This window comes from Lycium ferocissimum, unplaced genomic scaffold (assembly GCF_029784015.1).
Source record: "Lycium ferocissimum isolate CSIRO_LF1 unplaced genomic scaffold, AGI_CSIRO_Lferr_CH_V1 ctg32, whole genome shotgun sequence".
Taxonomy (NCBI): domain Eukaryota; kingdom Viridiplantae; phylum Streptophyta; class Magnoliopsida; order Solanales; family Solanaceae; genus Lycium; species Lycium ferocissimum.
Window position 1 is genome coordinate 54,931 of NW_026725363.1, and position 56,370 is coordinate 111,300.

General features: G+C 34.1%; 5 protein-coding genes and 2 pseudogenes across 12 annotated transcripts; 5 read left to right on the top strand and 2 right to left on the bottom strand.

The window, feature by feature from the left end:
* The first annotated feature begins 6,657 nt into the window (after window positions 1–6,657).
* Window positions 6,658–9,371, top strand: LOC132043984 (premnaspirodiene oxygenase-like). The gene is made up of 2 exons (XM_059434465.1): window positions 6,658–8,371; window positions 8,545–9,371. The coding sequence occupies exons 1-2, from the start codon at window positions 7,457–7,459 to the stop codon at window positions 9,154–9,156; spliced, it is 1,527 nt and encodes a 508-aa protein (XP_059290448.1). The 5' UTR covers window positions 6,658–7,456; the 3' UTR covers window positions 9,157–9,371.
* Window positions 9,372–10,495: 1,124 nt separating this feature from the next.
* Window positions 10,496–12,669, top strand: LOC132043972 (premnaspirodiene oxygenase-like; annotated as a pseudogene).
* Window positions 12,670–13,968: 1,299 nt separating this feature from the next.
* On the top strand, window positions 13,969–15,664 carry LOC132043991 (premnaspirodiene oxygenase-like; annotated as a pseudogene).
* A 3,834-nt stretch (window positions 15,665–19,498) lies between these two features.
* Window positions 19,499–20,402, top strand: LOC132043982 (premnaspirodiene oxygenase-like). Its single transcript, XM_059434461.1, has one exon. It carries the CDS (start codon window positions 19,499–19,501, stop codon window positions 20,051–20,053), a length of 555 nt encoding a protein of 184 aa, XP_059290444.1. The 3' UTR covers window positions 20,054–20,402.
* Window positions 20,403–22,875: 2,473 nt separating this feature from the next.
* On the top strand, window positions 22,876–26,720 carry LOC132043962 (surfeit locus protein 1). The gene is made up of 6 exons (XM_059434428.1): window positions 22,876–23,273; window positions 23,362–23,462; window positions 24,266–24,504; window positions 25,275–25,446; window positions 25,534–25,817; window positions 26,323–26,720. The coding sequence occupies exons 1-6, from the start codon at window positions 23,135–23,137 to the stop codon at window positions 26,390–26,392; spliced, it is 1,005 nt and encodes a 334-aa protein (XP_059290411.1). The 5' UTR covers window positions 22,876–23,134; the 3' UTR covers window positions 26,393–26,720.
* Window positions 26,721–27,140: 420 nt separating this feature from the next.
* LOC132043961 (uncharacterized) lies at window positions 27,141–37,080 on the bottom strand. 8 transcript variants are annotated; one of them, XM_059434419.1, is made up of 11 exons: window positions 36,510–37,077; window positions 34,797–35,054; window positions 33,612–33,854; window positions 33,323–33,472; window positions 31,787–33,237; window positions 30,429–30,502; window positions 30,221–30,305; window positions 30,010–30,138; window positions 29,787–29,893; window positions 28,818–28,975; window positions 27,141–27,644 (listed from the first exon to the last, which is right to left on the bottom strand). In XM_059434419.1, exons 1-11 carry the CDS (start codon window positions 36,948–36,950, stop codon window positions 27,387–27,389), a joined length of 3,354 nt encoding a protein of 1,117 aa, XP_059290402.1. In that variant the 5' UTR covers window positions 36,951–37,077; the 3' UTR covers window positions 27,141–27,386. The 8 variants fall into 8 exon arrangements, with proteins under 8 accessions (XP_059290402.1, XP_059290404.1, XP_059290405.1 ...); XM_059434421.1 differs by having other exon boundaries at window positions 30,221–30,302; window positions 36,510–37,076; XM_059434422.1 differs by having other exon boundaries at window positions 30,010–30,135; window positions 30,221–30,302; window positions 36,510–37,075.
* Window positions 37,081–43,849: 6,769 nt separating this feature from the next.
* LOC132043965 (uncharacterized protein At3g17950) lies at window positions 43,850–44,962 on the bottom strand. Its single transcript, XM_059434434.1, has 2 exons — window positions 44,601–44,962; window positions 43,850–44,502 (listed from the first exon to the last, which is right to left on the bottom strand). Exons 1-2 carry the CDS (start codon window positions 44,682–44,684, stop codon window positions 44,002–44,004), a joined length of 585 nt encoding a protein of 194 aa, XP_059290417.1. The 5' UTR covers window positions 44,685–44,962; the 3' UTR covers window positions 43,850–44,001.
* Window positions 44,963–56,370: the final 11,408 nt, after the last annotated feature.

The window sequence follows — 56,370 nt, forward strand, 5'->3', positions numbered from 1 at the left end:
GTGCACCGTATCTCATACGCTGCATGTGTGCATCAATGACATCTGGAATCCTTTCACCCGATGTCAAATACTCAGCATACGCTGCCGCGAAGACACCACAGTCCCTAAAAAAAAAAAAAAAAAAAAAAAAAAAATAAGAACTTATATTAGAAAATATATGTTTCAAGTTCTAAATAAAGTATTTCAAGTTCAAACAACTCATGTATTTTAGAAGAATAATAAATTGATAGGATATATCATGTATTTGATACACTATGATATTTTTAAAAATATATGTTTACTACTTACGTGCTACCAGCAGATTGATGCAGCAGATTTTCAACATAGACAACTTCAAGGATATCGATCTGTCCCTTATCCGCATATGCTGGGTCTTTCACCAAATCTATGCTTTTTTGATTTACATAGAATCCAGCCAGATGTAGGAAATGTGGCAGAAGTGTAGCAAGCTTTTTTATTTCATTCCTAACAACTGCGTTGTGCCCGGCTGATTGATACGAGTTGTAAACATACAGACGCCTGTACATTTAAAAAAAAAAAAAAAAAGAATTCAGCGGTAAAATGATGAATGAAACACTAATGATAAAATATTTAATTCATCATCAAAAATACCTGTCCTTGAATGAAAGGAGTACCAATAACCAATGATTTTCTTCTTTTATATTCACCGGTATTAGCACATTGTCAACCGTATGCCACGGGACATTGGCAATAAGCCTGTGGCCCTTAACATACTCAATCAATACTTGCTCTTTATTTGCCACATTTGTCTGGGTTTCAACATTGTGATATGCGTGGTGGACCACATCAATTCTCTGCTTGAATAGGCAGTCAACAGTGGTAAAGCTCCTTTTATCATACTTTCCTTTCTTCCGAAAGTAATAGAAAATGACGTCAATGTGCTGGAATTGTCAAAAATACATCAATTAGATCACATTCAAATACATAAAAACATTTTAGTAACAAAAGGTGAATTTCATTGCTGATAAAAATCACCTCGTCATTCCAAAGCTGACCATCCATCGATAACAGGTAAAACCAGTTCTTATCATTGACAGTTGTGATGCCAAAATTGAATTTGACTCCATTGTCAAAAACTGCCATTTTTTTTTTGTAATGGTCTTCGTAATTCTTTCTGCGGCAACAAAACAAACAAATACATCAACTTATTCACAAAAACCATGCGGAATCACTGTATGTAATACTGGGATAAAAACATACTTGCTATCGTGCCTCACAAGCAGACCGTTTCGAAGCCAAATACGGTATTCATCCACAATATGTACATCTGTGATATTTGGTTTTTTAAACATTGATCCTTTCCCGAACTACTACCCGTGTATTTGGTCTTTAAACATTATTGCGTATTAAAAAACAAACAAGTAAATTAAAAATTAGATATATACCAAAATCTGTTACAAACGGTGAAGACTCGTATTTACTGGGGCGTGTAGCTCGTGGGACTGATGGATGTAACATGATTTCTTTCCTGGGGTTTGGATTGGTAAATACTCATCAGGCAACAACCACTGAGACAACGGTTGCGCGTTACATTTTGCACTCGGGGTTCCTCTAAGATAGTCGAGTGGTGTTTTCCTCGATCTTTTCCTCTTGAACTTATTCATTAGCCATTTCTGATTCTCGTTTATATTTGCTAGCACCTGTGCGATCACCTACTCAAAAATACAAAAAGAAACGTTATTCAGGCACTTGTATGATACATATAAAAAAAAATGGCTGAATCAGAATAAGGTTATTTCGAACCTCGGAATTATTTGAATCATCAGAATGTTTTTTCTCTTCCACAGTATGTTTCCCTGTTTGATCAGCCGGACGTTCAACCGAAGTCTTCGGTTCTCCTGAAAGATCACCTCCTTCCGCAATCTCTTCGGTTGAAGCTTTCATCGTATCGCCGCTCTCATTGCCAATACCAACTTGAATATCGGTGCAAGACCCTTTTCCTTATAAAAAACACGAGGCCAAAAGTATATAAAATACATAAATCTAATAGATAAAAAACTATATTAAATACATAAATACATGAGAAACTATTTGTTGAAGATGTCCAAAAGCAAGAACAAATACATAAGGAAAACAGTGAACAGTCATGCTGTCAAACAAACAGTACACAAAAAATACATGACACTACTCTTTTTTCATATCAATATCAAATACATAATATTTTAAAGTCCAGTAGATCCCAAATTTTCATCATATCTGAATTATATTTTTTAAAAAATAACATATAAAAATGAGAAAAAAATGGTAAATACATTAAAAAAAAATATACCTCTGTTGGATCAGCCGGACGTTCAACCGAAGTCTTCGATTCTCCTGAAAGATCACCTCCTTCCGCAATCTCTTCGGTTGAAATATCGCCGCTCTCATTGCCAATACCAACTTGAATATCCGGTGCAAGACCCTTTTCCTTATAAAAAACACGGGCCAAAAGTCTATAAAATACATAAATCTAATAGATAAAACTATATTAAATACATAAATACATGAGAAACTATTTGTTGAAGATGTCCAAAAGCATTAAACAAATACATAAGGAAAACGAGTGAATAGTCATCTTTGTCAAACAAACAAATACACAAAAAATACATGACATTTTGTTTTTCATATCAATATCAAATACATAATATTTTAAAAAAGATCCCAAATTTTCATCATACCGAATTATATATTTTTTAAAATAACATATAAAAATGAGTAAAAAATGATAAATACATTAAAAAAAATATACCCTAAATGTTGGATGCACATCACCCGTAATCTCATGTGAATACCGTCACCATGGTCCATGTAATCATCGGCTTCTTGATGTATGTTGCCATAGGTAAAGGAACATGACTTTTGTCATCACCCTAAAAAAAAATGATGTATTTGTTAGATACATATGCTTCCTACTTCACACTGAAGGCCTGCTTCACACTGAAGGCAATCGTTTCAATATGTATTTATTGATTTTTTTACCTTTTCTGAATTTTGTTTCCCTTTGACATGTTCCAAAACCTTTTCGAAGTTTTCATCAATAACTTTGCGAAGATCCTTGAGCTCAGTAAAAACATCCTTGAATTCAGCAAGCACCTAAATGGTAAAAATAACAAATTCATTGTAAAATCCTTATTTGTTGTAGTTTGATGAATATCAAAATAAAATAAAATAAAAAACTTACTTCCTGCTTAAATTGATTAAGTTCCTGCCTCAAACTTGTGAGATCAACTGATTTGCTGGTAGATAAGTCGTCAACAGGAACGCGGTGGAGACTTGGAGCAGCTTTTTCTTTTCCCTTTGATTGAACCAGCTTATCTACCACCGAAGCAGATTTTTTAGATGATTGTCCAACTGTAGAATTTTTTGGGATTGTGGTTGGTGACTTCTGAACAAGCAATGCTGTCGTTGACATCTTCCTAGGCTTCTTGTGCGGTGGAGATTTTGAAGCATCGTTCTTTTGAGTTTTCTTGGCAAAGCTCAACATGGGGAGGTGTTGTGGTAAAATCGCATATTCATTTTCCTCTTGGTGTATTTGAGGTGGTGGTGCCGTTGACCGGTATGGACGCGAGACCAAGCTTCTCAACCTCTAACATGGTCGGAACAATGTTGTTGAATTTAAGAATGTCCTGCACATAAATATATTGTGAACTGTCAGTTTAGAACCTCTCTGTATTTTACAAATACACAACAACTAAAATACACAAAATGCAAGTGTAAAATACTAGTTGATAGGCATGTATTTAATGTAAGTATTTTACCTCACCGTCCTTAAACATGCCCAACATCAAGTAGTTAACTGATGGCTTTTGGTTCACGTTCTCCAATTAAACATTCTTGGGATTCGGCTTTCGGTTTTAACCATTAAATTAGGGTCAACATTAGAGCAGCACTCATATATCCACACTTGCATAGCAAAAGGAAAACCCCGTAGACAATAAAACTGCTTCGGCTTGTCCATCTTGTGGTGAATACTCTTAATCAAATCATCAAATGCTTCCTTACCCCATGTATATTCATTGTATTGTTCACTCTCCACCAAGTCAAAATGATGTCTTGGGACTGTGACGTTCCTTTTTTCACTTGAAAGTATGTAATTATGAATGAAATACAGGATCGTAATCTTTACGGCATCTTCATCTGCGTTATCACCAACACCCCAATCCTTGTCTTCAAAGCACTTATTTAAAGTCATCTTTAAAACACTATTACCAGAACCACCGAAATATTCATCCAACAATCTGTTAGGACCCTCGTCAAAAACAACTTCATCCCCGTAACACTTCAAACCAGTAATTAAAGCAAACTCAAAAAGACCGAATGTCAATTCCGTCCCATTAATATCGATAACAAACGCATCACTATTACTACGCTTCAACTCCCTAACCATAAAACACCTAAATAACTGACCCTGCACCTCAGTGTCAACTTGCATCTGCATATATTGTCCAAAAATAGTTTTGGAAAATAGCTTGAATTGTCTATCGGTCAGTTTATCCTTCAACTCATCTTTAATGTTATGGTTCATATATGAAGCATAACGTATCGGTTGAGTGGGGGGACGTTTAACCAGGAATTTGGAGGCCTGAAAGTTTGAATATAATGGCAACACATGAGAATCAAAAATATATAATCATACATAAACCTGTTATTAATTTAAAAAAATACACAAATGTGAGGAATTACAAATACATGATACATAGTTGATAATTTGATAACAAATATGGTTAGTGAAATACATGATACAGTTGTATGTATGTTTCAAATACAAAACTAATTCAAACAATACAAAAATACATACAAATGCTATCCCATCTATTAATGAATTGTTCAGCTCAATAAATACATGCAAACAAAAAACAGTTATTAAGATGTTTAGCTGACAAAAGTTGAACAAATACACCTTTTATCTGACACATACACATACCTGCTTTTTAAAACATACATAAACCTGTTATTAATTTAAAAAAATACACAAATGTGAGGAATTACAAATACATGATACATAGTTTGATAATTGATAACAAATATGGTTATTGAAATACATGATACAGTTGTATGTATGTTTCAAATACAAAACTAATTCAAACAATACAAAATACATACGAATGCTATCCCATCTATTAATGAATTGTTCAGATCAATAAATACATGCAACTATACTTACGGATGCGGTAAAAAATACATGAATCATTAACCGAATTTGGGCAACATGTAAAATACAATTTTATTCACAAAAATATATATATAAAAAATCAAAAAATACCTACTTGTTCACAGTTAATTGTTGTTCTCCGGTAGATCTGTCTCTACAACATTCTTCCCTTTGCTACTAGAAGTAACATCGAATGTTTTTCTCCTCTTTGTGGCGATATCGTAATCATTTTTTTCTCCAAATTAACAGTTGAAGGATTTCGATTATTTCGATCAATTTTCTTAGATCTCCTTTCAAAGAACCAATTTCGAAATGAAGCTGAATCAACATCATGTTGTTCTTTGAGAAATACCCAAATCAAAATAAGGGGAATCTAAATTTTGAAGAGTATGTGGGATACCTCTTGTAACCCTACTAGATATGCTTTCATCCGCCATTAATTGATGTTTTTCACTACTCAAATTGGGAAACCCTAAGCATTGAAAGTTAAAAATCTTGAAAAAAGTAAAAAAATATTGAATTAAATTGACCAAAATACACAAAATAATGAAAACTTACACAAATACACCACCACCCACAAATCTCGGCACAATAAATTGTAGTGGAATCGTGCTTGATGGTAATGGATAGATTCTGAGGAGAAAAAAACGGCTAAAATTAATGGAAAGGAGAGAGAAACGTAATGTATATTACGTGAGTTTCAAAATGGGAAGTTGGGATAGTGTTTACCGTTATTTACGGTGTATTTGATAAGTGATCGTTGTATCTAGAATGGGTAAAGAAAATTAATTACTATTATTATTAATTTTAATAAAAGATAGTTATTAACATTATCTAGAATGGGTAATTTAGAAAATTAATTAGCTATTATTATTAATTTTAATACAATTTATTTTAACTACTCAATTCTATGTAAAATATTTTTATAGTAAATTTAGCATAGTCTAACAACAACAACAACCAAATGGATTTGAAGATATCATTCTCTTTATGAGTTCTTAATTTATTCCCAAGGAACTTAAACTGTTATTAACATTAAATATTCTGGAAGATCCATGCATATCTCATCTTATGTAACTTTATAAATCTGAGAGATGAAAGCTTGTATATAAATTGACCCATTCTAAATCAAACAAAGTATGATGAGATATACCTGTTGACTCAAACTTGTTTTTGTGTCAAATTTAACAATATTTTGCATAATATATAGCCAATGACTTTGTGATAATATGACCAACTCTCTCACCACCTAAAAACCGAAACTTGCCCAACTAGAAGTTAAAACACAACATACAAAATAAAGGTCACAATTGCGGCAGTCAAAAATTGCACACAAACTTGAAACTATTCATCGTCACTCTCAAAATATAGTTCCTGTTAGTATCCTGTGTTCATAATGGTAAACCAGAAAATCGATAAAATCGGAAAATAGAAAAGTCCGAGGTTATGGAATATATATATTCTTTCAGGATAGAACAAATTAACTCACCAGCGTATCGGTTGCTCAAACTCCGGTAAACGGTGAACGCAATAAGCGGCAAAAAATCACACATAAATTATTTGAAGTGCAGAAAGAAATTAAAGAAGAAGACAATCAGAATTTTCAGAAGTAAAAATATGAGGAAACAGACATGTATTTATAAGCCAACAAAGGATAGTGTGAACAAGTCTAATTGTGCCTTATCAGAAAAGTCACAACTATTCATTTTTCATTCACACCTTTTAAAAGCCCAACAATTTCTTCCTTTTACTAATTCAGTATTCTAAAAATAGTTTTTATTTTATTTATTTTGCCAAATTAAGAAAGATTTAATATTTTCATTCAATATTACTTATCATTAAGCACAGACGCTCCTCAATCATTGCTTTGTTGATAGGATTTTAATTACATCAATAAGGATAATTTAGTAAAATAAACTCTCAATAAATAACTTATAAGTGGAACATAAAGTTGTAAAAGGGAACGGTGGAAGACAACAAAGTCTACTATGGTGGCGGAAACTAATTTTTACTATCAAATCGGACCATATAAAAGAAATTCACGTAAGTACTGAACGGAAAAGTCAATTATGGTGGCAGAAAATTCATGACAACCCAATCTTGACAAAATCATAATAGTACCTCGTTGGCTTAAATCAAATTTTATGAGCTCAATATAACATTTATAGCTTTCCCAAAATAACAAATGGATAAATTAACATTAATTCCTCTGGAACAGAAATTCCCTTTCTATATAAACCTGAAGCATGCATGAATGAATTTCCATAAACATAAAATAAGATCGTTAATTCCTTTCTGAGATATATGGAGACACAACAATTACCTTTGATCTTTATTTCACTCTTGTTATTCCTTTCCTTCATCTTATGTTTAGTTCATCTATGGAAGAAATCAAAAACCTTTAACAAAAAAAGACTGCCTCCAGGACCATGGAGTCTACCTTTGGTAGGGAACTTGCACCAATTAATGAACGGTCGTTTGCCACATCATACTTTGAGAAGTCTATCACAAAGATATGGACCGATCTTTCATTTACGTTTAGGAGAATTATCAATTGTTGTTGTATCTTCACCTGAGATGGCGAAAGAAATTATGAAAACCCAGGACCTTCGCTTTGCTAATAGACCTGAATTTATGTTTGGAGAAATTATTATGTACAATCATACAGACATTATAACTTGTGCATATAGTGATTACTGGAGAAATATGCGCAAAGTGTGCACCATCGAACTTCTAAACGCAAAGATGGTCAAATCATTTAGTTCGATTCGACAAGCAGAGATGGAAAGTCTCGTTTCATCGCTTAATTCTATGCCTAATGACACATTGATCAACTTGTCACACAGAATTTTTTGGTTTACAAGTTCTGTAACTTGTAGGTCGGCTTTTGGAAAAATAATACATGGTCAAGATAAATTGATAATGTTGATAAAGGATGTCACATCGTTAGCTACAGGATTTGACTTGGGTGATTTCTTTCCTTCCCGAAAATGGGTTCATGAGGTTAGTGGATTTAAGTCAAAAATATTGAAGGTTCACAAAAAAGCTGATGTAATTTTGGAGAATATCATTAATGAGCATAGGGAAAATCGAACAAATGGTAAGAAGGGCAATGGTGAGTTTGGAGGTGAAGATTTGATTGATGTTCTACTACGAGTCATGGAGAGTGGAGAATTGAACACTCCAATCACAAATGAGAATATCAAAGGAGTTATTTTTGTAAGTTTACTGCTACATGAGACATCTCATTCTCTCTCTCTTTTTTTTTTTTTTTTTTAATTATATTATTTACTGTTAGTATTAAGAATTTGAAGTTAATTTTTTATGATAGAGTGTTATCTTGGAACATTAAATACTCGGTACATCTATGTTAATATTTTCATTACGTGCAGGACATTTTTATGGCGGGATCTGAAACAGCAGCTACAACAATTCTTTGGGCGTTGGCGGAAATGATAAGAAATCCAAATGTTATGGTTAAAGCACAACTTGAAGTTCGAGAAGTCTTAAATGGAAATAAAACATATGAGGATACAAATTTAGAAGAGTTGAAGTATCTAAAATTAGTGATTAAAGAAACATTAAGGTTACACCCTCCTATTACTCTATTACCAAGGCAATGCAGAGAAGAAACAAAAATTGACAAATACACAATACCCATCAAAACCAACATTATAGTGAATGCATGGGCAATTGGAAGAGATCCTACATATTGGCATAATTCAGAAAATTTTATACCGGAGAGATTTGAAAATAATTCTATTGATTTCAGAGGAAATCATTTTGAATTTGTTCCATTTGGCGCAGGAAGAAGAATATGTCCAGGGTTATTATTCGGATTAGTGAATGTAGGACATCCTTTAGCTCAGTTACTTTATCACTTCGATTGGAAGACTCCTTATGGAGTCAATCCAGACAATTTAGACATGACCGAAACAGATGGAGCAACCGCCAGAAGAAAAGAAGATCTTTGTTTAATTGCTACTCCGTTTAATTTCTCTTAAAAACATAATAGACTTGAGAACTTTGTTCCTTGTTTGAAGTACGTAGTTGTACTTTTCACTAATTGCAGCTTGTTTATCAACCGGAGATGGATAAGAAGATAAAAAAGTTTATTTTACAATAACTACATATCTTTACATGGTATATCTATATTTATGCATGCGTGTGATTTTGTGATGATTGTACTTGAATTCTCTTTTCCTACTTTGGTGGGTTATTTCCTTAACTTCGAGTGATTTTGTTGCAGATTTGATTGAATGATGCATTGAGATAACAAAATATCTGGAAATATATATCTACCTATAATACAGAGCCACCACATCTCTAAAATTATCTTGAGAAAAAGATAGTATTAGGAAGCAAAACATGAAGGAAGGTTTCTGAAATTATCTCAAGATACTATGGTGCGAGTTGGTAAGACACAAAAGTAATTGGAGTTGTTAAGAGGAAGTGAGAACCCAGTATTTTTTTTAACTTTAGAAGCAATTATATATTTGTATAAATTTAAATAATTTAATTTTAAAATTTCTCCGTCTACACTTAGTCAGATAATTGATATACCATTATGGCTAGACTAATTAACAAGTTTCAGGTATAAATCTTAAATTCATGCTCAATCAAAGACCATCATGCAAGTAAATTGGGAACAACATCTTCTTTACCCCAAAAATTAACATTAGGGCCTTTTTCACTTATGCTTGTCATATACGCGTGAATATTGTCCAATTAGAAATTTGTTTTATTATTAAATACAGGACGAAAGTACTAAGGGATAATATATATTTCCTTCCATGAAAGAAGTACTGAAGGATAATACAAATTTTTTCTTATGAATTTGTCCCCTTTTTATAAGAGAACACTTAAACTTTGCAGGATTCAATGATCCCCTATATTTGTTTATAGTGTGGCATGTATAAAGACCACCTTTTGCAACCAACACCAATTTCAGGATAGTAGTATATCTCACCAACTTATCACATTTTGCCAGTAGCGGAGACCATGAAAAACGTTGGTCTTGAAATTAGTCGGGACTCGGGGTAATTTGTTGCAGAAGCAAAATTGAAGAAAGAGAAAAAAGAAAAGAATAGAAAAAACTAAAACTAAAATAAAGTAAAAAAATACTAGTACTGTATTTTAAATAAAATACATTTATTTTTTGCTTAAATTTATCTTCTTACGCGCTACTTGAGAGTTCAAAACACTTTGCATGCCACCTAAGCATAAAAGGGACAATAATTCTACTTGAAAAAATTACTGGACAAGTGTACGAAAAAAACATGTGCTATTGACCAAAAAAATGATAGGAAATACAAAGGTACACCAATTTGGAAACTATCTACTCCATATCTCATAAATGTGTGCATATTTATTCATGAGAGCCTATTTTCATATCAGTTCAATGCAATATTGATCTTCTCAAAAGGGATCATTTCCTTTCTGAGATATATGGAGACACAACACTTACTTTTCATCTTCATTTCACTCTTGCTCTTCCTTTCTTTCATATTTCATTTAATTCAAATATAGAAGGAATCAAAAACCTTTAACAAAAGGTTGCCTCCAGGGCCATGGAGGCTACCTTTTATTGGTAACTTGCACCAATTAATTAATGGGCGCTTGATTCATCATACTTTCAGAAATCTATCGCAAAGATATGGACCGATCTTTCACTTACGTCTTGGAGAAACATCAGTTATTGTTGTATCTTCACTTGATATGGCAAAAGAAATAATGAAAACTCAAGACCTTCATTTTGCAACTAGGCCTCAATTAATGGCCGGAGAAATTATTATGTACAATCACTCGGACATTGGAACATGTCCATATGGTGATTATTGGAGAAACATGCGCAAAGTGTGCATCTTGGAACTTCTTAGTGCAAAGATGGTCAAATCATTTAATTCAATTCGACAAGCAGAGATGTCAAGTCTTATTTCATCGATTAATTCTATGCCCAACTCATTAATCAACTTGTCAGACAAAATTTTTTGGTTTACAAGTGTTGTAACTTGTAGGTTGGCTTTGGGAAAACTAATCCATAATCAAGATACCTTGATAATGTTGATAAAGGATGTCGCATTATTAGCTGCAGGATTTGACTTGGCTGATTTATTTCCTTCCCGAAAATGGCTTCACGAGATTAGTGGATTGAAGTCAAAAATATTGAAGGTTCACAAAGAAGCAGATGTAATTTTAGAGAATATCATTAATGAACATCTGGAAAATCTAGCAAATGGTAAGAAGGGCAATATCGAGTCTGGAGGTGAAGACTTAATCGATGTTCTATTGCGGGTCATGGAGAGTGACGAATTGGGAACTTCCATTCACACATAATAATATCAAAGCAGTTATTTCTGTAAGTTTAGTGCCATATAAAACATCTCATTCTCTTTTATTTTCTTTTTTTCATTTTATTATTTATTAGTATTAAAAAAGTTGAGGTTATTTTTTTATTCTAGATTATAATATTGGAACATCTAAAATTAGGTATATTTCAATATTTTATTAATTACATTCAGGATATGTTCATAGCAGGAGCTGAAACATCATCGACAACAATTATTTGGGCATTGGCAGAAATGATAAGAAATCCAAGCATCATGGTTAAAGCACAACGTGAAGTCAGAGAAATCCTGAAGGGAAAGAAAACATTTGAGGACACTGATCTTGAAGAGTTGAAGTATCTACAATTAGTGATTAAGGAGACATTAAGGCTACACCCTCCTCTTCCTCTGTTACTCCCAAGGGAATGCAGAAAAGAAACAAAAATTGGCAATTACACAATACCTATCAAAACCAGAGTCCTAGTGAATGCATGGGCAATCGGAAGAGATCCTAAATATTGGCATTATCCAGAAAGCTTTATCCCTGAGAGGTTTGAAAATAATTCTATTGATTTCAAAGGAAATCACTTTGAATTTATTCCATTTGGTGCAGGTAGAAGAATGTGTCCAGGGTTGTTATTCGGCTTAGTAAATGTAGGACATCCTTTAGCTCAGTTGCTTTATCACTTTGATTGGAAGACTCCTTATGAGGTTACTCCAGATAATTTTGACATGGCCGAGACAGATGGAGTAACTGCAAGAAGAAAGGAAGATCTTTGTTTAATTGCTACTCCCTTTGGTCTCTCTTAACAGACTTAAGGACTTTTTCCCTTTGTTTAAAGTAATTGTACATTTCACTGGTTGCAACTTGTTTATCAGCCAGCAGTGATGAATAAGAAGATAATAGTACTTAATTTAGATAACTTGTCTACATATCTTTACAAGGTATACCTATATTTATCTTACATGTGAGCGGCAAAGGTGATAGATACGTCAAAGAACAAAATATTAGCAACACTTGAGGTTTGCCTAAAATGAAATGTATTTTAAGAGGGTAAACCATGGAACAAGCACTATTTTGTTTTTGTATTCAATTTCATACCTTTGATATTCTTTTATTATGTTAGGTTCGATTCCATCTTATTGTAATTCCTAACAAGTGACATGGTTATGAAATTAGATTTCCTTCAACTTTTGGTGTACTTGAGATTTATTTTAATGATTTTATCGATTTACTTTCATAACATTTTGTTGCTTCTGAAAGCATTTTAATGTGCCTCGACGAACCTAATTCTGTACTAGCAAAATAAAGAACTTTGTTGCGTATCTATCAAGTATGTTGTTGTTGTTGTGGTGGTGGTGTATCTATCAAGTGTTCATATAGTTCTATGAACTTGAACTCAATCACCTACAGTTTTCTTAATCTATACTTTTACTCTCATCATCAAGAAAGAGGCCCAACTAGAAGTTAAAACACAACACACAAAATAAAGGTCACAATTGCGGCAGTCAAAAATTGCACACAAATCTTGAAACTATTCATCGGTCACTCTCAAAATATAGTTCCTGTTAGTATTCTGTGTTCATAATGGTAAACCAGAAAATCAATAAAATCGGAAAATAGAAAAATCCGAGGTTATGGAATATATATATATATATATATCCTCCTAGGATAGAACAAATTAACTCACCAGTGTAGCGGTTGCTCAAACTCCGGTAAACGGTGAACGCGACAGGCGGCAGCAAATCACACATAAATTATTTGAAGTGCAGAAAGAAATTAAAGAAGAAGACAATCAGAATTTTCGTAAGTAAAAATCTGAGGAAACAGACACGTATTTATATGCCAACAAAGTCCTATTGTGCCTTATCAGAAAAGTCACAGCTATTCATGTTCCATTCACACCTTTAAAAGCCCAACAATTTCTTCCTTTTACTAGTTCAGTATACTAAAAATAATTTTTATTTTATTTATTTTGACAAATTAAGAAAGATTTGATATTTTCATTCAAAATTACTTATCATTAAGCGCCGACGCTCCTCAATCATTGCTTTGTTGATAGGATTTTAATCACATTAATAAGGATAATTTAGTAAAATAAACTCCCAATAAATAACTTACAAGGGGAATATAAAGTTGTAAAAGGGAACGGTAGAAGTACAGAATAGCAAATTCCGCTGTGATGGCGGGAACTAACTTTTAATCAAATGGGATCACATAAAAAAGACTGACTTAAGTACTGAATGGAAAAGTCAATTATGGTGGCAGAAAATTTATGACAACCCCATCTGTACAAAATCATAACAGTACCTCGCCAGCTTACATCAAATTTTATCAGCTCAGTATAATATTTATAGCTTTCCAAAAATAACCTATGGATAAATTAACATTAATTCCTCTTGATCAGACATTCCCTTTCTATATAAACATGAAGCATGCATGAATGAATTTCCATAAACATAAAATAAGATCGTTAATTCCATTCTGAGATATATGGAGACACAACACTTACCTTTCATCTTTATTTCACTCTTGTTATTCCTTTCCTTCATCTTATGTTTAGTTCATATATGGAAGAAATCAAAAACCTTTAACAAAAAAAGACTGCCTCCAGGGCCATGGAGTCTACCGTTAGTAGGGAACTTGCACCAATTAATGAACGGTCGTCTGCCACATCATACGTTAAGAAGTCTATCAAAAGATATGGACCGATCTTTCATTTACGTTTAGGAGAATTATTAGTTGTTGTTGTATCTTCACCTGAGATGGCGAAAGAAATTATGAAAAACCAAGACCTTCGCTTTGCTAATAGACCTGAGTTTATGTTTGGAGAAATTATTATGTACAATCATACAGACATTATAACTTGTGCATATAGTGATTACTTGAGAAATATGCGCAAAGTGTGCACCATGGAACTTCTAAACGCAAAGATGGTCAAATCATTTAGTTCGATTCGACAAGCAAAGATGGAAAGTCTCGTTTCATCGCTTAATTCTATGCCTAATGACACATTGATCAACTTGTCACACAGAATTTTTTTGGTTTACAAGTTCTGTAACTTGTAGGTCGGCTTTTGGAAAAATAATACATGGTCAAGATAAATTGATAATGTTGATAAAGGATGTGACATCATTAGCTACAGGATTTGACTTGGGTGATTTCTTTCCTTCCCGAAAATGGGCTCACGAGGTTAGTGGATTTAAGTCAAAAATATTGAAGGTTCACAAAAAAGCTGATGTAATTTTGGAGAATATCATTAATGAGCATAGCGAAAATCGAACAAATGGTAACAGGGCAATGGTGAGTTTGGAGGTGAAGATTTGATTGATGTTCTACTACGAGTCATGGAGAGTGGAGAATTGAACACTCCAATCACAAATGAGAATATCAAAGGAGTTATTTTTGTAAGTTTACTGCTACATGAGACATCTTATTCTCTCTTCTTTTTTTTTCATTATATTATTTACTGTTAGTATTAAGAATTTGAATTTAATTTTTTATGCTAGAGTGTTATCTTGAAACATTGAATAATCGACACATATATCTTAATATTTTCATTACGTGCAGGACATTTTTATAGTAGGATCTGAAACAACAACTACAACAATTCTTTGGGCGTTGGCAGAAATGATAAGAAATCCAAATGTTATGGTTAAAGCACAACTTGAAGTTCGAGAAGTCTTAAATGGAAAGAAAACATTTGAGGATACAGATTTAGAAGAGTTGAAGTATCTAAAATTAGTGATTAAAGAAACATTAAGGTTACACCCTCCTATTACTCTATTACCAAGGCAATGCAGAGAAGAAAGAAAAATTAACAAATACACAATACCAATCAAAACCAACATTATAGTGAATGCATGGGCAATTGGAAGAGATCCTACATATTGGCATAATTCAGAAAATTTTATATTGGAGAGATTCGAAAATAATTCTATTGATTTCAGAGGAAATCATTTTGAATTTGTTCCATTTGGCGCAGGAAGAAGAATATGTCCAGGGTTATTATTCGGATTAGTGAATGTAGGACATCCTTTAGCTCAGTTACTTTATCACTTCGATTGGAAGACTCCTTATGGAGTCAATCCAGACAATTTAGACATGACCGAAACAGATGGAGCAACCGCCAGAAGAAAAGAAGATCTTTGTTTAATTGCTACTCCTCTCTTAAAAACAGAATAGACTTGAGAACTTTGTTCCTTGTTTGAAGTACGTAGTTGTACTTTTCACTAATTGCAGCTTGTTTATCAACCGGAGATGGATAAGAAGATAAAAAAGTTTATTTCACAATAACTACATATCTTTACATGGTATATCTATATTTATGCATGCGTGTGATTTTGTGATGATTGTACTTGAATTCTCTTTTCCTACTTTGGTGGGTTATTTCCTTAACTTCGAGTGATTTTGTTGCAGACTTGATTGAATGATGCATAGAGATAACAAAATATCTGGAAATATATATCTGCCTATAATACATAGCCACCACATCTCTAAAATTATCTTCAGAAAAAGATAGTATTAGGAAGCAAAACATGAAGGAAGGTTTCTGAAATTATTTCAAGATATTATGGTGCGAGTTGGTAAGACACAAAAGTAATTGGAGTTGTTAAGAGGAAGTGAGAAGCCCCGTATTTTTTAACTTTAGAAGCAATTATATATTTGTATAAATTTAAATAATTTAATTTTAAATTTCTCCGTCTACACTTAGTCATATAATTGATATACCATTATGGCTAGACTAATTAACAAGTTTCAAGTATAAATCTTAAATTCATGTTCAATCAAAGACCATCATGTAAATTGGGAACAACATCTTCTTTACCCCAAAAATTAACATTAGGGCCTTTTTCACTTATGCTTGTCATATACGCGTGAATATTGTTCAATTAGAAATTTGTTTTATTATTAAATACAGGACGAAAGTACTAAGGGATAATATATATTTCCTCCCATGAAAGAAGTACTGAAGGATAATACAAATTTTCTCTTATGAATTTGTCCCCTTTTTATAAGAGAACACTTAAACTTTGCAGGATCCAATGATCCCCTATATTTGTTTATAGCGTGGCATGTATAAAGACCACCTTTTGTAACCAACACCAATTTCAGGATAGTAGTATATCTTACCAACTTATCACATTTTGCCAGTAGTGGAGACCATGAAAAACGTTGGTCTTGAAATCAGTAGAGAGAGGTAATATGTTGCAGAAGCAAAATTGAAGAACGAGAAAAAAGAAAAAAGAAGAAAAAACTAAAACTAAAATAAAGTAAAAAAATACTAGTACTGTATTTTAAATAAATTACATTTTGGCTTAAATTTATCTTCTTACGCGTTACTTGAGAGTTGAGATTGCAAAACACTTTGCATGCCACCTAAGCACAAAAGGGGGCAATAATTCTACTTGAAAAAATTATGGACAAGTGTACGAAAAAAACATGGCTATTGACCAAAAAAAATGATAGGAAATACAAAGTGGAAACTATCTACTCCATACATAAATGTGTGCATAATTCATGAAAAAAAACATGTGATCATTTCCTTTCTGAGATTGACACAAAAAAACTCTTGAAAAAACCTTAACAAAGGTACACCACCTTTTATTGTAACTTGCACCAATTAAAATAGTTCTATCGATCTTTATCTTTGAGAAACACGTTTATTGTTTGATATGGCAAAAGAAATAATGAAAACTCAAGACCTTCATTTTGCAATTATAAATGTACATCGGTGTCCATATTTATTCTTAGTGCAAAGATGGTCAAATCATCAGAGATTCAGTCTTAAATTATTTTACTCATTAATCAAATAATTTTTTACAAGTGTTAAAATAACTCAATCCATAATCAAGATACCTTGATAATGTTGATTTTTTCGGCATTAAAAATAATACGGATAATTTTTCAAAAAAATATAAAAATAATTCCGTATTATTTTTCATTAAAAAAAAATTTGATGCATTCCGGAGGGCGAAGGATTCGGAGAGTGACGAATTGAGTTATTTTTTTGGTAAAAAAAATTATTTTGAGTATTAAAATAATTTTGAAGTTATTTTTTATTCTAGATTATAATATTGGAACATCTAAAATATTAATTAATCAAAGATATGTTCATACAGAGCCGAAACATCATCGACAACAAAGACTGCGTAAATGATAAGAGGTGACAGCACAACGTGAAGCGAGAAACTTAAAACTTGAGACATTGGAACCATTTTTCAAAAATTGGCAATTACACAATACCTATCAAAAGCCAGCTAATTTTAAATTTTCTTCTAAAAAATGATAAAGGGTTGTTACACAGTTACACCAATTTGGAAAATATCTACTCCATATCTCATAAATGTGTGGATATTTATTCATGAGTGCCTATTTTCTTATCAGTTCAGTACAATATTGAGCTTCTCAAAAGGCATCATTTCCTTTCTGAGATATATGGAGACACGACACCTACTTTCCATCTTCATTTCACTCTTGCTCTTCCTTTCGTTCATATTTCATTTAGTTCATATATGGAAGAAATCAAAAACCTTGATGTTGTTGTTGTTGTGGTGGTGGTGCAAAAAGTTCTATGTAACCTTTTACTCTCATCATGCCCAACTAAAACACAACACCAGGACCATGATTCTGTGTTCATAATGGTAAACCAGACTAGAAAAAAAAAAATCCTTTTTATGGAATATATATATATATATATATCCTCCTAGGTAACTTGCACCAATTAATGAATGGGCGCTTGATACATCATACTTTCAGAAATCTATCACAAAAATATGGGCCGATCTTCCATTTACGTCTGCTTTGTTGGGAAACATCAACTATTGTTGTATCTTCACCTGATATGGCAAAAGAAATTATGAAAACTCAAGACCTTCATTTTGCTACTAGGCCTCAATTTATGTTTGGAGAAATTATTATGTACAATTACTCGGACATTGGAACATGTCCATATGGTGATTATTGGAGAAACATGCGCAAAGTGTGCATCGTGGAACTTCTTAGCACAAAGATGGTAAAATCATTTAATTCAATTCGACAAGCAGAGATGTCAAGTCTTGTTTCATCGGTTAATTCTATGCCTGATTCATTGATCAACTTATCGGACAAAATAGATTGGTTTACAAGTTCTGTGACTTGTAGGTCAGCTTTGAAGGAAAAGTAAAGTAATATCATTAATGAGCAAGATCAAGATAGAGTTGATAATGTTGATCAAAGGATGCCGTATAGTATTAGCTGCTAGAGTGTTAGGATTTGACTTAGTAGGATCTGATTTATTTCCTTAAAGCACCCGAAAATGGCTTCAGTTGAAGATTAGTGGATTGAAGTCAATCAAAACCAAAAATATTGAAGGTTCACAAAGAAGCAGATGTAATTTTGGAGAATATCATTAATGAACATCGGGAAAATCAAGCAAATGGTAAGAAGGGCTATAGTGAGTCTGGAGGTGAAGATTTAATCGATGTTCTACTGCGAGTCATGAAGAGTGGCGAATTGGGAACTCCCATCACAAATAAGAATATCAAAGCAGTTATTTTTGTAAGTTTAGTACCCTATAAAACATCTCATTCTCTTCTCTCTTTTTTTGTTTTTGTCAAACAATAAAAAAAAAATATTTTACTACATCATCTAGCTCATATAGGATTCTAGAACTAGATCTTAGTGTTTCGTCTTTATCTATTACAACTGCATCTTCATTACAAGCCTAGACAGGATGAGTATTTAAGCATTGAAGAGTACTGCCCCCTTGGTGTTGTTGCTGGCCTCATCACATTCTCTTTTCTTTTTTCATTTTATTATTTATTAGTATTAGAAATTTGAGGTTATTTTTAATTCTAGACTGTAATATTGGAACTTCAAATATTAGGCATATCTCAGTATTTTTAATTACATGCAGGACATGTTCTTGGCAGGAGCTGAAACATCAATATTGAGCTTCTCAAAAGGTCTGAGATATATGGAGCGACAATTATTTGGGCTTTTAGGACCATGGAGACCATTTCCTTTTATCGGTAAGAAATGATAAGAAATCCAAGTATCATGGCTAAAGCACAACTTGAAGTTAGAGAAGTCCTAAAGGGAAGAGAAATATTTGAAGATACTGATCTAGAAGAGTTGAAGTATCTAGAATTAGTGATTAAAGAAACATTAAGGCTGCATCCTCCACTTCCTTTGTTACTCCCAAGGGAATGCAGAGAAGAAACAAAAATTGACAAATACACAATACCTATCAAAACAAGAATCATGGTGAATGCATGGGCAATTGGAAGAGATTCTAAATATTGGCATAATTCAGAAAGTTTTATACCTGAGAGATTTGAAAATAATTCTATTGATTTCAAAGGAAATCACTTTGAATTTATTCCATTTGGCGCAGGTAGAAGAATGTGTCCAGGGTTGTTATTCGGCTTAGTGAATGTAGGACATCCTTTAGCTCAGTTGCTTTATCACTTTGAGTGGAAGACTCCTTATGGGGTTACTCCAGATAATTTTGATATGACTGAAACAGATGGAGCAACTGCAAGAAGAAAGGATGAACTTTCTTTAATTGCTACTCCCTTTGGTCTCTCTTAACAGTAGAAATAGACTTGAGGACTTTTTCCCTTTGTTTAAAGTAATTGTACATTTCACTGGTTGCAACTTGTTTATCAGCCAGCAGTGATGAATAAGAAGATAATAGTACTTACTTTAGATAATTGTGTACATATCTTTACAAGGTATACCTATACTTATCTATCTTACATGTGAGCAGCAAAAGATGACTGATACGTTACAGAACAAAAAGAATTAACAATACTTATAGTTTTGCCTATTATGGATATTTTTTCACTATGAAACGTATTTAGAGTCTGTATTCCATTTCATACAATTTATATTCTTTTATTATGTTAGGTTCGAATGGTAATGCTTCAGCTTGATTGTTGTGCTACACTAGATGGGAATAGAGAAAGCCATTAAGAGAACCTCTGCCTCATTTCTTATGATAACTCCTATGCTAATTTCCATTTCTTTTGGTCTCCATATTTACAAGCAGCCCAATTCCTCCAAATTTCCCAATAAATACATATTGGTACAATTTGAAGAAGCATCTTGTGGATGTTGTTCTTTGGATTAGTGTCCCACCACTCCTTCAAGGTCCTTCTAAGAGGCCAATTAAGGACCTCCAAAGAATTTCCATAGGTAGTTGGCTGCCTCATTTTCTATAAATACATTGTGTAAATTCACTGTGTGGTCTAGTGCAGCTAGCACATCTGGAAACTGACTGTTTGGCCAAAACTGGCCAGAACTTCCTCAAATGGCAACTTGCACAAGAGTAGTCTCCATAATAAAAATGACATCTTGAAAGGTATAAATGAATGTCATAGCTCACTTCACGGAGAAGTGGCTTTTTAGTCCTTTACAAAAAAAAAAATAGTTTTATGACATTTTTACGAGAAATTATTTAATTTTTGTTTTTTTTTACACATAAAAGAACTGAAAAAACATATAAGAGATCTGAAAATGTCCTTTTTCTTCTATTCAAAGTAGAAGAGCAAATTGTAAATGGGCATGCGATCTAATTAGTGAGAAGGATACTTTTTAGCCTAGAAGCTCTAATGTCTCCCATGCTGTTACATTAGAAAATTGCCCTTAATGACTTGGTATTCCATAAGCATAATCATCTTGGTTGGATTGACCAATCAATTGTGATGGTTCTAGTTTGGGTGTATTTGAGTATAAATAAATTTTCACAATTATCTTTAATGATTTTATGGATTTACATTTCATAAACTATTTGTTGCTCCTGCATTAATGCAACTTGCCAGTTATTAACCACAAACTATCCCTAAAGTGTCTGGACCAGTTCATACGCACACCAACCTATTTTGTAAATTTAAGTGAAAAAAGTGTATATAAATAGAAACATAAATCATCAACCAAAAGCAACTGGAATTAAGACAAATCATTTTGAAAAGAATAGACGGATGAAATAGAAATAAATTTAAAAGGGATTTACGAGCTTAATAGTGCACAAGCCGTAAGTAAGAACGACACATGCAAGCATATAAACTCACGACATGTTATCGGCAATGTATAGGGCTGATTGCACTAATCTTTTTTCTAAGCGCAATTTGCACACTAATTGCCTTTTCTATAACATAAAGCATATTAAAAAAATAACATAATTTGCACAAACAAGATCTCCAGATAATTGAGGCAATGACCGGCGCGGCGGCTGAGGAGGACCACATCACGAAATCAATGAGAAAGATCCGAGATTTTATAAAGGGTGAAAAGAGCCCTAGTTTTACTTTGGTATTGGGCTACTTGCGCAAATAGCCCGTCGGGCGAATGGGCCAATCTCATCCATTCCCTTGACAAATGTTCCTATTTGGGGATGATGCTCAATTTTTGGCCCTCAAATTTATAGTATTTAAACTTGGAAAAATTCCGTGATTTGTCACCCTTCTAAAAGTTTGAATATAATTAGCACAACTTTTAAAGTTCCTCAAAAATAACAGTTTTTATTATCTTTTTAAAAATATTAGAAAAAAAACTTACGGATAATTAGCACATGTAAAAATTATATCCCACTAAACTAGGATCCAGTTATATTTTTCATGTTTGTCATCTTTTCTCTCTCGCTATTTAACTTATACACTCCCTTAATTCTCTTATATATATTCTATGCATACTAATGTATTTATATACATGGTATAATTCAATTGTAAGATAATTTTGTTGAGGTATAGTATAATATACCTGGTATAATTCATCTTTAGAGGTATACTGATGTATTTTATACAGAGTATAATTTAACATATACTATGGTATTAAGGTATAATATTAATATACCTGATATAAATATAATATACGTGGTATAATTCAAATTTAGATGTATACTGATGTATTTTATACATAGCATAATTTAATATATATAATATACGGCAAAATCAGATTACTTAAATGGAAAGAAAGTAGGAACACAATTGTTGGCGTGGAAGATAACTTTTTTAGCAAAAATGTAGGAAGAGAATCAAGGTTGTTAATGAGTGGCCATAATCTCGCCCAACTACGTTCCTTTAATAGAGGAATCATTACAATATGTAACTCCTCACTGCCATCCAATGTTGATTAAATAATTCTGCTAAGGTTTTGTAAATATTTTTCTCTTATTGTATAGTTATGTTTTTTTCCCACGCAGCAAAAACTTTCAAAACTCTACATAAAAATTCTCCATAAAAAAGGGCATGAAAAAGGATAAAGAACATATGCGCTAAAAAGCATAACTTCTAGTTCTGAATACGACAACAAATTTTTGAAAATATTACACCGCATAACATAAGTCCTACAGAATTTATGCCTAGCGAAGCAAAATTTCATCCTCCAAAGTTAAGTGTTATACAATTTATGCCGAGCGAATCAGGTCCGGATATTTTCATGAAATGAGCGCCGATGCAAAAACTAACGACTACGACTACACACACAATTAGGAGGACCAAAACTTGAAGACGAGTGCATTTGAAGGGGCTAATCCGTGCAAAAGAGTTCTTCGCTCAATGTTCGAGTAAATTTACGACAAAACCCTCGACTTTTTCTGTAATTTTCGCATTCGCCCACAAACATTTTACCTCGAATCAAAACGACGACATTTGGAATGGTAGGTTCAGTAGTATGATCATGGCAGCTTCCATCTCTAAAACCCTAACCAGAAATCTTCTCCGGCGAAGTACACAAGCATTGCAGCTCCGATACTCCTCCGTCGCCGCCACGTCAGCTCCTGCCAGCACTGTCCCTGAAACTCAACCTTCAGGTCCCTAAAGCAAATATTTTTCCCACAATTTAAATTGTAATCATTTTTATTTGAATTCAGGTGATCTGAGTTTGTTTTTATTCCTCAGAGAAAGGTGGACCTTCAAGATGGTCAAAGTTACTGCTTTTTGTACCAGGTGTTATTACCTTTGGACTTGGTACTTGGCAAATTTTCAGAAGACAAGATAAGGTTAACTCATTTTCCCAAAACTATCATTTTTTTTAGGGCCCGATTGGCCATGAAAATTGTGAAATTTGAAAAAAAAAGTACTAGTTTTTGTTTTCAAAGTGAAAAATATTGTGTTTGGTCATGCTACAAAATGGAATTGTTTTTGAATTTTTGTGAGTGGTTTGGAGTGAAGACAGACTTTTTGATGATTCTCAAATTCCGGAATTCGATATTTTTATGGCCAAACATGATTTCCGGAATTCGACTCCTGATAGAAGTAAAAGTTATTCATGGCCAAATGCTCACTTATATTCGGGAAGATTTCTTATTTCTCTATGATGCAATTAATTGTGTGTTTCAATTGGCAATTAATAAAAGAAGATGTGATAAAAAGTGTTGTTGATACAATTTAGTAGGCGTTTGGCCATACATTCTGAATATTTTTCACTTTATTTGGAATTTATGGAGTCGGAGTTGGAGACGAAATTGTGTTTCATTATACTTTTTGCAGAGAATATTCGGAATAACGCTCATGCTTGAATGTACTTAAATGCAGCTTCAAAAGTGAAACGTGAGTTGGAAACAGTAATTTTCATGACCAAACACTGATTTTCAAGTAAAGTAAAAAATTATTCCGGGAAAAAGTGTATTTTTTATGGCCAAACGGGTCCTTTAGTTTCTGATGGATACTTTTGGTTGCTTGGTTTGATCAATCACTGTATCTAACTCCTGGAGTGTGGTTACTTGATTATAGTTTCAGTCAATTTGACCTATAATGCAAGATTGCTGGAGAAAGAAATTGTAACACTGATTACTATTTGCAGATTGAAATGCTTGAGTACAGACAAAATCGATTGCGAATGGATCCTTTAAACTGCAATGAGGTTTCCCCTTCAAGTGAAAATCTGGATTCTTTGGAGTTCTGCAGGGTGCTCTGTAGAGGAGTGTTTGATGAGAAAAGGTCCATTTTTATAGGGCCCCGCTCCAGAAGCATTTCAGGGGTGACTGAAAATGGTTACTATGTTATTACTCCTCTCATGCCTTTGGCAACTGATCCTAACAGGTACATGTACATAAGACTAAGTTAAACAGGGTTTAGGCTACCTCTATAGTCACCTTACTTATGAATAAAAAAGAATAGGCTACATCTAGTTACCTGCTATACATGTTAAAAGGAAGTTACTGAATAGCAGTAGAGATGTCACTGAATTGCGGTCTTGAGTTAATACAGACCACAGAGAGCCTAAAAAGATTTGGGTGTTGTTATGATCAAAGAGTTTTGTTCTTGGGTGCATATGCTAATACACAAATCAATATTGTCGTTTATAAGATCTCAAAGCTAGCTTTCTCTTTAACAAGAATTTAGTTCCTTCACTTCTGTTAAGTCTGGTGCATCTTTTTTTTTTTTTTTTTGGTGGGTGGGGGGGACTTAAGTGCCTCTCGTAACTCCACTTCACTCACCTATGCATGTATTAGCTCAACTACAATACTATATTACATTCTATCTGGCTTTCTTATTGCACATCTCATGATTTAGTTAGTCTTTCCTTAATTTGTTTAAATGCTCTTCGGATTGGTCTATGGATTGATTAATTCTCGTGGTTTCTAGACGGTTAGCAACTAAGTTTTACACGATCTACTACCTTTTTACACTCCTTACCTTTGTATGCATATTAACCCAACCAGCATACAATCGTCTAGTTTTTCTCCAAGATTAAGTTTTCTGTATTACAGTTTTGGCCCCTTTCCGTTTGGATTCTGAATCACTTCAATTTCATGTCTGACAGCAACATGAGTGGTTAATTCTGTCTTATCATGTCAAATTCCTTTCAGCGTGCAAGCACCAATTCTTGTCAATAGGGGATGGGTCCCACGGAATTGGAGAGACAAGTCTTTGGAAGTAGCTGCGGCTGATGACCAACCTTCAAGTATTTCAACCCCATCTCAAGAGAGTGGAAAGAGCTCCTGGTGGATGTTTGGGTCAAGAAAGAAGAAAGTGGAAGAGGTTGTTCTCTTTTCTTACTTCAATTTCCTGATTAAAGTTGTGTGTAATCTGAACATGACACCTGATGGCAATACATCCAATCAACAGGAACAAGCTCCAACTGTTAAGCCGACAGAAGTAATTGGAGTTATTAGAGGAAGTGAGAAGCCCAGTATATTTGTTCCAGCAAATGATCCCAGTTCCTTCCAGTGGTTCTACGTTGATGTTCCAGCCATTGCTCGTGCTTGTGGACTCCCCGAGAACACACTCTACATTGAAGGCATCAATGACAATGTTGACCCAAGCAATCCTTATCCAATTCCAAAGGATACAAACACATTGGTTCGGAGTTCTGTAATGCCGCAAGATCATCTTAACTATACATTTACATGGTATTCCCTGTTCTATATCTAATACCTGCTTCTGAGTTTTTTGCCATTGATATATTGGTCATTCCTCTCATCTTATTCTGTCTATGTCTAGTGCTAATGCTTTTATCGAAAAATATACGTTCTTCCAGAAAATTGGGCACCTAAACTTGATCAAAATTTTGTCTCATTAGTATTTTGTTTCCTTTTGCCAACTTTATACATCTAGGTTGATTGTCATGTCTTTTTTCATCACGTTTTGATGAGCTAATGTTGGTTCCCGACAAGTCAGCAAGTTAATTCTGTGTCAATATGAAAGTATATTAGTAAGCACTAATTGATGTTACAAACAACTGAGACTAATTTTTCAGAAGTTTATAGCTCAAAATCAGTACAGATTTATCCATGTTGCAGACTTGAATAAATTGAAATAACCCTCTCAACAAAAAGAGGACTGAATGATCTGGATTTCCTCTTTTTATTTGTTCTCTTGTGTTTTTCCTGATCTTTTTTTCTAATTTTTTGCAAGGTATTCCCTGTCAGCTGCTGTGACATTTATGGCTTTTAAGAGGCTACAGTCAAAGAAAACCCGGAGATAGCAAACCTTTGAACTGTTTCCTTTTATTTGGCAATGTAAGAACAACTAGCCGTTGAGACAATGCTGCTAATATGCACCTCAGGGCCCTTGACGATACAACAGAATAGCTTCCATGACATCGGCTTCTATAAGGAGAGAAAAGCTGCTATATTTTCAACTCGTCTTAGACCTTCAGTCATTACTCTCCTAAATTCTACAGGCGAATGCAACACATTTTTTAAATGGTACAACCCAATAAATGCCCATTTTGTAGTATTCTCGAGGTTTTGTTTGCTGACATTGGCATTGTCACCAAAAGTTGTTTGATAGGTCAAATTTTGTTTTGATAATTGTTCTTGCAAAAGGCATTTTCTCCCCCTTTGCCGAATTACAGAACGCACATCTGCTTATGACAATCTATCCAAGGGAGGGGGAAAAAAAAGAGAGCTTCTTATCAACCTTTTGCCACCTGCCACAATCAATCTAACGTATTGCGGATCACCCCTTCACATTTTTGATGACCAAGTTAACGATCATTTAGTTTGTGTTCCAGAAATTTGGAGAAAAGGTTCAAATGAATTATTTACAAAGGGAACACAGTTTCTCTAAAAGATTTGCCCAATTCGGCCTAAAACAGATGCCAAAGGGACGTTGATTGTACATTTGGGCATACAGAGGCTTGCCATTAGAATTGATTTAGTAAAATTAAGTCGAACCCAAAGTCTGTTTTGCACGTAAAACTAAACCGTCAAACTTTCAAGTAAAAAATGAATCTCCAAAACAAACTGAGATAAAAAATACTAATTTCCCTTCCGTACGCTTTTTACAACAAATCAGTGACTGCACAACAAATCAAAGAATGGAAAGCACATCAACCTAAAGAAAAGGAAAAGAAAAGAGAAAACTAAAAAAAGAAGCAAATATAACATTGACCAGGGGCATAAGAAGAGTATACCAGAACCAAAGAATGAAATGAATGAAAAACAAAACCGCAGAATGAAAAAACAAAACAGATTTTACTTGCTTTGATGACGATATACAAGTAAGGAATTTGTGGTTGCTTCACCATGTAATGCTTTCAATAAAGACACAAATTGGAAGAGACTTTCTTCCGAGAACCACTTCAGCTTCCACTTCTGGGGACCCGAGACAGGTTTTCTCTTCACGAGTTTTGTATCCTCGACTATCTTGCCCTCCTTCAGTGTAAGAGGGAACTTTGACATGACGCCTTCCAAAGTCAGGGTCACGCAATAGCAATCTTTGGTGTCAATTACCTGAAAGATAAAGGAAATCCATACCATCAGGTCTGTAGATAAAGTAAACCACTAGCTAAGGTGAATTTCCAGGTCAAATTCTATGTTAAGAAAGCCACAACCTATAAGATCTGACAAATCAACCATTATTTGCTTAAACACCCAAAATCGGACATGGTGAAAGCAGTAAGAAAAAGTGATTTCTTGTACCCAAGAAAATTAAAGAATAGTCTGCAATAGATCATAAATAGGATCAATACATGCAAGCCATGGTAAACACTATAATAAAAGTCTAAACAGTTCCAGAACCCTAAATCTGAACCAACTAGGATTCTTGGTAGTAACAGCTAAATTCGGCTCGACTCTATATCTCATAGGCAAATCTAGGCCTTGCAGTTGATTCATATAGGCAATTTTTTTTTTTTTTTTTTTTTGAATTTGTTATTTTTGGTTTTGGTTTTCCCATATTAGATTAAAGAATCTCAACACTGTATCAGTTTTTCCAGTTAATAGAAAAGAAACTCACAAACCCAGAGTTTTGTTTCACTCTGCTTCCCTAAATTGAAAAAAAAAAAAAGTCATCTTATATACCTAACTGGCATCTGTTAAAAAGGAAATGGTTAAAGCGCAGTAGTAGATCCAGAATCCAAGACTTTTTACACCATAACTGTTCTCTTGGAATAGATAACTGGTTGATGTATCTACTAAATCGTGTCGATCATCCTATTTCATCTGATCAGTGATGTGATAATAATCAATACATATGGTAATGAACTTTTTTTTAAGGAGCATTTGGAATAAACTAAAATCGACTTTAAAGCATCTAATTGTTTACAGGTACTCACAATATTTATTCCAATTAGGTGATTAATTATGAAGGGGAGCCTTGGCGTAACGGATAAAGTTGCTGCCATGTGATCAAGAGGTCACGGGTTCGAGCCGTGGAAACAGCCTCTTGCAGAAATGCAAGGTAAGACTGCGTACAATAGACTCTGGTGGTCCGGCCCTTCCCCGGACCCTGCGCATAGCGGGAGCTTAGTGCACCGGGCTGCCCTTTTTTTTTTTAGGTGATTAATTACGAGGGGTAAACTATTGACATATACCATGTATAAGATGCTGCTCGATTGATTTATCGGAAAGATAAACATGCTACTAGATTGATAAGAAACAAATGCTCAAGAACAAAATTATTACCACTTCTGACACGCTGACAATGGAACAACAAGAGTCCAACGAGAAGTAGGAAGAGCATGATACACTCTCAGAAAGGGAACCAAGCAGGGTTACATCTTCCGTGCACAGAATTAGATGCCTTCCAAGCACAAATAGCGATCTCCGCAGCCATGAACCCTCTGTCAATTAAAGTTGGACAATTCTGTCAAACAGTAACAATAAACTCCATCATAGAACAGCTGTCTCTCTGTCCAAAAAAATTGAATTCTCCTTTCACCCCCCCCCACCCCCCCCCAAACAGACACACATAAAAAAAAATAAAAAAAATAAAAAAAAATAAAAAAAAGAAGGAAACCAGAAAAGCCGCAGAAAGAAAAAGAACTTGAGACCAGAATATCTACGCAATTAAAGGAGATATAAAAAGAGACTAATAACAATGATGCTGCTGGCAAAAATGGATGCACCACTTATGGGCAAAAGCAGAAAGAGTGTTTTCCTTTTTGGTTCCAGTTCTTTAGTATGGAGGGGAGGAGTCAGCCTAGATCATCTGTTAAGCAAAATAATGGATTATATCTGTATAGCTATCTACGTTCTATGTCCCATATCACTTAGATAACTCCTTTAGTTCAATGTTGGTGCCAGTTACTGCCATCTTAATTGCTTTGTCAATCAACTTGATACTTCTTTGGATAAAATAGAAGCAGCTGAAGTTATTAGGAAAAGGAAATGCTTGCAAATAGGCCACCCTTTCTTTACACCTAGTATGCTTTACTCTAACTACAAACATTTAGCTTTGTATAACAGAAGCACAACGTCTCAATGATGGACTACTGACAGAACAAGCTCGTAAACCTACTCATCCAGCAAATACGGCTATTAGTTTTTTCTTGGCATCAGCACTAAAGATATGAAGACGCGCCTCACTGTTCATGTCCAAACATCAGTATGAGGATGAATCATATAGAAGACTGCAAGAACAACTAGAAATACCTCTCCAATTGTTGCACCAGAACATCACCATTGAATACTGAAGAATGCTCATCTTCAAACCTCCACATACATGCCTTTCGAAGAGATCAGCCTGAACGTTCTCCAAACTGTCATTCAAATTGCAAAAACCAGCACATGAGGAAATGGTAATCAAACTAGAAAACATAATACTCGAAGTTTTCCCACAAAACCAATTTAGACGTGCAGAGCCAAGGTAGATCACCTTCGCAGAGAACAGTCATTTTCCACCACATGTGAATCAATAAACCCCAATATCGATAATAGCTCTCTGGACACATCTATATTTCTGGTCACAAAGAGGTAGGTTGTGTCCCGTCCGAAGCACACTCTACTTATAAAAGATGGAAGAGAATAAGATCTTCAGAAAAGTAAAAGGCATGCAAACCAACGGAAGTGACACAGAACCCACAAACCTTACAATCTGAAGTCCCAAACCCACAAAAACCTCTCTCATCTGCTCAAAACCATGACAGCCAGCTAATTTTAAGCTTGAACCTGCTAAAAGCCAACAGACAAATAGTACTTAAAAGCATGCAGCATCATTTCATTGTCTCTAAAGTAGTAATAGAAAGAACAAAAACTTCACATCTCGCAAAAAGTTCATACCACAGTAAAGCTAACCTGACCCAACACATGAGTTTTCAAGGAGTAGCACATGTAACTTATGCTCGCTGCTCAAGGTTACAGCTACCTCACTGTAAATTCAAAAGGATTACAGTAAATAATATTGGAAGAAAACAGTAGCTTATATAACTAAGGCACAGAAAAGAAAAGGCATGTAAGTGCCAGAAAAGTAAATTACACGAAGTACAATAATCCCTAGATGATATCGTCCAGATATATGATATGTTTTACCAAAACTAGAGTTAATGTCCTTGGATAACGTGGGGAAAAAAAAGTTGGCAATTGAAAGACTCAATAAAGCAGAAGCAAGTGAGTGCTTAGGTAATTCATAACACTTTGCAGAAAACATTGGGATATCCTAATGAGGCACGTCATAATATTTAGCAAAAACACATACTTGAGATACAATTGTCATGTTGCAGGGTTTGAAATACTTGTAGCTAACTCATGCCATATCTGCAAATCCATCACTATCTAGTTTTACTTTAAAGAGTTCTTTCCCATGCATGACACACATTAGAGAACTGTTTCCACATGGACAAATTTTTTTTCTGATGAACAATCGTTTCACTTCAGATGTGCATCAGGATGGTGCCAAAAGCTGCAATTTTTTTTTTTTTTAAATGCAAGTAGCAAATCTTTTCGCACAGAGCTTTCCACTTAGAAAATTAAAAGAGCTACTAAACTAGTCCTTGATCTAAACTATATAAGATTTTCCCTCCTTTACAGAAATTAGTACTATATTTGACCTTCAACGGGAGTTAAAGTATTCCCTTTTTTTTATGAAGCAAGGGGTTAAGGTATTCCATTTAGCCCTTTTGCTAGCAAAGGCAAAAGACTTGAGAACACCCATACATAGTTCACCAGCTTTTGTAACCCTCTGACGTGTCCTGAAAACCTTGGAGTCATCCTCCACACCTTTAAAGATGCCGTGTACCCTGGGAGACCACTGTCTCCAACCCACAAACCACTTATCAGTGCAATGAGATAGCAGAGCATGCTTAAGCGAGGGGGTCACAACTGACAAAGAAGGGTTTTAAGCAGTGGCAGCTATTAGGATTCAGACTTAGGTTAATGTGCCAATACCATCTCAAGGAGTAAGATAACCAAATATGCAGGCTGATTATTTGAACACAAGAATTCAGTGAGCAAACTAAATTAACCTAACACACAGATGAAAAGAGCGAAAAGAAAACGCACATTGGAAATCTCATAATTGCCACCCAAAATTGCCAACACTTAACTGAAAAACTCACAACATTTATCAGAAGCGCACATAGTGGAAAATAAAAAAGTTCGCCCTTTACAAAACTCTGCTCCATCTATATTAAAGATGTCGGGAATGGTACATCTACCTTTCACTGAACTGAGAGTCTTTCTCGAGCAAACAGTTGCATAGAATGTATCTCTGACAAGATTCATCAATTCCAGAATCTGCAGCTTTTTTGTTAAAGTAATTCTTAATTAGCTTCTCAGCCCCCTGTAGTAATCTGCTTCTCTCAGCATGAGTTTGCCTGCCACAACTATCAAGGGATATTCTCATCGCACTTTGGCTAGAAGCTCTCTCTGAAGCACACAGTGGTCCAACCCCTCCATCTTGAAAACCATTTATATCCAAATCTAATTTCTTAGGTTCTGCTGTCTCATCATCTGCTTTTTCATTTTCCTCACACAGTGAGATTATTCGCCTTGCAGGTTTCCTCCGACGCTTTTTCTTCTCCAACCAATCAGCGTCCTGCTTCACAACTTGTACACTTTCTACATCTTGTCTATCAGTAGAAATATGCCCTTGCTGGGAGGAAGTGCCTGGTTCCCTGACCACCGCGCAATCAGTACCTAAACGTGCTGGGAATCTACAATTTAGTTTTATCGGGTACAATTTTTCATGGCATACATCCATGGACAGATGCAATGGTGAGTAGCTATCCACACTCCTTTCTGAGACATTGTCGATAAGAAACTGATCAACCAGAGGCATTGAGGTCAACTCAGGGCAATCGTCGTCGCTACAGCTTGTATCACTATCAGAAGATGCAGCTGAGAAGGATTCAGCAGACAGCTGCAGCAATTCTTCTTCCAAATTTTGACGTCTGTGCAGAATGTCCTCCTTGTAGTGAGGAGGTGATCCTGTGCTAGCCAAAGATGATCGAGAATCCAAAATATTATCAGCATCAGTAAGTGGTGGAATATTGATCTTAGCACTCATTTTAAGACCCCTTTGGGTTGAGTAGGATTCAGACTGAGGGAACATTGTAGTTGGATGAAGCACTTCATTATTTATAGGGCTAAATATATCCTGATGTCGGCTTCTACTAATCTGAATGGACTCTCCTGTGTTATTCCGAGAAAATCTGGAAGATGCTTCACCAATTTGGTTGGGGTAATGAAACATCTCTGCGAATGAGTTGTCAGATTCTAGTATATTTGTGCTGCTGTCATCTCCAGAAGCCAGCATCGAGTCAGATAAATATTTGGAGGTCTCACCTAGCTGATTGTCTCTATTCTGGGTCTTAACTTCATCATCTCTGTGGTTACTGGAGACAGTCTCTTTGCCTCTAGAAACACCAACAAAATTGTCAGAAGAGTCATTTACCCAGTCTTTGAACTCCTGCAGCCACACATCAGATCTTTCCTTCTTCATATTCTCAATTCGGTTCATCAACTCAACTATTTCAGCTTCCTCATCAGAAAGGGCATTCTCCTCCTTGCTTTGATTGTCGATATCAACAGACGCAGATTCTATATCAGAGCAAATGGAAGTGTTCTGTTCTTCAGTCTCGATACTAGCCACACGTGAGAGCTTCTTCTGTAATAGGCATATCAAGATGTTTAGAACTACCGATTTATATAGAAAGATCAAATTAGAAATGAGCACCTAAGGAGTTACTGACCCTTTTTGTATTAATACTTCCTTCTATTTTGGCCCCAACTCTTGCTGGTGAATAAAACCCAAAGCTAGCAGGCCGCTTTTGCCTACTGGCAATGATAATCTGCCGCTGCCATAACTCACTAGTACAGATTTTCTTTTCATCAAGCTCCATCTGGAATGTGCAATCATGGAAGAGAAAAACGGGTAAGTCCAAAGATTAAAAGGTTAAATAAAGAGGCACATCCCTCAGGTAAGCCTCTACAGCACAGGATGGACAAAGAAAATTTAATTACAGTAAAAGAAACAGATACCTTCTCTGGACTCGGAAAGAAACTGAAGACTTGAGCTCTATACCAACGAGAATAGCACAGAGGATTCCCCTCAAGCCACAAGCGTTGAAGAGATGACAGGCCAGCAAGAATCTCCATCTCCAAGAAATTGGAGATTATATTGTACGAAATATCAAGCCCCTGAAGTGACTTCAAATTTTCAATTCCGCGTAATGATGTTAGGGCATTGTTCCTCAGAACAAGCTTAACAATGTGAGATGAGACCTGCAGTGACAAAACCTCCATAAACCAACATGTTGATAAGCATTGTACCATGTACTTCACGCTCATCTTGACTTCACCCAACAGAAAAGAAAGAGTGCTGAAACAACTATAAGTTTAAAATTATGGCACACATATCCTAAGTGCGAAATTAGCACTAGACAAATAATAATCATGAGAAGTTGTTCATAAGACAGGAATTATGATTAAATATTACTTTGGCTCTAATAACTTCAAACCTTCCTAGACAATGGTTGTCTTTTCTCACTTTTTTTTTTTTTTTTTTTAATAGGTAACCTTCCTACAAAATGATTATAATACCAACTTGGCAGGAAAATCTTCGAGACTACAGTCAAGTGATTTACTACATGCTAAAGTAAAAAGTTATTGGTTGTGAGGTAGCAAGTACCCAGTGGAATAGTTGAGGTACGCACAAGATGGCTTTGACATCATCAATATGATTTTTATTTTTTTTGAAGTAAATGGTTATTGGACACAATCTGATTTAGTTAAAGCATTTTCTCCTTTCACTTCAGAAAGGAGCAGCAGGGAGTTTCAAGTAACTAGTCGGATACCTTCAGAAGAGAGCAATTTTACTAAATCATTTACAATTGATAGTGACACAGTATTCGTAACTGTTCCGAATATCATAAAATGTTGTACTGATCCTCAAAAGAATTTCCGTGAACACGGGTTGTGTTTGAGATGCAATGAATCTATTGTCCTGCCAATCGAATGAAATATAAAACCTGATATGCTTTACAAAGATTCCATTTGATTCCCAGCTTGGTCAAGCACAATTCCCAAACTTACAAAGTTCTACGGTACTTAGTAATCAGCAACAAGATGTGAAGTTCTTCTGATACTCATAGCAATTTTGTTCTTTATAACAGACAGTAAAACATTATATAACCAAAACTTTCAGGATGAATAAGCGAGATTTACCCCACTAAAGGACACAACATTTCTCAGGTGGTTGAACCCAAGATCCAGATGCTTCAATTTGGTGCACTTCCGCAGATTATCCACCTTGGCAAACTTATTTCTGCTCAAATCAAGAGTTTCAACAGCAGGAAGAAGTTGCAAAGATTCGTCCATCAGAACCAAGCCATTGCGGGCACATGAAATAAATGATAACCGATTCCAGTGCGGAGAATTATTTATATCAGCTATTCTACTAGCAAAAACATGCTTAAGTGCGTCCTGAAACAATGAATCACAGAAGAAAGGAGGAGCCCTTTATATATAGATACCAAAAAGCAATACTACTACAACAACAACATACCCAATGTAATCCCACAAGATGGGGTCTGGGAGAGTAGAGTGTACGCAGACCTTACCCCTACCTCGTGGAGGTAGAGAGGCTGCTTCCGAAAGATCCCCGGCTCAAGTCACTCATAACAAAGCAACTTTAAAAAATAACATACAGAAGCAAAGCAGACACAGCAAATAATAACAAAACCATTACATAACATACAGGAAAAAGGAACAATAACAGCAACAAAATAATGCCATAACCGAAGCAAAAAAAAAAAAACAGGTATTAACAGAAATCGAAGGGCAAGAAGGTACAAATTAACAGGTATTACAATAGCACTTGTAATTCACATGCAAAATATAAACTCACTGTCGAATTGTGACATATCAATTTTAAGAAGACTGTTTCCCAATGACCCTCGGCTCAAGTAACTCATCTCAAATCCGTGTTAAACAGATAAAATACAGAAGTGAAGCAGACATAGCAAATAATAAGGAAATCATTACATAAAATTCACAAAAAAAAAAAAAAAAAAAAAAAGGAACAGTAACAACAACAAGATAATGCGTTAACTGAAGAAGAGAAACAACAATAGGTAGTAACAGAAATTGAAGAACAATAGCACTTGTAATCCACGTGCAAAATATAAAACTCACAGTCGAATTATGACATATTTTGTGTATATATTTCCTAAAATTGGAATATTATCCGTTGGTACCCATGTTACAAGAAGGCTAAATGGTGCACTAGGTTGAATATTGAGTTATTTACCTAAAGAACTAGGGCTCAATTCCTAATTAGCATATTTTTCCATTCCTTTAGTTAGTAGTGAACCCATGTTCCAGAAACCCTAGAGTATACGCAGACCTCGTGGAGATAGAGAGGTTGTTTCCGATAGACAACCTGCTCAAGTAACGCAGTTCAAAGCAGTTTGAAAAAGGAAATATTGAAATGAAAGAGACATGACAACTAATAAGGAAAGCAGTACACAGCACAGATACCAAAAAAGCAATAGCACTTGTAATAATTCACATGCAAAATATAAAACTCACAGTCGAATTATGACAAATCAACTTCTCCAAAGTATGCCTTAATTCCAAAAGTCCTCTAGCAGCTTGTAACAGAAATTGAAGGACAATAGCACTTGTAATTCAATAACAACAACAACAATATGTCCAGTGTAATCCCCTGAAGTGGGGTCTGAGGAGGGTAGAACGCACGCAGACCTTACCCCTGCCTTGAGAGGCAGAGAGGCTGTTTTCGATAGATCCTCGGCTCAAGATAAAGCAATATCAAAGCCGGTCAAAAAGGAAAAAACAACAGTAACTACAACAAAACAAAACAGTATGCTCAGCGAAGATAGCACTTGTAATAATTCACATGCAAAAAATGAAACTCACAGTCGAATTATGACAAATCAACTTCTCCAAAGTATGTCTTAATTCCAAAAGTCCTCTAGCAGCAGATGTAGACAGATCACATCCTCTAAGTTCCAATACTTTTAACCTACCAAACGGCAAAAGTGATAACGGCGTTGGATCCCTAGCTGGTGGCGGCAACACAGAAACCACCTTTAACGATGTTAAAAGTCGAAGAATCCGTCTAAGCCTTTCAAGTGCCCTATGGTCACCTAAATCAGATACATAAGCACGAAGATAATCAACAGGTGCACCTGATAAAAGACTCTCAAGTTCAGATAATGATTCGAGTCTAGAGTGAACATAATGAAGACCAATTGGATTCAATTTTAGGATTAAGGTTCCTTCGATTAATGATTCGACGTTGTTTTCCACGAATTTTACGAGTGAATCTAAGTATCTATCGCCCGTAACAAGCACCATCGTGAAATTAGGGTTAATTAGTGGGTAATTAATGAGAGAAATGGGGGTTTTGGAGGAATCGCCATGACTGTGTGAGAGTTTTTTTTTTGTTTTTCTGAGAGGAAAATAATGAAGACCGGTTTTGGGTTAATGATTGGGTTTACTAGACGGGGTTATTAGCGAAGCAACTTGCTGGGAGACACGTGGCGTGTCAGAGTGGGACCACGACGCGTTTATAGCCGATGTTAATGTTTATGTATTTAATAAATTTTCCAGCATATGTCATGGTTGTTAAAACTTCAATCAGAAGAAATTTCCTCCCAATTTTGTGACTTTGTAATAACCATATTTTAATATTTTTGTACCTTGAAAATTGATGTTTTGGAACCTGAGAATTGATGTTTCTTGGTTTTGATGCCATTTGTCATGAAGTCACAAACTTATTACAACGGTTGAGTTGACATTTTGTACAGTTCACCTTTGACTGATGTAATGGTTGGATATTGGATAGCAATCGTTTTGCTTCAATTTATTTGTCTCACTTTAATTTGGAGCGAAGCTTAAAAAGGCTAAAAAAGCTTTTGAATTTTGTGACTTTATAATAACCATATTTTGATTTTTTTGTACCTTGAAAACTGGTGTTTTGGAACCTGAGAATTGGTGTTTCTTGGTTTTGATGCCATTTGTCATGAAGTCACAAACTTTATTACAACGGTTGAGTTGAAATTTTGTACAGTTCACGTTTGACTGATGTAATGGTTGGATAGTGGATAGCAATCGTTTTGCTTCAATTTATTTGTCTCACTTTAATTTGGAGCGAAGCTTAAAAAGATTAAAAAAACTTTTGAATTTTGTGATTCTAAACTAAAAATACATAAAATGTATTAAAATATTTTTAATTTTATGATCTTATATGTCATGTTAAAAAAATGGAACCAAAGAGTTGTCAAAAAATGCAGATTAACAAAAAAAGTAAGGCAACAAATTAAAACAGAGAGATTATCTGGTTTGAACTCTGCAAAAAATACTACTATCATTTTAGTAAAAGTATCTTTTTTCTCGTTCAATGCTATATTTATAAAGTTTATGAAAGCATACCAAGGTGAAGTTGATGACCTTTTCTTAAAAAAAAAAAAAAAAAAAAAAAAAAAAAAAAAAAAAAGAACAAAATTGAATAAGGAGGGCAATCATACCGTAAACCGATATAGTTAAACAAGTAGAACATATTTAGGATGCTTTAGAGAACCATGCTGAAGGAATTCAAGAAAATAACCTTGTGAATCTTTCATAAGCAGATTTGGAGGGTGTTTGGATTGACTTATTTTAAGTGCTTATCGGATTTTAAGTTCTTTTCTATTTTTTGTAGTGTTTGAGAAAGATAAAAAATATTTTTAAACACTTACTTTTGGGTCAAAAAGTACAAAAATGGGTCAAAAGCCAAAAGTTGGGCATTCCCAAGTTATGGCTTTTAGCTTTTATCCCCCGTTTACTTTTACTTGTCTATTATAGATTTTGCACACTCCTTAAGAAATAATAATGAAGTGTATATTTTGTCATGTTACTCATATTAATTGGTGTATGAGTTCATAATGAGTTTGAAAAATGATTTAGAATGAATAATTGATGTTAAGCGTAAAACATGAAAAATAAATTGTTTTTCTCTGTATATACGAAAGGATCCAATTAGTAGGTACTGGATAATGTTATAAAATAAAGTTAAAAATTGTACTAGAAACTTGAATGAGGATAAGGTTTTGCATTTATTTGGATTTGCTTGCATTAAAGAGACACCAGAGATAGAACTTCCGAAGTACTTATGTCTTAAATGGAGTAAATTGAGTAAATTAAAATTTTCTGTTTTTAGGTTGGCAGTATGATTAAATATCAAATTGTTTTCTAATCTTGTTCCCAACTCTATACATTAGAGTTCGAACGTCATTATTGTGATCCACCAAAATCCAAATATTAGTAATGTAGCCTAATATTTTTCTATCTTCCCACAAACTACAAAAGGCTTTTTTTTTTCTTTTTTTTTTTTTAAGAGTGTGCATATGGTCAACCTGGATTATATTTCTTGTTTGATAAGGAATTAAAAGAATATACGAAGCAAGTAGCCTTACACGTCAATCTTTTTCAAATTGTTCATCTATTATGCACATCCAAATATACAATTATAAATAGTTCACCAATTCACATAGGAGAAGTAAACCCCTCCATTGAACTGTACAACTTGTAGTACTGTACAACTATGCTACTGAATAAAAAATGAAATGACCTTTTTTAAGAGCCTGTTTGGATAGAAAAAGCGAACATAAAAATTTTTTTTAGAACATAAATTTCTTTGGATAAATTTCACAAGTGCCTAATTAATTTTTTGGGCTTATTTTAAGCACAAAATGACTTTAAGTTGGTCAGCCAAACACTCAAAAAAGCTAAAAACAGCTTATAAGTCAATCCAAACGGGCTCTAAGTCCTTTTATCTTTTACATATTTCAACTTCTATAAAACGCATTTATCATAACATGTGATTGTTTAATAAAAATAGAAAACAATGTGATTGCTTTTATAATTACAGTTCTTACATAGTACGACATTGACCTCGTTTACATCGAAACTTAGAAATGAAATGTCCGATTTATAAAATCAATAAATAAATGACCTGACACCATTCACTTGTCCGAGGAAGACAGAAATACACAGTGGTCCTATTAATATTGGAACTCATGTGAAATGGCACCAATTCTAGGGCTGGGCATAAATACCGAAAACCGAAAAACCGAACCGAACCGAACCGAAACTTCAACAAACCGAACCGAACCGAACTAGTTTGGTTCGGTGTTTGGTGCCCATCGTCAAAAAACCGAAACCGAAATAGCCGAACCGAAGTTTCATAAAACCGAACCGAAAAACCGAACGCGCACCGAAATTTAATACATTACCCAAAAAAATTAAAATAGTCCAGACCCATTAAGTTTAAAGCAAAAAAAAACCAATTGTAATAAGTCTTCTTTTGCATTTGTATCCCTAATTTTCTACTTCAATTGAAAAATCAAATATCTTTAACAAAGAAAGGTAACTAAGATGTCTCTTAGGATTAATATATGTCCTTTATGTGTTTTCTTAATTATTCTTACGGTATGTATATAACATCTAGTAATCTTATGTCATGATTATAGTATTTTGTTCTTGTGTATCCTGTTTGTTTGATTTTGATTTCAATTTATCAGTTTTATGTTTTATTGCTTTTGAGAATATGAATTAGTGTCAATGGAATCGCTTCTAATATTATATTAAAAAAACCGAATTGAAAAAACCGAAATCGAACCGAACCGAACTTTAAAAAACCGAAACCGAAAGAACCGAACCGAACTAGTTTGGTTCGGTGTTTGGTGTCCACCTTCAAAAAACCGAACCCGAAATAGCCAAACCGAAGTTTGATAAAACCGAACCGAAAAATCGAACGCCCACCCCTAACCAATTCTCCCCCAAATGAGTAAACGAGGATAAATTCAAAAAATTGAAGGGTCATTTGCACGATTGTCCTTCAAATGCACTGGTCTTTAAATTTTGTCCCCCAAATTGGTGGTCTTTAATTTTTGCTCTTCACCTAATACACTGAGGTTCTAGATTTGAATCCCGACCCAATCAAAATAAAAACAAAAAATCACAAGGTAGAGTTTCGTCGTAAAGTTAAGCCTATTCGGGTCAAAGTTAGGCTTCAGGCATAATTTTGAATACAAAACTCTACCTCAAAGGCAGAGTTTAGCATGAGAATCCAAACCTCTTAAAAAAAAGAATTGGAAGGTATGCAAAATTCTACCTTAAGCCATAGAGTTTTGCATTTAAAACTCCGTCTGAGGCCTAACTTTGGGCTGAATAGGTCTAACTTTGCTACGAAACTCTGCCTTGCGATTTTTGTTTTTATTTTTAACTGAGCAGGGTTTGAATTTCAAATCTCATGGTATTAGGCAAAAGGCAAAAATCAAATATCAATCCCTTTGAAGGACAATCCGCACAAAAAAATGAAAATTGAAAGGAGTGAAATTGAGATTAAGCCCATCAAACGAAGAACACAAGCCCATATTCAACATCAACACGGCCCAACAATATTTTCTTGGGCCAGCTGTTCCATTTGATCGGACCATGAGATACCGGAACCATACACGTGACTGGTTCATCAGATAACGTGCTCAGTGAAAGTTTTCAGACGCAAATTGAAACAGAAACAGAAAGGTAAAATCAGCTGATTTGTAGCTACCCTACCATTTGTAGCTACCCTTTTTAATATTACCATTCGTAGCTAAAAATCAGCTGATTTGTGTATGTTTTCGCATGTATTTGTTGTCAGCAAATACATGAAAGCTTGTAACAAAAAAAAAAAGGAATGACTCCTTTATTTTTTAGCATAACGGTGGTGGTATTAAATGAGAAATTAAGATATTTTTTACCTTCTTTTCAGCAAAATCTCTTGTAATATTCCCTTTCCTTACACGTTTCTCTTCTTCCATGCATTCTTCAACATTCAAACGTAAAAATTCAAATTTCAAATTAAATCTTCAACACCTTTGAAAATACATTGACAAAACAAACACGATCAATCAACAGCCAATGTATTTGAAGTTTTCAATATTGATTTTGTTTTTTATTTACCGATGTATTTGATAGCACAACTAATATATTTGACGTTTCCAATCAAACTCCATGTATTTTATATTAAATATCATGTATTTGTGTGAGTAACAATTTGCATCACCCATGTATTTAGTGGTAATGTATTTGAAGTTTTCAATATTGATTTCGTTTTTTATTTACCGTTGTATTTGATAGCATAACTAATGTATTTGAAGTTTCCAATCAAACCCCATGTATTTTAAATTAAATCTCATGTATTTGTGTGAGTAACAATTTGCATCACCCATGTATTTGATGGGATTAATTTGAACAAAATACATAAATATATAGAAACTTACCATGTATTTGCGTCACCTGTGTATTTAAAACTAGATGAAGATGGAATTAATTTGAACAAAATACACAAATATATAGAAAAACTTACAAAAATACACCACCAACCACAACAATTGGTAGTTATATCATAGAACATACACAAATACATATATATTTTTCGTCTTCTCAAAACCCTAATAAACTTTCTCTCTCCTTCTCTCTCTGCGCCGCCATAACTACCACCATGGCTTCGAAGCAACAACAATCACTTCCACCAAGTTGATTTTGTGGAAGAATAATAACACAAATAGCGAAAATTTCACGAAACAAAGGAGATGGGATAGAACGTGAGTACTTTAAGGCTTCTTTTTCCTTTTTTTGGTAAAAAAAAAAAGAAAGAATACGACGAATCTTCTTGATTGGTGAGAATGGAAGTGAAATTTTTGCAGAAGGGTGAAGAGAGGAAGAAGACGATCATAAAAGGTAAGAAGTTATGAAAAAGGAGAGAGAATGGTAATGTATATTAAGTGATTAATATTGTTACCATTAAAAGGGATATGGGATTGGGGGTGCTAATTTTTAGGTGTATTTGTGAAATGGTAATTCAAAAATTACTGTGTAGCTATAATAGTTAAATTAGAAAAGTATTTAGTTATTATTAGTAATTAAAATAAAAGATAGTTATTACCACTAATTATGTATTAGAAGTAGCTATAACGCGTAAAAATTCCAAACAGAAACGACGTAGCTAAAATCCATTATCATTTTGTCTTGTCCTGAACTTTTGTTGCACTTCTCGGAGACTAAAGTATCTTGATGTGATGTAATCGAAATATTAGAATAAGATAAAACTTTAAACCCATATAATTCATTGCTGTGACGAATTCAGGATTTTGGGTTAAGAAAAAACAACAAAAGCTAAATATAAAAAAATAATGTTGTCAATGAGAATCAAACCTAGGACACTAGAGACAATTTTGAACACCCTAACGCTTCCAGCTAACCTTTTCGCATTTGTTCGTGGTGTTCAAGCCTAATATATGTACATAAACATAAAAAAATCTACCCTATATATACACTGTAATTTTGCGAACACCCTCGGGCCCTTTTAAATCCGCCCCTGCTTGATTGGGACAAGGCAGAAGAATATTTAGGAGTATCTTATCCTTTGGGGCATCCGATGCGCAAAGCTCAATTAATAGATTGTGATGTTGCTATCTTCAATTTGTTGAGAGCATAATTAAGTTAATAAAATTACAGTATCATTCTCATTGTTGAAAATCGGCAAAGTTCTATATTCGAATCTCATCGCCAGTTCGCCCACTCTTTATGAGAAATAATTTTTATGTGCTTAGCTCACGAAAAGAATTGTGCTCGCACATGGAAACATGTTAAATACTTAATTCTATGGATAAAATATATTCTCCCTAACAAATGTAATGTCGACTTGATGTAATGTTTGTATATAAGGTGATTGTTACATATGAATACTTTTGGTCAGATTTTAGCAGAGCCTCAAATTCAACTTGTGAAAGCTTTTGCAGCAACACAGTTTGCTTGCTGTTCCAGACAATTGGTGTTTATTATGCGCGTGATCATATCTTTTGCTTCATCAGTGCTCTATTGCCAGCTTGTGACTACAACCACTAAAGTGTGTTTCTTCAAGTTTTAAACAAAATAAAAGGTAATCCACGGAAGGTCTGACGGCTAACTGCACAAGATGTTAAGCATACATAGGAAACAAGACAAAAATCACTTCAAGAGTAAAGAGAAATAAAATTTTATATCAAATGTAGAGTAATATATTTTCTTTTTTCCTTGGTTCACTTTCTCGCATCCCTCCAAAAGACAAATACTAGGTGGCAAACTTGCCTTTACATTAGTAGAATAAATAAATCCAAATAAATATCATGGCAAATAAAGATAAAATGAGAATAAACAGACAATGGCCAGCAAAGGACGATTAAATAAAATGAGAATAAATAGACAGTGGCCAATAAAGGACGACTTCTGTATTTTTTTCTGATTCTCTGCGTTCATGCTTCTTCTTAATGATTATATCTAATACTCCGTAACAAAGTTTAAACCAATTAATGGCGAATCAAAAAGTTAATGATACGTCTATTTAACGGCTACAGATTCCCGAAAGCGACGACACAGAGAATCTACACAACCCTAGCGCTCCCGCCGGCGATGAATCTTCTTCAACTTCCACCGGCGGCAAAACTCTCCCGTCGGCAAATAACGTCCTTCCATTTGACGGCGGCGCGTCGATAACAACACCTTCCAGCTCAGCCGCCGCCGCCGCCGCTGCACCGTCGTCAATCGCTCCGTTTTCTCTCCGCTCGACCTCGAGATACTCTCCGAGCGACGCTGGCTTGGAATCGCATTCGTCTCTGCAAAGCCTCCACCACCTCCGCCGCCGGAAATGGCGGCGCTCCTCCTCTTCCGCCGCCGCGACTCTACTCTTCTTCGATTTCCTGTTCTTCAGAGCGCCGACGGAGGTTTCAACGTTTGACTGGCGGTTCTGAGTCATTGACGGTGCTCTAAACGTGATCGCTTGACATGTAACTCCCATGAGAGTTCCTAGTGTTATACTCCGATCATGAAAAAATGAACCTGTAGACTGTTCGCACCATAAAAACGTAAATTTCAAACACATTTCACATAGCATTATTCAATTAGAAATATGAAAAGTGATTGAGCAATAACTAGTATATTTACCTCAGTGTCGAGATCAGAAGAAGAAACAGATGAAATGGTAGGAGAAGAAGGTGGCGGTACCAAATCACTTGCCGGATCCAACATTGCTCCAAATTAGGGCTTCAATTCTCTCTTATCAGTATGAAATGAAAATATAACAAATATGTTTGAGGATAAACAAAGGGGTAAGGGTACAGTACATCAACCTGAAAGTATTATTGGGTTTTACAGTATGATTCTTGTGCATCAGTAGTACTGCGGGGGTGGGGGTAAAGTAGGGGCATACTATGCAATCATACTTTTCTTGGTGGAAGAGTTTGCAAAAAGTCCATGTTCCTCTTTGAAGAAATGATTTCCCTACCTCACCTGTTTCTTCTGTTTACCCCCATGACTATTTTTGTATATTGTTTCTTAATATCTTTTAATAAGTTATAATATGCTTAAGTCTGCGGCCAGAATAAATTCTATTTTCTTGAGTGTATTTTTTTAAATTAGTCAATCTTATCCATATTGGATTCCTCATTCATTAGGAAATTCTCAAATTTAGTTTGTTTTTCTTCAGACGTGTGTTAGAGTAAATTAGTTCACTTTCGATAAATAGTTACAATCTTTCAATAATGATCCTATATGTTCTCCTCTTTGATAAGAGTAACAAGTGGACAGTTTGTTTGTCTCCACTTTTAATCCCACAACTTTTCGGGTCCGGAACTTTTTTAACCCAAAAAATAACTTTTGGAATCAAACTAACCCTTTAAAAAAAAAAAAAAAACAAATTAGGTTTCACGCACAGATTCTGTGCGTGAAAGGGAGTACTTTTTTTTTTTCTTCTTTTTTTAAGCTATCAAAAATCACGTTTTTTTCATACTTTGAGCAAAAATTAGTCATGTTTCAAAACCCTGAAATATCAATAGTTTATATAGAACTAAATATATTTTTTTGCGTACAATAACGTCGGCTCATTACATCAAGTATACCTAAACATTTGAATCGTCGTTTTAGGGGTTGTAAAGTGCCCCGAAGTAAGTTTTATTTGCTTGGAAACTTGTCATCTTTAAATCTAAGTGTCATATTTTATAGGATTTTGACTTAAGTGTTTTGAAATAAAAATATTATATTCAAAAATAATCCATCCAATACGAGAGGTTCAACCAAGGTATAATATATCTCATTCAATGCTCCCACCAAGGTTTAATCCCATGTTGTTGGCATAAAAAAGAAGTAAGTAAAAAAGAAAGGCTAAACCACCAAGCCAAATTGGTGAATGCACAAAGTAGACACTTTTTATTTTTTATAATGTTCACTAATGCTATCTAACTCGTTTTCATAAATTGAATTTCGAACCTCGAAATTGACATTCAAAACATCATTACCACGCGATTTCCATCTTGAAATCTACTTTTTATCATCAGATTTTCACCAAGCAAGAATGAAAATTGTGCACCAATTTAGGAAAAAATTCAAATTGAATGGGATAATGGGCGTTTTTTGGAAAATCGGCCTGGCCAAACCGCCTTGTGGCGGTTTGACCCGCTATATCTCGAAAAAATACCCTGAATAAAAAAAAAATCGCATAAATCAGACATCCAAGCACAAAGTTATGACCATTTAAAGTTTCAACAATTTACAACTAGTTTTCTACCTATGCTCCTGTCCTTATTTTTTATTTACGTGAGTGAAGAGACATGTGTATGCTTGATGTAATGAGCCGATATTATTGTACGCTAAAAAAAATATAAGTTCTATATAAAATATTTATATTCCGACGTTTTGAAACGTGACTAATCTTCAGTCAAAGTATGAAAAAAAACTTAAAGATAACAAGTTTCCAAACTTACTTCGAGGCACTTTACAACCCCTAAAGCGACGATCCAAACATATATGTATACTTGATGTAATGAGCCAACATTGTTTTACGCAATAAAAATATTAAGTTCTATATAAAATATTTATATTCCGGTGTTTTAAAACATGACTAATCTTCGGTCAAAGTACGGAAAAAAGCTTAATTTTGAGTTTGATTTTCAAAGAACAAAGATGATAAGTTTCCAAGCAAACAAAACTTACTTCGGGGCACTTTACAAACCCTAAAACGACGATCCAAACGTTTAGGTATACTTGATGTAATGAGCCGACGTTACTGTATGCAATAAAATATATTAAGTTCTATATAAAATATTGATATTTTGGGATTTTGAAACATGACTAATCTTTGCCCAAAGTATGGAAAAAACGTGATTTTGATAGCTTAAAAAAAAAAAAAAAAAATACCCCCTTTCACGCACAGAATCTGTGCGTGAAAGGACCAAACTCAAAAAGTTACAGTTTGGTCCTTTCTGTGCGTGAATCCTAGTTTGGTTCTTTTTTTTTTAATGGGTTAGTTAGATTTCAAAAGTTATTTTTTGGGTTAAAAAAATTTTGGGCTACAACTTTTCTGATGTTCGTTGTTTATCCCTGCCACAGAATGTGATTTTTCCTCATTTTTGCCCCTCTTGTTGGTTGATGCATCACATCTCATCAGTTTTTTTTTTTTTTTCCAAACCTTGTGTTGTGGAGCTACAATTTACAGCTCATGATTTTGACACTAATTTTCATTATGACCGACACGATGAAAATCTTAAAATTATTAAACGGGATTTAGGTGGAGAAAATATAATTTGGAGCTTTTATGATTACGATGTGTGTGATCATTCAATCATTCTACTGAACTTTAACCTCAAATTATTTAAGCTTGCTACACTCAATTGGAGTGAATTTAGTTGATACTAAATCAATTGTGTCGTATAGTATAAGGCAAATCTAAACAATTTTTAAAAAGAAATTGTAGATTCTATAACTCTGACGCTTACCAGTATACAAACATAATTTTCCTTTAATAATAACAGAAAGACCTATTACAAACACATTTAATTCAAACTAAATGACATTTTCTATAGGGATCATATGTAGTCATTATGTTCTATTCTTTGTTAATTGCGTATTGATTATGCATGTACTGTAAATCTTTGAAACGAATTTACCTCCATGTAATTTGAATTTATCTCGTTAACTATTAGCTTCTTCAATTGTGTTGCACTTATAAATTTATACATGTATATGACCAGACCATCACATACAACATTCTCAGATTTTTGTCATCTAAGTGTACGACTTGCTCAATCACATATGATCACCTCTAACATTGAAGATCCGTTCATGTTATCGGCATCCACTCTTGTATGACGTTATTGCTCTCACGACCATTTTACGTAACTTGTCTTTTATTTTGTTAATAACTAACTTCCTCTTGTATCTCATTTTCATAGCACATACCATTATAATATTATATTTTAATTGTATGTATTATATCTTCATAAAATACGTAGGGGTAAGGTTTGCACACACCCTACCCAGGGGCGGATACACCCTTTAGGGTGGGGGTGGCATGGCACCCCCTAGATTGATAATTTTTTAATATGCGTATGTTGCAATTTGCTTAAACTAGGTTAAATATTTGATCCTGCCACTCGCAGTCGCAAATTAGACAAAGGTGCCATAGCTGGTAGACACAAGTTTAAATCTATCTTGAACATTTCCGACTCCCATTTTTCTTTGTGCTTTTTAGTTCCTTTGTACCAGTAATTCCCTTTTCGGCTCTCCCAATTTTGTATTTATCTTTTTATTATTTATATTGTTTTTTCTCTATTCTATTATTTTATCTATGATCTCTAGCGAGAACACACAAATAGAAACTTCAAAATCCCTTAAATTAAGTGTTTTTCTTAATCTCAAATCTGTGAGTATTTAAATCGAAAAACTTGGGTTTCAATGAGAATTTTGGACTGAGATCAATATTCAATTTATTGTTATTTTTTATAATTTATTTTGTTTATTACTCCCTCCATCCATGTTTACTTGCCTATATTTGACTTGGGACACTCTTAATAAGCAATAAATAAAATGAGAAATGAATTGAAGTACTTAATAATAAGGGTAAAATAGGTATAAAATGGTAAATTATGTCTTGGTTTTTTAAACTATACAACTTATAAGTAAAAGTGGACATATATTTTTAGTATAGTGGATAAATAAAAATGGACAAAGGGAGTGTATTATAAAAAATTATGCTATTCTATAATTGTTAAATTCAATCAAATTACCTTACTACTTAAATTGTGATGGAAATTTCGTAAGCATTGCTTAGAAAAAATATAACATTTATGATTTATTTTTGAGAACTTATAGTTTATCTAATTCTACATTTACTTATGGGGTGTAATTATGAGTTTTTCTATTATTTTTCTTATTTTGATTGGTGTAATTCCCTTATTGAAGTTGTTATTTTACTTGTGCAAGCTCATTTTTTAATATACATAAAAGATGCAAGCCCCTTGGTGGAAATGTTAATTTTACCTTGTTGTTAATGGGTGTGATTCCTTGTTTAAGATGTTAATTATGTTCGTTTCTTGATTTTTGAGATGTAATTTTCATATTTGCAGATAAAAAAAAGGCCTATTAAGTTGACTCGAATAAACTAAAAAGAGATGGACCAGACCCAACACGTTTCTAACAAAATGTACATGAAAGAAAATTATGGCACCCGGCACCTTCAAATCCTAGATCCGCCTCTGATCCTATCTTCCTCATACCCCACTTGTGATTACACAAGGTATGTTGTTGTTGTATCTGCATAAATCATGTCATTTTTCTAAAATTTTATTGGTGCACAAAATGGTATAGAGTTACTATAAGAGATCGTGCTCGGAGCGAACTTTTGTTTAGCATGTTCTAAGTTTCTATATATACAGTCAATACTGAGTAAGTCCTATCGTCTATATATATAGTAAAATTTATCTTAGAGGAATCTACCTTTTTATAGCTATAAACTGTTTAAGAGTGTCATAGATTGATTACTAAAGGCAGTCCTCTAATACTATCATGCATCAATTGCAACTATTTTCTAGACGTGACAAGTAAATCACTAAACTTGGAAATCAAGCAGGCTCTTTAATTTGCACATTCACAATGATACATATTACACATAGCATGTGATTGGGTCAGTGAATTAATGAGTAGTAACAATCGCTGATGATAAGCAAAAAAGGAAATGCTGAGTACAACACTGTGGGGGTATTGTTTAATTTGCAGGATGATAATTGTTCATGAGTCCTTCTCCTAGCTAGTAAATTTGTTTGTTTGGGGTGGGGGAAGGGGGGAGAGAACGGGATCCACTATATAATCATGCCTATTGGAGGCAAAAGTTCATGTAAGTTGTGCCTATTTGGTTCGTGTATCAATAAAAGGAGTCTAATAATTAAGTTGAACCAATTTTCTTAACAAGACATCCACTATTCCACTTTAAAATGGTTGATTTACCATTTCCTAACACTTCAAATACTACAAAAAAGAAAGTCAAATTAACATTTATATTTTAAACTAGTGGCATTTGGCCCGTGTTAAACCCGGGCCCAAACTATATTAAATTTTTAAATTAAAGATAGCATTTAAAATTAAATAATTAAAAGTCTTGAAACAGCGAAAGGAATTGAAAAGGTAATGAAGTAATTTATTTTTCTTATTATAATCTTTCCTTGTCCTTAAAAAATGCATGTTGATAAATGATGTATTTGTTTTTATTTTTTCTTAATTTAATTTATTTTTTAAAGAAATCTATATTGTAATTTCTTAAACGATGTAGTTTCAGTATACCTTTAACTAACCACTTGTCCTAAATTATACAAAACGTTGATTATTTCATCTTTCGTAAAAATCCAATATTCAAAAATGTGAAATGATCACTCTCATTTTGAATTATTTAATTATTATAATTCAGAGAACTTTTTTTAAAAAATTTTTACCCCTCCCCCAGGAGCTCCTCTTCTTTTAGTCCCTTAGTGACTCGAACTCACAACTTTCAGGTTGGAGGTGGGTGCTTCCATATGAGCAACCCCCTCTTGTTATTATTCAGAGGGCTTAACTGCATTTTTTTACTTACCGTTTCAAACATTTTTAGTTATATATGAAAAATAATTTTTAATTTTATAATTAAGTACTTAGATAGAAAGGGAATATCACGAAAACTTGTTTACTTGTCTATAATAAATTTCATAGGAAAAAAGATACTTTGAAGCAAATTTAATAATCATTTCCACATAAAAGAAAGACAATAATTTTTGGATTAATTTTTAATTTAGTTGAATAAATAGATCTTTTGTGGTGTCACTATCACTCCAATCCACATCATCACTCCTTGTAGCATTTAAGAAACCCATAAAGTTATTCAAATTTACCAAAATGGATGAAAACTTATAAAGTAATTAAAGCTTCAATTAGGGATAAAATGGAAAAAAAAAATTCATGTGAGGACTACAAAATTTTGAGATCCTCTCTTGTATATAATAGTAATTTGCTCGACTGCACATTCATCCTGAGGTGAACATATTATAATTTTTTTTAACACTTTAGAGTACATCTTAAAGAAACCCTAACCTCGTAGAAAATAAAATAATGTTTTGTTCTATTATTGCATCAAATTCACGAATCATGGTGAAATGGGCTTATTAAATACACGAATCCAAGATTGGGCCGGACTTTATGAAAACAGTCCAGAGCAATCAGATCTCCCCAATATTGGGCTGGATTATATGACAACGGCCCAACATAATCAGATCTCCTCCGGGGGCAATTTGCAGGATTGCCTCTCCTTTGGGATGGTCTTTAGTTTTTGTCCCTCAAAATGTCGGTCTTTAATTTTTGCCCTTCGCGTTGCAATCCTGAGCTTCACGTAGAAATCATGAGGCTCTGGGTTCGAACCCCCACTCAGGCATATGGTAAAAAAAAAAAAAAAAAAATTGCAAAGCAAGACTTGGGTCGCGTGTATGCCGGACCCGGTATAACTATAAGTTCTGCCTTATAAGGCAAAGTTTATGCCTTAAGGAAAAGTTCCGCCTTAGGGGCATACTTTTAGTTATGCCTTAACTAAAAATACGCCCATAAGGCATAACTAAAAGTATGCCCATAAGGCGGAACTTTTCCTTAAAGGCATAACTAAAAGTTTGCCTTATAAGGCAAATTCTATGTCTTAAAGAAAAGTTATGCCTTATGGGGCATACTTTTAGTTATGCGTTAACTAAAAGTCTGCCTCATGAGACATAACTAAACTAAGTCTTAAGGAAAAGTTCTGCCTTATGGGCAGACTTTTAGTTAAGGCTTAACTAAAAATTTTCCCATAAGCGTAAGTATAGGATGCGCGCATAACTTTGGTTATTCTTTAACAAGTATATCTTTGGGTCAGGCATACACCCAACCCAAGCCTTACCTTGCGATTTTTTTTTTAATTTATGCCTGAGCGGGGGTTCGAACCTAGAACCTCTGGTTTAAGGCCATTTTTCAGCGACGGGAAAAACTTAAAGACCACAAATATGAGGGGCAATATTTAAAGACCACCCCAAAAGAAGGGCAATCTGCGCAATTTTTTGTCTCCTCTGTCCTTGTAAACCATTTTTAAAATGGGCTTATAAAGGGTCATTTGCATTTTTGTGCTGGTCTTTAATTTTTTCCATTCAGATGGGCTGGTCTTTAATTTAAGGGGTCACTTGCACGATTGGCCTTCAAAGGCGCTTGTCTTTAATTTTTGTCTCTCAAATTGGTGGTCTTTAATATTGGCTAAAAGTTTGTCTAAATAGGCCTAACTTTGCCCAAATAGGTCTTACTTTACCCGAATGGGCCTAATTTTACTACAAACTTCTGCCTCACTATTTTTTTTTTTCAATAGTTGATTGAACGGGGGTTCGAACCCGAAACCCACGAGTTCTTAGGTGAAGGACAAAAATTAAAGATTTCAAATTTGAGGGACAAAAATTAAAGACCAGTGCTTTTGAAGGGCATTCCGCACAAAAAAAATGTCATTTTCATCCTTCAAAATAGAACTTCTAAAATGACACAAGTTACACATCATAATAATAAGATTATCTGCTTAGTTAAAGAACTTATACAGTTAGACATAAGTTCGATTTTGGAGGGCAGAAATTAAAGACCAGCTCATTTGAAGGGAAAAAAATTAAAGACCAATCCATTTGAAGGACAAACCGTGCAATTACTTCTTCTTAGGGTAAAAAACATAACTGTGCAGCATTTTAAAAATATTTACAATTTCTTAGCACAACTACTTTATTTACATGTTTGTCAATGCATTTATTTTTAAACCCAATATCCCGTCAACCAAGCCAGCGAAAAGTTAGGCACCTTAAATATCCCAACAACTTTGCCTTGATTTCATGCATAGTGAATTTTTCTTTCCCTCGCTTCTAAAGAATTTTGTTGATTAGCATAAATAGGTATTTTATTAGCAGTGGTAATTTTACTTTCTTTCTCTTTTTTCAACCTTCTCTCTTTAATTATAATATGGTTTCCGTCTTTATTGTCATTATAATTATACTCATAATATTTGGTATAATTAGTGCTACACATTATTATAATTATGCTCATATTATTCTTGGTATAATTAGTAATATATATCATTATACTCATAATATCATTTATAATTAATACTATACATATTATACTTATAATATTATTGGTATAATTAATAGTATACATATTATAATTGAAATATTACTGGTATAATTACTAATATACATTTTTATTACTATACTCATATTATTTACTGGTAGAATTATTAGTATACATTATTCGACCTTTTCAGTTCTATTCGCTGCTCCGTTCTGATTATTACCAGGTTTTATATAATCAAGTATTAAAAATGGGTGTGTATAGGTTGAAGAAGAGAGAAGTAAGAAAATGGGAGTGTATTGATTATAGAAGAGAGAGAAGTGAGGAAATTGGGGATTATTAGTTAAGGAAGATAGATAAATGATTATAAAGAGAGAATAAGATTGAATCCCTATTTTATGGGATAGTTAATTATATGTATATTTTATGAATATGTCATAAATATAATAAAAGCTGCTCTTTTTGAAGAATTTTAAAAGTAATGCTATTTATGTGCTAACTCTAAGACGGTGACTCTTGGTGTAATTTTCCCTTCTTATTATACTCCATTAAGAATGGGCTGAGAAGTAGTTACTACTTCGTAGTCCAACGTTCCATGTTATATATATCTATTTTTGTTTTTCTCCTATATGTGGTAAAAGCTTGAGTGGATTTTTCTCTCAAGTATGATACTTCTTTAGGAAACTTATAGCAAGTTTAGTTTAGTTAATTACAAATTGGATACGAGTTAGGAATCTCGTTTGTTAGCTTTAAGAATATTTATTCTATATGTTTTAATGAGGATAATTTTACTTGCTATGTGTAGGAAATTCAACAAGGAAGATGATGAAAGCAAATAGAGATCCTCGACATCAAAGGAGGCGAGCCAACTATACAAGGAAACTATTTGACCGCTGACCCTACATCTTAATGAAAGACAGCTAGAATCTTCTCTACGAGGAAGGAAGACCAACAAGCAATCACGAAGTAAATCAAGCGATCTACATAAGGAAAGCATACAAATCAATCTTAGTACCAGTACATGGCAGCTCATCAAACCCTTCACAAGGAAAGAAGACATATCCCAGAAGATTCTTACACCTGCCTCCAGAAAGGAAAGAAGACGTTGAATCATCCACGAGGAAGCAAGAGTCAGGATCAAGATCGATCAGTGGATACCCTCAAGATCCCTGATTGATACAAATTCCCTTAGGTTACCTTAAAGCAAACAAATAAGAATCAATCAAATGGAACAATTGATTCTTCATCATTTGCTGAAGATCACAGTACAAGACTGCACACCAATATAAATACAACCCTAGAGAATCAGAGACACTCACAACTTCACTTGAGCAACATAGCTATTTACTTTTCATCTTGTAAAAAGAATTATAGTCTGTGAGCATTATGGTGTTAAGAAAAGAAAAGAGAGAATAGTTAGCTATATAGGTCGAGGCCGTCATTAGAAGAAAGATTGACAAGAGTCAAAATCAGAGTTACGGTTCATTCCGAACCAAATTTGTAATCAAGTTACTTGAACAGCTCTAAGGAAACCCTTGTAACCCAAGGGGACTGGACTAGGCACCACACCGGTCGATGACCGCTTGCGACTCATTGTGGTGGCTTAATAGCTTGTCAGGAGTAATGGCTTAGACACAGGAGTAATGGCTTAGACACAGGAGTAAGGAGTAAGGTGTGTTAGTCATGACCAACTGACAGGGCACGACGAGTGGTGGCCTTGATCCAAGAGAGGTGCTGACCTTGAGCAATTGGGCCCAAAAAGGTAAAAAAGAATACCAGTAACGACTAACTGAGCCAGAATCAAAAGTGGTCACATGGATCATAATATTAGCTCTAACCAATGAGGTCGCTGGTCCTCAAGCACGAGCACTTACTGTGTGTCAATTCTCCCACCTTATAGGGTTGGGAGTAATGGCTTAGACACAGGAGTAAGGAGTAAGGTGTGTTAGTCATGACCAACTGACAGGGCACGACGAGTGGTGGCCTTGATCCAAGAGAGGTGCTGACCTTGAGCAATTGGGCCCAAAAGGTAAAAAAAGAATACCAGTAACGACTAACTGAGCCAGAATCAAAAGTGGTCACATGGATCATAATATTAGCTCTAACCAATGAGGTCGCTGGTCCTCAAGCACGAGCACTTACTGTGTGTCAATTCTCCCACCTTATAGGGTTGGGCTTTCCTAATCAGTATAGGGCAAATTGTGGAACTACATGCTTTTCACAACGTCTATACGTATTTTTAAAACTTAACATGCATGAATCCATTAAGCTTCTTAGCTATGATGAATACAAATGCTTTTCTTCTTAAAGATTGGAGCCTGGAGGAATTCTAATTCTTTTCCTTTTCCCATTTTCACAGCTTGTGTTTGAACTTTGACGAAAAAAGTTAGGAGTAACCTTTTTTATATGCAGAGGGAGGACAATAAACTTTCCCGTATTTTACTTTACATCCGAGAGAAAAGTTATTAGATTTCAGTTATTTCATGTATCGCCCATCTGAATTTTATCAGTTAAACTTTATCCTTAGATATAATTCCAAAATAGCTAGTCCTAACTCCTATCATGGAAACCACATATTACACGTTGAACTTAATTTGTACCTTTTTATGTTGGATTGTTCAGAAGAGATTCACTGCCTCGTCTAAAATTTGTCTTCTAATGCATGAAAATTGAAACACTAGTGAACAGATATTTGTCCTAGCAAACCTATATACATTCCTGATGTTTTATGTTTGGTTGAAACTGATGTTAGATATGGGCAGCGACTAATGTTTACTGGTGACAGGTTGTAAAGTCGAGGACATAAGTGAATCAATTTTCTGAGGTCCCGACTAACGTATAATTGGGTGTGTGTTTGTTGGTGGTTGTGGGGGGGGGGGGTTATATTTTCTCTACAAAGACCACTTTGTCAACTAATCATGTGGCCATTTAAATTCAAATTAAAAATAACATGGAAAACAAAAGTCCTAAGGTGAACAATAGAAAATTCATAGACATAGAGGGTATTTGCCTAAGCTTATAAGTTGATCAAATTAGCTTATAAAATAAATTTTGACTTATTTACGTGTTTGATTAATGTGAAAAGTGTTTGTAAGGTAATTCAGCCAAAAGTCATATGTTGGCCACTCCAACGTGTCGTTTACAGCTTATAAGCACGTTTGGTTTGACCAAATATTTTACAATATTATCCCTATATCTTTTGTAATTTCAAATTTTCTTCCTGATAAATAACTTTTAATTATCTCTTCATTTTAGTTTCGTCATTTTGTACGTAAAAACTCTATTAAATTTATATAAGTCTTTT

Bases quoted from the DNA above. Each gene is read 5' to 3' on its own strand.
- LOC132043962 (XM_059434428.1), top strand. From the start codon at position 23,135: ATGATCATGGCAGCTTCCATCTCTAAAACCCTAACCAGAAATCTTCTC. The intron at 23,274-23,361 runs GTCCCTAAAGCA...TTTATTCCTCAG, and splicing joins CCCTGAAACTCAACCTTCAG to AGAAAGGTGGACCTTCAAGA. The intron at 23,463-24,265 runs GTTAACTCATTT...TACTATTTGCAG, and splicing joins TTTTCAGAAGACAAGATAAG to ATTGAAATGCTTGAGTACAG.
- LOC132043984 (XM_059434465.1), top strand. From the start codon at position 7,457: ATGGAGACACAACAATTACCTTTGATCTTTATTTCACTCTTGTTATTC. The intron at 8,372-8,544 runs GTAAGTTTACTG...CATTACGTGCAG, and splicing joins ATATCAAAGGAGTTATTTTT to GACATTTTTATGGCGGGATC.
- LOC132043982 (XM_059434461.1), top strand. From the start codon at position 19,499: ATGATAAGAAATCCAAGTATCATGGCTAAAGCACAACTTGAAGTTAGA.
- LOC132043961 (XM_059434419.1), bottom strand. From the start codon at position 36,950: ATGGTGCTTGTTACGGGCGATAGATACTTAGATTCACTCGTAAAATTC. The intron at 29,894-30,009 runs GTGATCTACCTT...TTTGAATGACAG, and splicing joins AATGACTGTTCTCTGCGAAG to TTTGGAGAACGTTCAGGCTG. The intron at 28,976-29,786 runs GTATTTCTAGTT...TTTAATTGACAG, and splicing joins CTGGTGCAACAATTGGAGAG to AGGGTTCATGGCTGCGGAGA.
- LOC132043965 (XM_059434434.1), bottom strand. From the start codon at position 44,684: ATGTTGGATCCGGCAAGTGATTTGGTACCGCCACCTTCTTCTCCTACC. The intron at 44,503-44,600 runs GTAAATATACTA...TGGTGCGAACAG, and splicing joins CTTCTGATCTCGACACTGAG to TCTACAGGTTCATTTTTTCA.